The sequence below is a fragment of the Cryptomeria japonica genome, chromosome 5, assembly GCF_030272615.1.
Source record: "Cryptomeria japonica chromosome 5, Sugi_1.0, whole genome shotgun sequence".
Taxonomy (NCBI): domain Eukaryota; kingdom Viridiplantae; phylum Streptophyta; class Pinopsida; order Cupressales; family Cupressaceae; genus Cryptomeria; species Cryptomeria japonica.
Genome location: NC_081409.1, coordinates 34,761,467 through 34,833,555, shown reverse-complemented (window position 1 = coordinate 34,833,555; position 72,089 = coordinate 34,761,467). Strand labels below are relative to the sequence as shown.

The 72,089-nt window shown below is 36.5% G+C and overlaps 1 protein-coding gene across 1 annotated transcript; it reads left to right on the top strand.

The window, feature by feature from the left end:
- The first annotated feature begins 45,412 nt into the window (after positions 1-45,412).
- LOC131057363 (beta-amylase 1, chloroplastic) lies at positions 45,413-49,508 on the top strand. Its single transcript, XM_057991506.2, has 4 exons — positions 45,413-46,774; positions 46,909-47,119; positions 48,029-48,139; positions 48,379-49,508. Exons 1-4 carry the CDS (start codon positions 46,035-46,037, stop codon positions 49,183-49,185), a joined length of 1,869 nt encoding a protein of 622 aa, XP_057847489.2. The 5' UTR covers positions 45,413-46,034; the 3' UTR covers positions 49,186-49,508.
- Positions 49,509-72,089: the final 22,581 nt, after the last annotated feature.

The following is a 72,089-nucleotide window of genomic DNA, read 5'->3' as shown; positions in this document are numbered from 1 at the left end:
TTAAATGAGGAAAGACTTAGAAGAGGATTAATGAATTAATTAAATAAATAATAATTTATTTAATTAATAGAAGACTTAGGATAAAATAATTAAATAAATAAAAATATTTATTTAACTAGACAGGACAATTTTAGGTGTCTACAGTATTATTAATGATTTTTCTTAAATATTTGATTGTGTTCATGTCATGTTGTTTAGTAAGAAGTATCTTAATATGGTCATCAATAGAATGAAGTGTACATATCTCCATCTATATTAATTATTTGATTGAATAAATAAAAACATATAAACAATTTATTTTTTCTTTTTTACTTTAAACAATTCAACGAATGCATCATGATCATGGTGTCCTTCTCCTTCTTATATTCTCATATGTGATCTTCACAAGAAATATAATGAATAAATTTAGTCATGGTGGCAAGATTATGGTTTAACCTAGCACTTTGACCAAGAGTACTTAAGGGCCTTAGGAGCTTCTTTAGTATGAAAATTAACACATTGATTTGAAAATAATAAATGCACACTACAAGAGGATATAAAAAAAAAAAAATGTATCCTATAGGATGGGTGTGGAAAATATAGGTTCAACAAAATGTAGGGAATAGAACCTAACACATGTTATGCAAATGAATCAAGAGGGGGAAATGGTAATGGATTAAGTCATTGTTTCTTTAAAAAGAGATGAGAATTATAAATGTAAATAGATTTGAGTATGACAAGATAGAAATAATTGAAATTGTACAATGAAAATATATCTTATGTGGTTTGTATCATGGTGTCAACTTTGACTAGTTGAGGTGTTGTGATAGAGAACTAGAAATTGGAATCTAGAATTGTATTGGTGATCAAAGACATGTAATAGATAAATTTTGAAATTTATGGTGTATGGAACCAAGCCAATCCCATAGCTTTTTCCTTGGACAATTTTCTCTTGGATGTGATTCTATTCGCTTCTAAACTTCAACTTTGGGATTTTTAAAGTTTGTTTGCATAAGTTTGTACCTATTGTTGAGAATTGGTGGTGTTGAGAAGCACTTTTAAGAACCTTATATAGATAGAAGGAAGACAAATGAATTTTATAGTAGTAATCAAAACCTGTGTTAGATATAACAAGTTTTAAAATATGTAAGACAAATAATGCAAATATGTTTAGGCAATTTAAATTGAGTAAACTAAGACTAGTTTGAAAATAATTTTCTACTTGCGGATGCAAAATGTTTTTTATCGATATCCTATTATTGAAAACAACTAACGATGATGTCTTTAAATACAACTTCTAGATACATGACTTAAGATCTTTGGTGTGTAAGTTGACGAGTAACCATTATATCCCTAAAACATCTCCATGGGAAAGCAAGATACTTGAATTTCAAAACTAGAGGACTAAATCATGCAAACAAAACAACATGTACAACACAATCCAAAGAACCAAAAATCCTAAAAAATGAGTCGTCGTCAATCTAAAATGAAAAGTATACACGTAGAACATTTATAAAATGATATAAACCAAAAGAATATTAATGTAAACATCCATAAAATGAAAGGATACCCCATGTAACATCTATAAAAATGTACAAAATAAAAAGATACAAATAAAATTGGTCATCTCTCCAACTCGTCTACAACCACCTCCAAACAATCTTCTTAAAAGAAAAAGACTAAAAATTGATTGAAAATGTTGCCGCTGAGAATATTTGAAAAAATCCAAATAATAAAAAACCTCCTCCATCTGAATATTAAAATTGACAGCCTGTAGATGAACGGCCCATCTACTTTCTTATCTTTATCAGGAAACAAACAAATACTTATCATCAAAATAATGGATAAAAATCATACTGAAAATGGCAGCATAAAATCTAGGTAAAAATAAATACGCGGGATAATTTTTATATTGAAGGCATTCGATGATGACTCAACACGTTTTGTTGGGTATTAAAATATTTTAATGGACGGTTTTAAAACTGCCAGCATTTCATTGTAAAGTGTATTTCGCTTTGTCTTTTTGTCCACCTGTAATTCAATAATTTATATTCAGATAAATGTTTTGTGTAGATTGCGTGGCCTTATTGGTCACTTACACTCAATTCAAATTCAAATTTTATTGCTCTTGTACAGATACGGAAGTATATGTAATTTGAATTTTGATTAGTTATGTAGATAGTATAAACATTTAAATTAGGTATATTATTAGTTATATGGTTTAATATGGATATAGATTGAGTTTATCAAAATAAATATTATATACTTTTATGTTTGTAATGAAAAATTCTTATCATAAGATTTCAAATCTAGGAAGAGTTGTATTTAATGATTTTTATCTTTTGAAACTCTTAAAGATATAAGCATAATAAAAGATCAACAAAAGTTTAAAATAACTTTTGTATAACAAATATAATATTGATTAAATGAAAATAGAAATATCTATCAGTATGTCTATTGTGATTTATGTTGCAACTAATAGTATTTGAAAATGTTAATTCATATTCATAGATTGTAGTTGAGTGGTAGATTGATGAGAATTTATTGTTATAATTTTTTATTTTTTATTTTTATGGTGTAGCTTGTGACCTTAATAATATATATTTGTAAAAGGAAATAAAATTTTCCTATCTAAATCATTCAAATGAAATGTATACACAGAAGCATAGAGCAACTTAGATTGGTAAAACAAATCTTTATGGACCTTACGTGCAACTCCAATCCTTTGGATCAAGATTTTAAGGCAAAACCAAGTTTAATGTCGTGTTTTAAAGCAACTTCAAATGAAACATGCGCTATAAGGTGCATATGGTATAAATTCAAAGAATAGAGTGTACACATCATTTTCTTTCTTTTTAGGTGTTTATAATGTAAGTGTGTTTTGAATCAAGATTCTTGAACGTTTCCCAAGTCATAATGTGAGTGTGTTATAATACACATGCATTAGAACCCACTAACTTAAGCCGTATTTTGTTTTAAAACTTATTTGGCCACTATTTGGGCTCCTAATTTTGTGCACTTACCTCCCATACTTGCATTATCCCCGTTGTGGTCTTATCTCTCTTAGTTTCTAACTTCCAATTTATTCAACTATAATTTGACAACTAGATTGCTCCGTCAATATATTGTTAAGAATGCCTTTGCAAAGGCTTGGGGAAAATATGGCAAACCATATGAGAAACTTTTGTATCATGAATGATTTTTTCCAAGTATTTAATTATGTTAATATCATGTTATTTTGCACAAAGTATCTTGATAATATCATCAATTGAAAATGAAGTGTAGGTATCCTTATCTATCTTAATTTTATTATTAGAAAATAAAATGTAAACAATTTATTATTTTTTTTTATTTTAAACAATTCAATGAATGCGTCATGATCATGGTAACCTTCTTCTTCCTAGATTCTCATGTGTAGTCATGGTGACAAGATTAGGGTATAATCTAACACTTTGATGAAGAAGACTTTAGGGTCCTAGGAGCTTCTTAGGCATGTAAATTTAAACACATCAAATTTGAAAATAATAGATGCACACACTACAAGAGGATAAGAACAAAAAAATGTATCTTAAAGGATTGGTATGGAAAATATAGGTCCAACAAAATGTAGGAAAATAAAGAATACATGCTACATAAATGTGAAATGGTAAATTAAGCTATTGATTATTTTAAAAGAGTTAAGAACGATATATGTAAATATAGATTTGACTATGACAAGATAGAAATAATTTAAATGTCTACAATGGAAGTAGATCTTATGTGGTTTGTGGCATGGTGTTGACTTTGACTAGTTAAGGTATTGTAATAGAAAACTAGAAATTAGAATCTAGAATTGGACCAGTCATCAAAGATGTGTAATAGATAAATTATGAGATTTATGGGGTACTTAACTAGGCCAGACCCATAGTTTTTTCCTTATACACATTTCTCCTAGATGTGATTCTATTCACTTCTAAATTTCAATTTTGGGATTTGTAAGCTTGTTTGCCTAAGTTTGTTCTTATGTTTGAGAATTTGTGGTGTTGAAAAGCACTTTTGATCTAATCTTCTATAGACAAAGGGAAGATAATTAAATTTAATAACAATAATCAAAACCTATAGCAGATATAACAAATTTTAAAATATGTTAGAGAAATAATGCAATACGTTGATGTAATTGAAATTAATTAGACTAAGACTAATTTAAGACTAGTTTTCTAATTGTTGATTTAAAATGCTTTCTATTGATATCATGTGATTAAAAATAACTTAGGATGACATGTTCTTACATGTAACTTCTAGATACACAAATTGATACCTTTGGTATGTAAGTTGATAAGTAATGGTTATGTTCCTAAAATGTCTACATAGGAAAGCAAGATATTTGGATTCAAATCTATCTAAGACTAAATTTTGTAGACAAAAATACACTTGTACAACATAATCTAAGGAAATAAAAATTCTTAAAAAAATATGAAAACGTTGTTAAATCTAAAATGACAAAATAAATATGTTACAAAAAATATTCAAGATTAAAGTCAAATTGCATGTTAAAAAAATTAATTACTAAAACTATTCACACACAACATCTATACAATGATATAATATAAAACGATCACATATAAACAATATGTTCAAAGCGGTGTATGAATTAATTAAACCTCATCCCAATCTAGTCGTAGATTTATGTGAATATCAAATATCCTTGTAAACCTTTTCATCCACCACTTAAATGAATGAATAAAAGACTTTTAATAGCGTCCACAAGATAGACCCAAGAGCAACACGCGATCCCTCCTAGAAGCAAGGCACCAAAGCCTTATAAAGTTTGTATCTCCTCTCAAGATCGGATCTTTCACAGTGAATTTTAATTAAGAAGTTTACAGTTTTTCTTAGTCTTGCCTCCTCAAACAAGGTGCTTAACTTTTCAATTCTCAAGGTGTCTTCATAACTAGCACAGATGCCACTATATGCTGAGGACTCTATGATGAAATATCATTATATCTCCACCACTCCCTTGTTGCAAAATAGGCATATTATGTTTTCCCACTCCTCTTTAAGTATCAACAATTTACGTGTTTCACATCTAAGATGATGCGGGCTAGTCCTTAATTAGGCTATCAACATTTTTTCTTTCGACTTATTATCTACTCCCCTATAGACTTCTTCCCCGTGGTTCCACATAAAGCTAAATTCTTTGATATTGTAACTATTTTTATCCTATCTATTTTGTACATATGATATTCTTAAATTTTTTTCTCACAAATCTCTCTATTTCTTTTCTAGTATTTGAATATTCTATTTCTTAATCCATTTATCCATACATTTATCTTCTAATTAATTCTTCCTCCATAGACCAATAATGACTCTCAATATTTAAATCTTCTCTGAATAACTTAACAAGAATGCAAAGTGACAAGTTTTGTGAAGGATAGATCATCATTCAACAAGTTCATTTCATAAAAATTCATAGCCTATAGATGAACACTCCCTATGCTTTATAATTATCTTGCACATCACGCGTTATATAAAGTGACTTGAAAATGGATAAAAATCAATCTGAAAATCACGCGGGGAAATTCTTATATTTGAACGCGTTCCATGACTCAACACGCTTTTGGGAATAATTAATTTAGTGGACGGACGGTTTTTAAATTGCCAGCATTTCTTAGGGAAATTTAAGGCGGCTAATCTTTGTGTAAAATACAATTTGTATAGTTAAAAAATCTGTAAATATGCAATGGATTTTAAAAAAAATTTAGATGCTCAATCTTCATGATCTATTTGGACATTGTTCTTAAAACTCAAAAGATCAGCCAAAAAAATGTGATGTTACGTAAATTTGGAGTTTTTTGTAGAGTGCAATTTTATATCATTTTGTGTGAAGAATAGACCGAAATTTACAAGAGAGCTCAAATGCTTTCTTTTCATTGTAATATTCAATTCAAATTCAAATTTTATTGATAGGAGTTTACAATTATCTATTAACCTTTGAGTTTGGTTTTGTCTGGTTTAAATATTATTATTAATTATATTTGTCAATTTATATAATTTAATATCGATGTAGATGTGAGTCTATTATACTTGAGTTTTTATGAATTTATGTTTTTAAGTATTGTTTATGAAATTAGACCATTAAATATAAACCAAATTATCATGTCTTTTTCCTTTATGTAGGGGTTTTAACTTCTTGAAACTTCGAGTCTCTTATTCAACGGTTACTCTAATTCCTATCAATTTAATAGTAGAATATTGTAATAATGATATATCTTATCAAAGACTTTAAATCTAGTGAAAGTAATATTCGTTGATCTTTACTTTTTGAAACTCAAAAAAATAAACCTAACAAAAGATCAACATGATTTTGATAAAACCAATACAATATTGATTAAACTAAAATATACTTACCCATCAACATATTTTTTGCACTTTATGGTGCAACTAGTGGTTATTTCAAATGTTAACTTATATTTACATATTGTAATTTATTGTTTTTTGTAATAAAGCAGCCAAAACAAGGGGGCTGACCCGGAATACACAGTAAGCCTCAGAGAGAGCATAAGCAACACATACACAACTGCCAAACGACAGTCAACCAATCCCTATCTTAATCATAAAAAAAAAAAAAAAAAACCACCTGCAGTTGTAGAATAACCCAAGATTGATAACAATCTCATCCATATAGCAACTTAAACAATAGATAATAAAAAAGAAACTAACCTTAAACCATCTATCCTTAGAGATAAGCATATTGTTCATACTATAAAAACTAAAGAAAGTAGCAAGAGTCTTGGCAAACCTCATATGGCTGATAAAGAAATTAAACTTAACAGGGATCCAGCTGATCCTGAAACTAAAACTATAACAAAAAAGGAAAGCATCCACCATTAATCATTTTTTCCAGCACCCATGTGATGGGAGAGCAGAAGCCTGGTCCAATCTTCAGCTAAGACCTCGAAGAGTTCCTTCGTGGTGTCACCTTCCAGCCCACCCCGTTTCACTTTTTCCTAGTGCAGCAGGGACATTGAAGTGGTCGAGGAGTGCATGACTTTAATGGCAAATTTTGCAATTTTGCTGACATGGGAGTCCAGATAGTCCAGCTTCTTCTCCACTCCATTCAGGTCCTCAGAGATAGCATTACAACCCGCACAATGCACCACCTCCTCCTTCTCTCCACCTTCAGCAGCAGTCTGCCCGCCCTCAGACTTTATCTCGTCCTCCTCAGAGATATGTGGGGGGGAAGTGGCAGAAGAAGGGGAGGTGTTCTCATTATCATCTTGAACAGTCTCAGAGTCAGGGGCATTGGCATCCAGCTTGGAAGACTCCGAGCCCTAGGTGGCCTCCATATCATCCTCAACCTTATCACTTTCAACCTTCTTAGAATCTTCCTCACCCTCATTGACATAGTTCTTCCTCACAACAATTTATTTCATACAGGGTTTGCCAACAAATCTGTTGGACCTCCGCGGGGTCACACTGTCCTTCATGTCAAACTCAACTAACAGGATCTTAGGTTCTTTCTTGGGTTTCTTGGAGGTAGGTATAGCATCGGAAGGGTTGCTTTTGTTTTTCTCCCTAATTTTGGGGGAAATGAGAGGGGTGTGGTTAGGGGATTGACAAGGTGTAATAGGCTTTTTCGAGGTCTTTTTGCTACCTTTTTTAGTACCAGCAGGGGGGCCGTGGAGGGAGGGAGCAGGTTGAACAGAGGTGGGTTTAGGTGGACACAGGGCCCCGTGGAAATTGTAGAGCCGAAACATCAAACCCTAGTGAAGGATGGTGAAATTGTTGTCTTGACTCATGCAATGATGGATTTCTTTAACAGTAGACTCTAAGGCATGCAGTAAAAAGAACGGAAAGGAAATATTATCATGGTTGCGAAAATGATTGAGCAACGGGAAATGGTAATAATAGAAAACACCATACCTTCCCTCAACGATAAAGTATTTCATAATAATTTTGCACACCTGGTCCCACAAATAAGGTAGGCATTCTCTGTTGAAACCCCCACGCATCTTAATTGGTTCCTCACCCTTTTTGTAGAATTTGTTCATACTGATCTCATCTGTGACCCTGTTGGTTTTCTTCCACTTCCTTCCATCAGTTGAAAGACCTGTAGCCTGGGCGATCACGTCTTCGTTGATTTCAAACGAAATATCCCCCATAACAACTCTCCTGTCATTCTAGCTACTAACAAACTGCATGGAGAGGTTTTTGTCAAACCCAGTCATGGCTTCCATGAATGAGATAATGCCCCCTTCCTTGGCATACATATATTGTAATTTATTGTAATTATAATTATTGAACTAAGTTTTTCGGTGTAGCTTGTGACCTTCATATTATATATATTTATAAAAATAAATTGACTTTTGTTATCTAGAATAATCAAATGAAATGCATGCATATAAGCATAAATCAACTTAGGTTAGTAATTAATAGTTGTATATATCAAAATAATAAATGCTAAAGTATGAAAATTAAATGTAAAGGAAAGAGATTCTTAGATCTATGATTAAAGAATGAATTATGTTGCCCAATTAGAATGTTACGTTCATTCTATGAATGGGTGAGTCTATAGAACCATGCCCATGGAAATGTAAACCTACAAAAATGATTTAGCACTTCACATGTATCTTTGTTGTGTGATTTCTTTGACTGATCTTTGTTTGCTATATATTTTTACCATCTAAAGACTAGTGATATTTTAAAATACTTTTAAAGGGTTTTCATTATATCATTATAGGACACATTCTTCTAAATTAACTCTCTAAAATGTTTTTCAATATTGAAAACAACAAATCTCAATTATGTAAATATTCATGTAATGAATGTGTAGATCTATACTCATTTTAGAGCACCAAATTGAAGTGTTATTTTAAAAGATTGAAATGATCTACGAGGAGAAGATGTTCAAATATATGAATGAATGTAATCAATTCCCTTAAAATACAAGTAAATAGCAATAAGTCATGCAAACATGTGTTAAGTCAACTTTAGGAAGGAAAAAATGGGTGGGAGATGACCAAAATTTAAATTTTAAAATTTCAAGGGTCAAGTCTACAACTATAAGATTTACCTCGTGCCTACAAAAATAACTCAAACATGAGACTCAAAACTTAGATTAAGATAGACAATGGATATTTATGAATAAGTATGTGGATATGTATAATTATTGTATAAATTGAGGGAACACATTAGAAATTCAATATGTACAAATAATGTAGGGAAGTATTTATGTTTAGGAAGGAGCTTAAATGGATGTTAAATAATATGAAATAAAATATTTATCTTGCCATAAAATTATACTGTTTATCATTATGTAAATTATATATATTCTTTCAAAATAAAGATAAAATTAATTAAAAACAACATGAACATACAAATTTTACCATTATTATATTAAATATTGGTTAAAAAAAATTACTTTAAAATATAATATTAACACATTGGAGCTACTAATCCTAAACCTTGATGATACTTCAAGTGTTCTCTTTCCTTAATGTCATTGTAGAAAATATTACATATGCCTAATCCCTAGTTCCCTATTTTGAACCTTTGGTTTTTGTGATGTTGAACTTCCTTTCTTCTAGGTTTATTTCCTTACTATATCTAGACTTGAAGCTTGATTCTATATGCCTCCAATATTTCATCCATGTTTCTTGATGGACTTATGAGCTTCTCCCTACCTATATCTTAGCATCCTCGTAGCTTGACCTTCGCTTTCTCACTTCCCACTCCTTGGCCTTTTGTAGACCTTTGGAATTTCCTTTTCCTATCTCCCTCTTGCATTTAATATATTAATACCTCAATTCTTAAAACCCTATGACCTGAATCAAAATACATATACTTCTATCATTTTGATGAGACTCTACCCTTACTTCTAAGAAAACATAGGGCATATTTTTTAATGCAAACTTTAGGACATGGTACATTTGGTGAATATCTTCAAACTTGTCTAGGTTCCCATGGGCCCCTCAAGGATATGGTTTTAGGTCAAGACCATATGATTTATAATATAAAAGTATGGATTAAAAATTCTAAGTAGATGTGGTTTAGATGTACGTGGAATGACTACCATGCTTTTTATAGTGACCTTCATTGAATAATGCCCAATAGGTTGAGAATGCAACATAATGTAATATGCAAAAAAAATGGAGGAAGAGAGGTTATTCCTACTATGAAGGGGTGGAAAACAAGAAATAGAGCTAAGAAAGTGAGGGAAAATTATTACTCTATGCATGTATATGGTGGGATAGAGCCTACAACTTAGCTTGGAACTTCTTTGTTTGTAAGAATAATGATTATATTTTATATCATTGGATCTAGAAACATACTTTTTTGAGATTAATGAATTGTGTTTGCAAATCAACGTGTCATTGTTGTGCATGTAATATGGTGGTGTTTTCCTTTATTTTGTTCACTTTGCAAATAGTATCATGAAATACATGTTATTTCTTAGAACCTTACATACTTGTGTCATGTGTTGTGGTAAAATTAGTAGTGGTATAAGTTGTAAGCGTTATGTTTTCTAGGAATTTTTCCATTTTTCAATGTTTATTATTGTAGATGATGGGCATATCCTCTCTCTCTCTCACATTCTCATTTCTCCTTTTCTCTTTATTTATGAGCTTTTTAGGGTAGGTTTAGATTTTATTATCCCTCAAATTGAGCTTCACAAACTCTACACTTAATTGCACTTTGAGCATCATTAGGCCCCTTGTTATAAAAAAAATATGAAGTCACTAAGTTATCTTGTATAACCAATACTTAGTTATGTAGAACTTGGGGTTGTCAACCTTCTTCCAATATATTGGTCACCTTTCAAGAGAGGTGAAGTGTTGCTGGTATTTCATTTAAGTTGTTGAGTGTGTCAAAACATCCACCAATATGCCTAGTATTAGTATATTTTTCTCTAGTGCTATAGTAAGGAACTAGAAGCTATGATCACTAGTGGAGTTAAGGGAAAACACCCCTTGTGTGATTAACAGAGTTAGGTTGGTGTGTATTTCCACTTGAAGCAAGAACTTTTTTTATTAGGAGTGGATCAGAGCACTTGCAAAATAAATATTATGAAGAACTTGTGTTCAAATGAAACATGAATAAATCAGATTTCAAAATTCTTAAAAGCAATATTGGTAGAAGAAATTTTTTATGACATAGAAGATTCAATCAAAATTATTTTCTAAAATTGGAAAAAGAAAGAACAAACGCAATGTTCCCATTGCTAACACCACCTTCAAAAAAAGGAAGAAATCTACTTCATTTGATTTTAGAGATGAATGACTAGAAAAAGGTTATTTTGACTATATAAGACCCTTAAAAATTTCTCCCAAAAAAGATAAACACGCGTAAGAACACACCTTTACCTAGAATCAAACTTCAAGAAGAACAAGCTTGTGCTAATGAAGAATATTTAATGTTGAAGAAAGTGAGTCTATTGAAGAAAGTGGAAAAAATGAACTATTTAGCCAAATGGTTTTATTTATGTAGATCTACTTATACCTTTATAAAAGCAAATATATAAGACAAAAATAACCCAACCATAATGGATATCAATAATGTTTGAAACTAATATCCTAACATGATAAACCTACCATTAACTACATAAAATGTATATACGATCACTTGTGGGAAGGTAATGCACACAACCAACACATAGGATCTTCCATGAATTAAAATAATGTATTAGAACCATTTTCTAACAAGGTAGATATCTACAATCACTTCAAAAGAAAAAAGGAAACCAACTAATAAATAAAAAGCTAGGAAGAAACAAAAATAACATGTTACTTCAAGAGTGGAATCTATTGGGCAACTACTTATTACTTCATAAAAACCAATCGAAGCACACTAAAAGGAAGTGTATGAGAAAAAAATAACAACCTTTTTATATTTTTATTTTTTTGTATTAAGCATCATATAAACATGAGTTACAAAAATCGAGAGTTTGGGCTGAGAACCTTTCAGCCGACTAAAGAGTTAACACCTAAGATCAGGAGCTATATCAGATAACAGCTCAATCCATGATATACAGTGATTTACATAGGAGCTAAAATTACAAAATTACATACAAAATGATAGTCATGATAAAGCATCTCGGGGAATACAGCTAATTGAACACAAAGGAGGAACCAGGGTCGTTGTTGTCACCCACAGGGGGGAGCCAAGCAGCCCAACCTAGTTCTCCATCTCTCCAAACTAGCACATTTCCATCAACGAACTGATCTCTGTAGGGGTGGGAGGGCATTCCTTCCAGCTCCAGCTCAATGAAGTCTTCTCTCTATTGTTGTGCCTCCATCTCTTGCATGAACCTCATTAGCTTGCTCAAAGTGAGTCTTATTTCTTCCCATGCGATCCCAAGTGAATCCATGTGAGAGTTCTCTTATGAAAACTAGAGTGGATCCATTCTCTAACCACCTATCAAATTTGTCCTCCTCCAGTCTTAGAATGGTTGTGACCTACATAGCAACAAGGTATCGGATGAGTCTCCTAAGAGACTCAGTGAGGTTCCTACTCTTACCATTAAACACATCATCATTCCTAAATTTCTAGATGATCCACACAATTTCCAAAGAGAGAGTAGACCAGAATAGATTAGCATGTTTCTTGCCGCCTCTAATATAACCAAATACCATCTCTTCAACAGTAAAACAATTGCTATTAAGTGAGATACCAAATAGATTCCATACTTCTCTAGCAAAATGATAGCCAAAAAAAATGTGATAAACAGATTCCGGGACACGATAAAGTTTACACAGAAGGGGGTCTCCATTGATGTCTTTCAGTGGCAGTTTATGAAGAATGAGTCTCCATGCAAAAAAATTATTTCTAGGCCTGGTCGGGTAGGACCAGAATCTCGATAGGGTAAAATGCCATCGTTTAGGGTCCCATGACAGGTTCCAGGCGCAGTTAAGGTGATCAAGGATGTCCCTAGAGTCAGTAAGGGCATAGTATATCATTTTGGCTTTGGTTAGCAGCAGGGGGATCCATCTATCCAGCAGAGGGAGGCTAAGGGAGGTGGGGAGGATGGGGGGGAAGCATGGAGGATGGGGGCGAGTGTAGAGTTGAGGATGGAATAGGTTCTAGCCTGGGATAGGGGGAGGTTGAATCTAGAGCTGAGAGATTCCCAGGAGGACAGAGTGCCATTTTCCAGAATGTGCTCAAATGTGACCAATCCCTGGTTATGCCATTTCAGGGTAGAGCATCCTTGAAGATATGCTAATTGTTTCCCGTTGTGCAGAGTATTCCACCATATTATAGACCTTTTCACATTGAGAGAACCTTTCTCATCAATTATGTCATTATTGTTAATGTATTATCTAACAAGATTCCAGGCTTTCCATATAGACTTGAAGACTTCTGATCCCGAGGGGGAGACCTCAAAATTCCCCGCAATCAGATCACACATGGGTAGGTTCTTCCATTTTTTTGCTGATTTTGGAGTTGAGCATTGTATATTTTTCCTAAGAAGGACTTTCTAGGGTTCATTGCCTTCAATGGATTTACAAATCCATTTGGTAGCCAGAGCAATTCCTTGAAGTTTAAGGTCTTTGAGGCCCATGCCTCCTTGCAACTTAGATCTAGTACACCAATCCCATTTAACAACATGTTGCTTCCTTTTTCCTTTTCCATTTGACCAAAGGAAATTCCTGATTTGCTTTTGAATGTAATTGAACTGATAGTTGGTGAATAACCAGGCTGAGGAGCAGTATATGTTATATGAAGAGAGTAGCTTCTGGCAAACTTGGAACCTACTTGCTAAGGAAATGAAGTTCTGGTTCCATTTAGAGAGTTTCTTATCTACCTTGTTTCTGAACCATTCCCACATTTCTTTCAAATTTGGAGAGACTGAGAAGGGGATTCCCAAATATCTAATGATGGTATTTGGGCCTCCCCACCTTAGGTCAAACTTAGATAACCAATTAGGAGGATCATCAATCCATCCCAATAGGGTAGATTTGTGGAGGGCAATTCTACTACCTGATGCTTTGCAGAATATCTTGATATTGTGAAGATGTGTTAAGTTCTCCTCTTCTAGGGAGAATAGGATAGTTGTATCATCTGCAAACTGTATATTCTTGATTTCTTCTTTTTTAGGGAGTGCAATTCCTTTTACCTTAGGGGATAAGTTGCAGTCCTTTAATATGTAGTGCATAGCATCTGCAGCTAGGACAAACAGGGTCGGGGCAAGAGGACACCCCTGTCTAATTGATCTGGAAAGCGAGATGTTGTCAGATTTTAGTCCGTTCACTTCCACCACTGCATTAGCATCACTAAATAGGGTCTGGACAATCCTGCAGAAGGAATTTGGAAAGCCCAAACTAGCTAGCATTTGTAAAATGAATCCCCATTCTATCCTATCATATGCCTTCTCAAAATCTATTAATAACATAGCTCCATTCTACCTTGAGAGCTTAGCCCAATCTAGGGACTCCCAGCATGTCACCCAATTCTCCAGGATGAACCTGCCTTTAACAAATCCTATTTGAGTAGGACTAATAATCTTCGGCAGTATACTAATTAACATGTTTGCTACTACTTTAGCCAAGATTTAATAAGATACATTTAGTAGTTTGATGGGCCTCCAGTTCTTGACCAAGGTCTTGTCTCCTTCCTTGGGGATGAGTTTGATAAGCCCTTGATTGATCTCTTTGCCAAGGGTTCCTTTAGAAATGGCCTCCAGATATAGGGCATGGAGGTCGTTAACAATCCACTTAGAATTTTTCTTATAGAATTCCACTTGGAATCCATCAAGTCCAGGGGACCTGTCATTACCCATAGAGGAGATGGCCATAGCTATTTCCTCCCTTGAGATGGGGCATTCCAACACTTCATAATCCTTCTCATCAAGCTTGGGAGGGGTTAATTATTTTACAAGCTCTCTAGCATGTCTGTGCTCAACATCTAGCTCTTCTGAGGAAAAAAGATTCTGATAAAGAGGGAGAAGCATTGTAGGATCCCCTGGGAGTCTGTGATGTCAGTGTTGTTGTCCCAAATATCAGTAATTCTCTCCTTAGCTTCCTTAACTTTGAGCATGTGGAAAAAGAATTTGGAGCCCTTGTCCCCCGCGTCCAACCAGTTAAGTTTGGATTTGGTTTTAAGACCTTTAATTTTCTAGTTTTGAATATTCCTGAGGTGATCTTTTATTGTCATCAGAGAGCAAGTGAGGTTTTCATCATTCGGAGAATTCTGGAGATTCATTTCTGCTTTACATAGTTCCTCCTGTAGGATTCTTTCATCCCTCCTGGCATCCTTGGCCCTCTTTTTACCCACTGTTTGACAAAGGGTGGTCCAAGTTTTGATGTTTTCATTCCAAGCATCTATGTTAGAGAGTTGGCTCCTATCCCTCTTGTTAAACAGTCTGATGAAGGCCAAGGCAGAGCACAAGTCCTCATCATCTAGGAGTCTAGTGTTTAGGATGAATGAAGAGGCTCTTGAAGAGGGGGGAGGGGCCACTGGGGAGAGGTCTATTCCCATTATTATCGGGTGATGATTTGAGAGGGTATAAGGGGATATAGAATAGTAGTCACCATTAGGGTCCTTGTGTATCATAAAGTGGGATTTATTGAGGTAGAGCCTGTCTAATCTGCAGTATATCCTTTTATTCAGTTGTTGATAATTGCACCAGGTGTACCAAATAGTGTTCAGATTGTCTTTCCTCCTAGCAATAGGGTCAAACAGGTGTAGTTTATTGATCATTCTATCCCATTGTAACCTTTCCATTCCCTTCCATTCAAAATTATTGCCCCCCTTTTTATCACTGGGAGATTCTATCATGTTGAAGTCTCCCCCAATAATCCAGGGGATATCCTCTAGCATTGTTAGCCAGTTCCATAGTTCACCTCTTTCTTTGTAGTCATTTGGGGCGTAAATAGAGAAGATTCCAAACTTCAGGTTCTCCATTTGGATTGAGACCCAAATAGCTCTAGCACAGGGGGATCGACCCCAGTTAACTACTTTATTGGCCCATTTAGGACTAAGGAGTATGGCTGAGCCACCTTTTCCTTTGGTATGGTTAGTGTAGATGGGAGTGGCTTCCTTCCAAATACATTTGAGTCCAATTTTTAGTGTGAAGCCCATTGCTTTTAGTTCCTGCAAGAGGAGGCAGACCATGTTCTTATGAGCACTGAGAAATCTCTTTATGATGTATTTTCGATTAGGGGCCTCCAGGCCTCTGATATTCCAAGAAATGGTTTTCAACATGAGTCACTTGGTTGGGAGGGGTTGGTTAGGGCTTTGAAACCCTCAAAACACTTGGGCCAGTCTTCTTTGTTTGCTATATTGCTAGCATCAAATGCAATAGAAGAGGAGGGTCTACCTCTCTTTTTCCTTGCATTGGAGATTTGTTCAGGGCCTAGAGATTCCTTCATGTTAGCACTATCTTTGTTGTTCTTAGGAGACCTCTTCCTTCTCGCTTTCCTATGTTTAACCATGGTAAATCCATCTTGAGGTACTGTCAGTCCTTGTTCAAAATTGGTTTCCACCTGGGTGAATGGATCTACATTGGGATGCATTACCTGAGTGGTATCAAATTCTATCTTCAGGGCACTGATAGGGGTGCTATCAGTGAGGGGGACACCACTAGTAGGGTCTCCCTTAGAGTCCTCTAAATTACCAAATTCTTCTAGAGGTGTTGATGGTATCTTCTCCAGAGAAGTTCCTTTCCTATCCCCTTTCAGGGTATGGGGTTCCTTAGTATTGAAACCATTCGGTTCTTTGCAGGTGAGTTGCTCGGGGCCTTGGGTAAAGACCCTACTAATGGTGCCTGCCTAATCTGGAGTACCCCTATCAATATCCTCAAGGTCAGGTAGATGACACCGAGAGGCTTCAATTTCCAATTTCTGCTTGAGGAGGTTTAGTTCAAGTACTTTTCTTGCTTCCGCTGCTTTTCTCAATTTTTCCAACACTAGTTGTTGTACATTAAGAGTCCTCGGAATTGAGGGATGTGCAGGAGTATCAAGTGAATCTTGGGGGGTGAAGAGGGGAGGTTGAGCAATGGCTAGGGCTTCTTTAATGGCATTGTTGTAGTCTAAGATGGAGTTTGACATCGAAGGGGAGGAAGAGGCAGGGGGAGGGGTGTGGGGAAAATGTGAGGGGGGGGGAAGGAGATGAAGGAAGAGGGGGGGGGCAAGGAAGGGATGGGAGGGGAAGATGAGGGGTCAGGTTCAGAGGGTACAGTTTCATTAACTAGGGGGGACCAAATTCCCTAGATTTAAATTTTGATGATTTGCCTGATAATAAGGGACATTTATTCCTAAAATGGCCACTAACGTTACAGTAGTGACATGTATCTATTCCGCCCATATATTCAATTGAACAATAGTAGGTTTTATTGTTTAGCCGAATAACAATTTCTGCAAGGTAACTCAAACCTGGTTTTAATGCAATGAGAAGTCTAGCATCGAGATGCGGGAGGACCGAGGGAGAAGAATTGATTTTAACAATTTTCCCTAGGGGTTCCACCATTTTATCTACACATGACCACAGGAAAGGTGGGATATTCTTAACAGTTATCTATTTCGAGCAGGAAAGGGCAAGAATCTCATCATTACAAGCTTTGGCGTCCCAGCGAACCGCCCTAAAAGATGAGTTTCCTACTGACCAAAACTATTTATTTACAATTTTGCTTTGGGTTTCCTTATTGTCAAAGAAAATAAAAAACAACCCCTTCTGAATCATTCTACAAAACGAAAAATGAAACCCTAATTTATTAACCCACACATCTTGCAGCCATTTGTTCATATATTGATGAGATGGTAAGTTATTTACATCAAAGGCAGCGAAAAAAATTGTTGAATCCCCAAGTCTAGAAATCTCTGAAGAAATGGCAGAAAGCATGGAGTCATTAGGTTTAATGGTGATGCATTTGGAGGAGTGGACTTCACCTTGTGTTGGCATGAGATTGGTCTCATCTTCATGGTGGAGAGCGGCTTCAAACCTTGCATCTTCTGGAAATGAAACCCTCTTGTCCTCCACCACTTGGCTGAAGGTCTTCTTCAGCTCCCAAGCATTCGCAATAGGACGAATGGGTTGTTTAGGGTTGGTGAAACCATCTTTATTCGGCTCTATTTAATGTAGGAGTGATAATAAATGACTCGAGGAGAAGGATGCATAGGTCACCGATATGCTATGTGGATGTAGAACAACATGACTCTCATCGGATAAAGAAGTAGTCACCATGTGAAGAGATGTCTGACAGTGAATGTACCCACACCGGATCACATGTGTCTATTTGAAGACATGTTGCACAAACAAGGAAGCCACATGAGTGTATTGCAGGATGCAGATGACAAGGACCCACTACCTCCGGTAAGTGGAGCTTATCTCCTATTATGCATAGTATGCATCATAGTTCTGTGAGATAAGGAAGAAGAGGTAAAGGTAGGTATTTGAATGCTCACACCGGATCTACCAGTGACTCAAAGATGCCTCAAGTGCATTAAATCAAGGATATGCACTGGACCGACAGAGAAGGCATGTTGTGTTGTTGAGACAAATGAAGAGTGATGGGTTTGTCACTTTGACAAATTGGTTGAGATATGGTCTGGGTTGATGAAGAAGAAGACAAGGCTAAGCAACTGCAGACAGAGGACAATGGTCTGATTGAAGATGGAGTTAGTTGGAGGTTGATGACATAGTGTCATCAAGGTGTTTACTGGTATGTAAGTCTACCGATAATATGGATAAGGTACGGATGTAGAAGACTCCCATCTGATGAAGATATGCATAAGGTAGGTTAGCAAGAGTGCTGACCAGTTGAGTGTTCCATCGGAAGAGAAGAAAAGTGAAAGGATAATAACAAATCGTTTAAGGGTTTAACCAACAGGGTTAGTAACCCGGTAGAAGAACCTAGTAATGGAGTTAGTCGGTGATCTCATCCATACTGACATAGATGTTCAAGCAAAGGTGGATGCCGACACAGTTTCCACGTGGAGATAAAGTGGCGTGCATGCACAGGTCGGTGTGTTGAGTCGATGAAGTGTCAGGCGGTGAGGTAGCTGGCGACAGGTCGACATTTATGTTGACTGCAAGATTCACAGGATGCACTGCAGAGGTTTGTGGCTCGAGGTAAGGAGGACAACAGAGATCCAACTCAGTCTGATTGAGGAAATCGAAGCAGGTGAAGGAAACCACAAAACCAATCTTGGTGATCGACCAAGAAATCAGCTGACAGGTCAAAAGCAAATTGCCAAAAATAGAATGCATGATTAGAAAGGCATGACAATGGCGAGATTGATTGATGAGTCACAATTCATCAATCCAGGTGATCAGATCAGGTGAGATTTGATTGGATTTGGTTTGTCTCGAGGTTGATGAGGAAACCCTAACCGCCTAATTTTTGAATTGGCTTTTGGTGGGAAAACCAGGTTATAAATATGCAAGCCAAAATCATTGAAGAGTGTTGTTGAATGAGGGCGTGTTGCTGCATGCAAGAATAAATCAGTCAAGTGCTCATCAAGAAGAAGAAGAAGAAGAAGAGACTGAGTGTGAGGAAGAATAGGGTTGAAGTGTTCAACTGGCATTAATGAAGCAACTGACAGTCAGCCACTGAGTCTAATAGAGAAGTGCAGAACCGTCAATGACCATACCGACAGAGAAGAAGTGAAGAAGACTGTAGAGAAGGTAGGTATAGAACCGATAGTGTAGTACCGGTGGAGAGAAGTGGCATAATAGAGATAAGAGAGAACCGGTAAACTGCAGAACCGACAAAGAGCAAAACCGATAGAGAAGGAGAAAAGGCTAAACCGACAAGAGTGCAACAGAGAGTAAGGTTGTAGCAGTGTGTGGGTTAGCAAAGAACTCTCATCGAACTGGATAGAAGATCCAGCAAAGAGATTTAAAGAAGAGTTAGAAAATCCATTTGTAACAAGGCTATTAACTTGTAAATGATTATGTTTTGTAACCACTGAGTTGGAGTTCGGTGCAAGGGTTGGTGCTCCTTGGGTTGGTGCCCTAAACATTGCAATTAGAGTTTCATTGTGAGGATGAATTGGAGCAGTAGTCTCCAATAGCATTTCTCACTGAGGTTTTTCCCATCTTGGGTTTTCCTTGTATATGTTGGTGTTATGTGATGTCCCCTTTATGTGTGAGTGCATTTGTGCTAGTCTCCCATCTAACTGGTAAGTTTGCATTCAATTAGATTTGTTAACCAGTATACTCACATAGGATAGTTAAAGGGAAAAGTTTGAGAATCACTGATTCACCCCCCTCTCAGTGGCGCATTGTGTCTAACAATTGGTATCAGAGCTCTAAGATCCTGGTTGATAAGATTTATCTCGCTTGGGTAGATTCTAGCTTAAGGACACAATGGTCTATTTTGTGTCAATCCCTGCTCCATTTTTTTATGGTTCAAACTATTCCATTTGGAGTTGCAGAATGGAAGTCTAGTTGTCCTCCCTAGGGTTTGATGTGTGGATGTCTGTCATAAATGGCTGCCCTAATAAAGTCAGTCCTTCCACCGATTCTGATGCAGAAAGAAGAAACCAGTACAATGATGCAGCAATGAAGGCTATACTCTGTGGGTTATCAGATGATATCTCCTCATGGGTGGAAAAATGCAGATTGGCAAAAAGCTTATGAGATAGATTGAAGAAGCTCTATGGAAATGAGCCTACAACTGAAGAACCTACTTGTGAAGAAAAGATGAGGAATGCATCTCATGTATCTGCAGATGATGAAGGCAGATCTGCTAGCAGCCATAGCAATGATGAAGAAGGAACCCACTTCTTCATGGCTCAAGAATCAGAAGATGAGAGGCACACATCTGAGAATGATCATTCAGATCACTCCTACCGGCAAGATGTGTTTGGCAGTGATAGTGAAGGAGAAGAAGAAGATGAAGCAGAAGTTGATCTTGAAGGTGAACTTGTAAATACACTTGAAGAACTTAGTAGAGTGAGAAATGGATATAAGTTATTCAAGAATGTTGAAGTTGTGGAGCAAAATCAGTTGATCAAATGCCTTGAAGAATCTGAGAAGTGTATCTCAGAGTTGAAGACTCAACAAGATGACACCAAGGTGTGTCGGTGTAAAGATCTAGCATCTGAGCTAGAAGTAAAAGATAAAGAATATCGGCAGTTGGTTGGAGAAATGAAGATTCTCTGAAATGACCTTGAGAAGTGTCAGGATGAGCTCAAGGTAAGAATCCGGTTTGATGGCAGCAGTGAGGCCTTGGACAAAATGTTGAAAAAGAAAAAGCATGCCAAGGACACCGAAGGATTGGGAAGTGGTGTCGGTGAATGCTCCACCAACAAGAATGTCCCCGACATTGATATTTTGTTTGTCTCCTCAAATGGAGAAAACAAGGGACATACCTTCATAGTTAGAAATGCTCTCCGGAAGAAGGTTGATCTAACCACAATCAGTGAAGACATGCAGACAAGGATGAGGACCAATGCTGCAAGAAGGAGGAACAATGCAGATCCCAAAGGAAAAGGGAAGATGGGAGAAGACAACTTCACCGGAAGTAAGAACAGAAGAAGACAGCAAAGAAGACCTCCTACCAGTAGAGGAAAAGGAGATGCATGACCTTAGAGGGAGTAGTACACTAAACTTATCATTCATTCCCTCAATGGAGAAGGACACATGGAAGAACAAGTTGTTGCTGGTATGAAGGAAGAAAATGAGATGATAAGTGTGTGTAGTGGTGGCCTTGGCTACACACCTACTGATCAGAGTTGGATCACTACTGCCTGTGTCAATAGAAGGAGATTAACAATTGGTATCAGATGCAAAGTGACACAAATATGTTAGGAGTTATAGGAAGGTGCTTCGGTAGTAATGATGGACCAATACAAGGAACCAATATGTGTTGGATGTTACTGATATGAATGCTAACATGTACTTACAGGTTACGTAAGACAATGAGGCCAGAGATCATTGCATTAGCCCTGGTAGCATAGAATGAGGAGTTTATGTCTCAGGTGGTGTTGATAAAGACTTGAATGACATATGTTGGCCCAGTTGTTGATCATGCATGCATGCATGTTTTAGGGCTAATCGGTTTGATTTATGACTTGATGATGACATTGTATGGCATTGTGTACATCCAGGATCATGTCATAGGTTTTGGTGGATATAATAGTGTTGAAAGATCATTAGTTGATCACATAACTCAACTGGTATATGGTGAAGATTGGAGCTCCGGTGAGGACCTGACAAGCAATGAGGACCTGAAATCTATGACTCAGGGGGAGTTCAAGTGCTTATGAAGAAGAATCGTCTTTCTTGAACTTGTGAGTATACTAACTGCCTAAATCGCAGATGATGGAAATTGTTGTAGGAATGCCTAGGAGAATTTCATGGTTAAGGGTATCTATGCTTCCTTTGGTTGGTTGTATTCATAGTACAATCACACTTGATTCTAAAAAAATTTAGATATAGATAGGGGAAGACACAGTTTGACCAACAGGTAAGAAGTATTCACTGACACACCCTTTTGCAATTGAGTGTCTTAAACAATTAGTATCAAATTTGCATTCTCAATTGGTTTCAATTGATGGTTGAGTCCTCCATCTCAAGAGTTGTAACTTGAGAAATTGTACCAATTGGTATCAAAAGAGGAGATGCATCCAGTAAAGAAAAAGGGGAGAAAAATTTATGTCAGTGTCAGATAGATACAAGGAGGAGTGATATCCTGATAGTGCCCTTTGCCATTGTTGTCAAAGGGGGAGAAATATTTTGTAGTATACTGCATACTACATGTGTGAGAATTCATGGACGATACAAAGGGGGAGAATTGGATCACACAAAGGAGGAGAGAGACTACGTAGTATGTCAGATACTACATGTGTTGACATCAATGCCAAAGGGGGAGATTGTTAGCATTATATTCTCATTGATGTCAACCGGTATAGAAGGACACTGGTATGGGAGTATTGTTGACATGCAGTCATTGATGTCAACTAGTGTTGCAGGTCACCGGTAAAGAAGAGAATGTCATTCAAAGGAATGACCACTGGAGTCACCGGTACACATGTTAGTTTTTTGACTTGTGTGGATGAAATGGACAAGTTATTGGTACAGTCTATCACCGTTAAGGAAAGGATGTCAACTGGTAAGAGTTGTGTTGACAGTGAGTAGTTGCCAACCGACAAGCATATGACCAGTGTACAAGCAGGATGAGCGAGGTGCTTGAGTTGTTGTTTGCGATTAAGAGGCAGAATGTTACCTAAATAACATCAACACTGGAGGAGAAGGATGTACAGGTCACCAGTATGTTGTGTGGATGCAGAACAGTAAGACTCCCATCGGATAAAGATGTAGTCACCATGTGAAGAGATGACTGATAGTGAATGTACCCACACTGGATCACATGTGCTTGTTTGAAGACATGATGGACAAACAGGGAAGCCACGTGAGTGTATTGCAGGATGCAGATGACAAGGACCCACTACCTCTGGTAAGTGGAGCTTATCTCTTGTTATGCATAGTATGCATAGTATGCATCATAGTTTTATGAGATAAGGAAGAAGAGGTAAAGGCAGGTGTTTGAAGGCTCACATCGGATCTATTGGTGAATCAAAGATGCGTCAAGTGCATGAAATCAGGGATATGCATTGGACCGACAGAGAAGGCTTGTTGTGCTGTCGGGATAGATGAAGAGTGATGGGTTTGTCACTTTGACAAATCGGTTGAGATATGGTCCAGGTTGATGAAGAAGAAGGCAAGGCTGAGCAGCTACAGACATAGGACAATGGTCGAATTGAAGGAGTCAATTGGAGGTTGATGACATAGTGCCATCAAGGTGTTTATCAGTATGTATGTCCACTGGTAATATGGACAAGGTGTAGATGGAGAAGACTCCCATCTGATGAAGATATGCATAAGGTAGGTTAGCAAGAGTGTTGACCGATTGAGTGTTCCACCATAAGAGAAGCAGAGTGCAAGGATAATAATAGATTGGTTAAGGGTTTAACCAACAGGGATAGTAACCCGATAATGGATTTGGTCAGTGATCTCATCCATACTGACACGGATGTTCAAACAAAGGTGGATTTCGACACAGTTTCCACGTGGAGATGAAGTGGCGTGCATGCACAGGTCGGTGTGTTGAGTTGGTGAAGTGTCAGGCGGCGAGGTAACTGGCGACAAGTCAACATTTATGTTGACTGTGAGATTCATGGGATGCACTATAGAGGTTTGCGACTCGAGGTCAGGAGGAAAAGAAAGATCCATCTCAGTCTAATTGAGGAAATCGAGGTAGGTGAAGGAAACCACAAAACCAATCTTGGTGATCAACCAAGAAATTAGCTGACAGGTCAAAAGTATATTGCCAAAAATAGAAGGCGTGATCAGAAAGGCACAACAATAGCGAGATTTATTGATGAGTCACAGTTCATCAATCCAGGTGATCAGATCGGATGGGATTTGATTAGATTTGGTTTTTCTTGAGGTTGATGAGGAAACCCTAACAACCTGATTTTTGAATTGGCTTTTGGTGAGAAAACCAAGTTATAAATATGCAAGCCAAAATCGTTGAAGAGTGTCATTGAATGAGGGTGTGCTGCTGCATGCAAGAATAAATCAGTCAAGTGCTCATCAAGAAGAAGAAGAAGAAGAGAATTAGTGTGAGGAAGAACAGGGTTGAAGTATTCAATCAACATCAGTGAAGCAACCGACAGTCAGCCACTGAGTCTGACAGAGAAGTGCAGAATCGACAATGACCATATCGGTAGAGAAGAAGTGAAGGAGACTGCAGAGAAGGCAGGTATAGAACCGATAGAGTGTAGTACCGGTGGAGAGCAGCGGTGTAGCAGAGAGGAGATAACTGGTAAAGTGCAGAACCGACAGAGAGAAGAACTAACAGAGAAGGAGAAAAGGATGAACCGACAAGAGTGCAACAGAGAGTAAGGTTACAACAGTGTGTGGGTTGGCAGAGAACCGACAGTGAACTAGATAGAAGATCCAGCAAAGAGATTTGCAGAAGAGTTACAAAATCCATTTGTAACAAGGTTATTAACTTGTAAATGATTATGTTTTGTAATCACTGAGTTGGAGCTCGGTGCAGGGGTTGGTGCTCCTTGGGTTGGTGCCCTAAACATTGTAAGCAGAGTTTCATTGTGAGGTTGAATTGTAGCAATAGTCTCCATCAGCATTTCTCACTGAGGTTTTTCCCATATTGGGTTTTCCTCGTATATGCTAGTGTTATGTGATGTCCCCTTTATGTGTGAGTGCATTTGTGCTAGTCTCCCATCTAACCGGTAAGTCTGCATTTAGTTAGATTTGTTAACCAGTATACTCACATAGGATAGTTAAAGGGAAAAGTTTGAGAACCACCAATTCACCCCCCTCTCATTGGTGCATTGTGTCTAACAATACTTTCACAAATATGTTCTTTATGCTTGCAAGATAAATGGAGAAAATGCAAGTAAAATATAGGAAGATATTCCATCAATTAGATAAATCAAAAAACTTATTACAACAATAGAAAATAGTGCATAAAAAAATTCTAAATCAAAATCATGTAGGATTTTTTGTATCAACATTTTAGATCATACTCTATGATCCATCATTTATCATTCTTACATATTTTTTACAATAGTTATGATTATGAACTCATTAGTCTTTCTTGTTTTAGATAGTATTCTTTTTTATCAACCATTTTATTTCATTATCTATATAGATAATTTATGATTCTAGATTCTCAATATTTGAGAATCATTGATTATATAATATCATGTTTTATTGACATTACAAGAAAAAGCTTAAATTTTCTAAGTTAACTTTTTACCAAATTGTGGAATGGATAAAAACTTATAACTACCATCTACAACAATCTCTAGCAATGCTTGTGAAGATTTGGATTGTCATTTAATCTTTCATTATACTTGATTTCTATCTACATGTATTAGTTGTTCATCAATGATCTTTCTTTTTTGGTGGAAGTCTTTATTTGCATTTTGTTTTTTCTTTGGATTTTTAACATTAGACTAAGTTTCTTTTTGATTTTTTTATCATCACATTCTATCATGGACTAAGAAATTTCTCATACAATCTTTAAATTTCCTCATATTGAGGATATTATTAAATATTGAGGCTATAATTTGATGGTGGCTTGTATACTCTTCTCCTTAGTAGCAATAATTCTTTCATGCATAAGAAATTGGATGTCGTGTGTGATGCAATTTGTTTCATTGATGACTGTGCTAGTAATTTCTTTTAAGAATTGGAACAAGTGTAAATTGTCTAAGCATTGGTGGTGTTGAATTGCAATTGTTTAGCTTTTAGATACATGTTATATATGTGATGTCTCTTCTAGAGGGAAGGAGACACTACACAAAACCAAGATGGATAGTAAATATGACCCTCTTAGGAAAGGTATTATCACGATCAACGAACTTGTCTTTACCTTCTCCTTCTCATATTTGCAAACATTAATGCATTTAAAAATTAACGCTAGGATGGAAAGTGAGTAAAGGTAAAAAAAATATACATGAAAAATTATTTTTGTGAAGGATTAGCTTCCTCTACTTGTTTAGTAGAAAAATCTTGTGACTCTTCAATTTATTGCTCCCAAACCACTTCAATTTCTTTTCTTCTAGGCCTAGCTAAATATGTGGTTAATAAATTCATGGAAAGGGGTGTTGGGTCTTATATGAAAGTGTAAATATTCATAAATTATCGAGGAATGAGGAGCAGGCATGTTTTTAGTCTTGTGTGTCAATATGAGGAAATTGCTTGTGGTACTTGGGGTGACCCATTTAACAAGGGTTACATTGAGGTTTCTAAGACTATGCAATCCTAGTTTTATGTGGACATTTAATCTATTATGTGAGTAAAAGGGTAGAAGCACTATGATAAGCTCACTATCTCACTTTTGATCTTGTAATGACAAGGGCTATGTAATTTAATAATGTTATTGAGGTAGAGATTCTTGGTCACTATGGTGGAGCTTAGATATTTATTGTAGACAATTAGGGAGCCTACAAATGAGGTTTTATGCAATTTGTCTACAATAATTCTGGTATAAAAAATTAGTGTTGTCATTATTGGTTAGTCGTAGTATGGATATAGTAGTTTTCATGTCTAAAAAGTATAGATAGTGGTTGCACTACTTTATCTCTTAATGTAAAAGGTTCTTTTTTTTTGAGAATTTTGTAATAATTTTTTTTTTATATTTTTTCAAATAGAACTCTTTTCTAATTGTTATAGTATTCTCTTTGATGCTATTGTACTACTTTTATAATATTTCTTGGTGAGGTCTATCTAGAATTAACCCAACTAAATTATCTTAAAAAATATTCAACATAAATATAAATAAGTTGTAATTACTATAACTAAATTAGTAGAATAACATATGAATAAGTACACTGCATATAGTTGTAGTATGAAATTTCTCACATTGGTACTTAATATGAGTAATAAATTATAATAGATCTTATATTTCTTAGAAAAATTATTATTCTACAATGGTAACTCTAACAATCAATATTTTTTAGTACTTTTAATTTATTACTATTAAGTATAATTTCTCTTATGATATAAAAATGAGGACTAATCATTGTGTAAATGTTTTCAATAATAAACTAAATTTAAGTTTTGATTGATAGGATTTTTATAATATATTTTATCAAACTACTAAGAATTATCATAATTCTTTCATTCATGGGGATTCAAAGATTAATCTTCCTTCTAACACGAGAGAAAATACAAGGTGGATTCTTGTAGATGAGGGGTAGCCCAAACTCACTTTGGATGAAGCGTTGAGAGGAAACCCAAGAGCTTTAGGAGATGGTTGCATCTTTTACTCTACAATGGTAACTCTAACAATCAATATTTTTTAGTACTTTTAATTTATTACTATTATGTATAATTTCTCATATGATATAAAAATGAGAACTAATCACTGTATAAATGTTTTTTCAATAATAAACTAAATTTAAGTTTTGATTGATAGAAATTTTTATAATACCTTTTATCAAACTAATAAGAATGATTGTAATTCTTTCATTCACGAGGATTCCAATATTAATCTTCCTTCTAACACAAGAGAAAATGCAAGGCGGGTCCTTGTAGATGAGGGGTGGTACAAAATCACTTTTGATGAAGCATTCAAAGGAAACCCAAGACCATCATGAGATGATTGCATCTTAATTAATAGAAAGGGACAATTAGTTGAATCTAGCCAGAAAAATATCAGTCTGTAAATAAATAATGAGGCTAAATTTTATGCAAACTTATTAGGCTTAAACATGTGCACAAATTTAAACATTAATAAATTGTATATAGAGTGGAACTTGCTCATCACTATTGTTGCCTTTTGGAGTTGACATTTTGTTGAACCCAAGGCAAGACTAAGAGGGGGGGTGAATCAGTCCAAAATAAAAATTAAATACAACACATAAACAATTAATCAACAACACACATCCGACATATGAACACCAAGATTTATATGTGGAAAACCCAAACAGGGAAAAACCACGGTGAGCACCCACCCATAAAATATATCCACTATGTATATCGGATTACAACAAAAAGAGCTCACTGCTTCGAACTTGCACACCAAGGTTAACTTTTCATGGGGCAAGATACAAAGAGGACTTGCAAAACCTGAAGCGAACCACACTCAGGGCAAGATACAAAAATGATATGAAAAGAAGGATCTTCTGATCATGAAGCCATCCTTGAACTTTGAACCAAGTGATCAACATCAACACACACAACTCTAACCTCAACTGTCAACACTTTGTCTCAAAATCTCTATCACGATCTCAACACGGCTTGCATATCATTTGAACACAACTCTTCTTCTATTCTTTATTGATCCTCATTGATTATCCATGCATCTATATTCATCACACTTTCCTTCCTTGCCTCTCTACACAACACAATCATACACATCCTTATATACAAGATAGATCATCAAAGCTTAAACTAAGTCAACCTGAATCAAAATACACTTTCTAAACACAAAATACACACATTGATCCACTCCAAGAGAACGAGGGGACCAAAACACAACTTCCAAAGACCAACTCATTGATTTTCAATCATTGAAACATAACCAACAACATATCCACACGCTACAGATCCATATAAGCAATTAATGGTCAAGACATACTCTCCAATGCAAATAACTCATATCCAAATCTCCACACACTACGATGAGACCCATACCATATAAAACATGCTTCCACAAATCATGTCCAGACCAAAGGATAGGTCCAACATAGAATCTCACAACCACCAACAATTAATGCCACAACACCCGAAGAACACAAAGATGTTTCTGGACCTCAGAACCATCATATCCATAATATTGAAACTATATCCAATGAAGATAACAACAACAATAAACATCAACAATAGATTCCAGACCCAAACAATTTCGGAACAACCAATAGAACACCTGCAACATCAACAACACAACAAGATAACTCTGTGTGCCACAGACATTTTAGACCAATCTAAAAGAACAAGTTTGTCATCAATGACAACCACAACAACCCGTCAATGTATACTTCTAACACATTCCCCCAACTAGAAACTCGACATCTTATTAAGAGATTGTAGTGAGATCCTTGACATGTTTAAGGATTACAAGGTGGTCCACGTGTATTGAAAGGAAAATGGTGCAACTAACAAGTTAATAAATATTGCAATTGAGATGTCAAAAGATTATCATTTTGAAAGTTCATTGGGCATATAGAAATATAATCCCTCTAAGTTGCTATCCTTTTTGCAATAGTAAAAATTAAATGACTATAATAAATCATAACATTATGTGAGGTTTTACCAATTCGAAGTCAAAACTCATGTAACCAAAGTGTGTGAGATAGTAAAAATTATGATTCTACACTTCTAGCTATCGAGTGTTAGACATAAAACCTTAAACTTTAGTGGTTGCATTTTCATATCCTCTCATTTAGAATGGATACCCTATATGTCTTCAAGCCAAGAAGTGTTATATATTTTCAAAGGGGAGGTAACAAATTTTAGGTTGAAAAAAGCATTTAAACAAACTTTGTGATAGTGCTACATGCAATTGGGTTGGTCTTAGGAGACATCTTTCTCTCCTCTTCTCATAGAGGTTAATATAGACATATCTTCTATGTTCATTGTTGTTTTATTGGATGCAAGGGAGACAAAAGAAGACACTCAAGAAATTATGGACATGATCATCAAATCTTAGTGGTGTTGTGGTATTAAGAAGGTTGTTGGTGATGTGGTGATTGGTCTAAGATTCCATTCAAACAATAAAAAGTGACCTCTTATCAACCCTTATATTCTCTATCCCTTGTGTTTTATTCATCAAGGGTGTTAGAGAGGATAATGATACATATCGTCATAATGCAAAGTGGGGTATTGACTTCTTAAAAGTGATTCTAGGAGTCTCCACCTCATATGACATGAATTGGTCTTTTGTGTTAGTATATGATAGCTTAGACATAGATAGAGGAGATGCAAACAAAGGAGGGACCTCAATCATGGTACATGGTTAAATAATTTGGTCAACTGGTATTAAACATTAGATAAATTTAAGGTTAAAGTTGTATGTTGAAAATGATTTTATTGTTACTACTTTCCAATAAAAATGACTAAATATAATTTTGATTCTTTTATAGTAATATAAAGAGTACAACTCTCCTAAAACATTTTTCTCGATAAAAAGTATTATCTTAATTAATTTATGAATATTTATTTTTCATTTCTTAGAGTACAAATTTATATTATTTAATATTCATGTGAGAAAAATAAAAATATAATACAAATACAATAAAAAATTTAATAAAACAACTCTAAATTAAAGAATAAATTTTGTATTAAATGTTTAATATCTTTTTTAAAATATAAATATCATAAACGGTTAAAATAGATAGAATTAAGTCTCTATTATTATTAGTAGAAGAGTATAGAGTGTTCTTCAAAGAATGAAGTGAATAAAAGGTCACACTCTTAACAAATTTTATTTACCAATCACTCTCTAATTTAATATTCATATAAAATTGCTTTCAAATAGACGTCGAAATAAAAATGATGAAAAAAATGCTTGATAAGCATGCTACTAACTAGCATACACATTTTTTTCTTTCATTATGGTCATACAATTTTCATTCTCTCATAAGGTATACACCTTATTCATTGGTTTATTTTATTGAGGTCATTATGCACTTTGAGTTAGAGGATCCTTCATTGCACATCTCTCTTTCTGATATTATTTGCAATACTACATATAGAGAGCACAAACTATAAGAACCTAAAACAATTATCGAAAGAAGAGTTTTAATGCATTGGATAATATTTATACATATCAAAGATAGTTAAAAAAACTTATAATAAAGCTATCATCCAAAAATATTTTTAGCTTGACAACTTGGTTCTTTGTGTTAATATTATACATCTAAATGCTAAAGAAAAGTCACAAGGTAAATTTCATCCTAATTGCTTGGGATCCTTTACTATTACTTCTCAATTTGGCATGCGTTATTTTAGTTTATCTATTCTTGAAGGAAAAATAGTGAAAGATCTGGTTAATATCATGTAATTACACCGATATTACTATCTGCTATTAGATTATGGACCAACTATAGAATGTTTATGATACTTGTGCTACCATATCTTTATATATATTTTGTACTTACATGTTCCTTATCTCACACTTATGACTTATCATATTATTTTCTCAATTATGGGTAAGATTTTTATGTACATACCTTCATGTTTATCCCCAGCTTATGTGCTTACACACTTATATTTTGAACTACATCTTATTTCACCATTACATGATGTTATCCTTATAGTTATTATATGATTGATATGATTTGCATAATTTATGATTGGAAAATATTACATGCTTGATGTGATTTATATAATTTTATCCTTGGTAGTTATTGCATGCTTCATAATGATTACATGCTTGATAGTCATTACATGATCAATGTGCTTTGCCATATATATTATTCTTGATAGTTGTTACATGCTTATTGTGCAAACACATTACCATTTTTTCCTTACCTTCCAATTACATTATTTTTTTATATATATTGAATCAATGCAAAATAAATTACATTAGATTAGGAAACAATAAGCCTGCTGAAAAATAGAAACCACTAGCATTCTTACAATCTAAAACCATTACAAAATTGTGAATTCTTGTTACAAAGAACACCTTATAATTTAAACAAAACATACAAGGTTGCCCAACAAGGGGATCCTTTACAAGAAAGAGACTACCACCATTACAAAGGAACTGTCATAGAACTCTAACCAATTACATACAAAGATGGAACAAAAGCAACCTCACCTTGGAAGAGTATACCATTTTAAGAAATGACTATGTTGGTTATCAATCTGAAACTTCAAAACTTGATCCTTAATGTGTTGAAATTGATCCATGACTTTGTAGTTTTTCCTACATAAAACTTGAGACTGAGAAAACAAAACAACCCCATGAAAAAATATGTTAGAGGAAAGTCTTAGAATGCTAATTGCTAGATGACAATTGTTAGAAAATGCAACTACACATCTATCTTTCCATAAATGCTTTAAAATTATTTGTTTGATAGAATCAACAATCACATCATTTTGCATGACATAACAAAAAATGGCCTCCTTACAATTAAGATTATGAGAATAAATAGTAGGGAAATCTTTAAACACAACAATTTGTTGTTTCTTAACATATATGCATGTTAGGCCCAATATGGAAAGCTAATGTACTGAGAGGGGAGGGGTGAATCAGTACTCCAAAAATTTTCTTCAATAATAACTTTACTGTTATGCATAAACTGAATAGTGCAAAAACATAATATAAAGCTAAAACCAATAGATAACAATCATACATGATTCACTCCATAACACATATATTTTGGTTATGCAGAAACTCTTGGTTAGAGAGAAAAACTGTGGTGGGGATGGCACCCACAACTTCACTACTGCAATAATAAAGAGTGCTCGGTTAGAGCTACATGTTTAGCTATTTCTTATATCAATAGTCCTAAGAGTGGTTCCAATGAAGAATCTATTGAGCGTATCGTCATCCCTCTTGAGAGATCATATAGCCTTACCATTTCATCCACTCATTCCATTTCCACTCCACTTCTAGACTTGGATCAACAAGAATTAGAAAAGCCCTTACTCATTGGGGATCAAAAATCAAGCTTTGAAAAGAAAAATCTAAAAGTCAAAAATAAAGAAAAGTGCTTTAGTCCAAATCAAAATCAAAAGCTATTGGACTCTGAAAAAATCAAGGTCAAGGATAAAAATCCTATGAAGAAAAAAGAGCAAGAGATGATCTCCCCTAATATCAAAATAACTGAGGGCAAAAGTTCTGCAATTTCAAGTCAAAAAGAATACTTGTTGATCCTAAGTCTCCATCATGCTATCCTACTTTCACTTCTTTTCGCAATCATAAGCCTTCATAACTCATCCACTTGTTCCACACATCCATCCCCTTTTGGCGATATATCATGGACCTTTAATGGAGCTTCCTTGAAGGACTTTGTTATCAAGGATGCCCAAACTTCTTTAGGTGACACGCATACGGGCCTGTGTAGTCCACACGCTAGTAATTCTATCTTAGTTCCTTTATCAAGGAAGACAGTCACTCAAGCTACACATCATTCAGTCAAGGAATGACGCAACTACAATCATAAGGTAAAGCCTCGCACATTTGAGGTGGGTGCCTTGGTTCTCAGAGAAAATCCTAAAAATCAACAAGATAGAGAGAAGAAGGGCAAGTTCAAACCAAATTGGCTTGGTCCTTACATCATTACAGCAGCATATGGATCTGGGGCATATCAGCTCTCAACTACAGAAGGTGAACCTTTGGAGGATCTTATCAACAATATGCACCTTCGCAGGTTCTACACATAGCTCTTTGGAATATCCTAATTCAAAAATACAAAAAAAATCATAAAAATAAAAAATCGTTACTTGGTGAAAACCTGGCAAACAGGCGCCTTGTGACACAAAAAACATTGAAAAATCAAAAAAAATAAAGAGAAATAATTTCGTCCAACGGTGAAAACCACTTCTGTGGCACCCTTGGCAAGTACCATGGTGAAAACTGGGTCACCACTGCCATGCATAGAGACATTGCTCCTCCCTCCTTCAGGATTCACTTTCATCCTTTCACTTTGCACACACCCACAACCTATTCGTTCATAATAAACTTACCCATTCCCATCATGGCTTGTTATTGATCTACCCAAGATTGGTTAGCCATTCATAATACACCTCCCTTTCCATCCATAATAAACCAGATCCTATCTGTGGCTAAGGCAAATCCTACGTCTAGTGATGGGTGTGGAACTGAGAACATCACATGTTTCGAGGAGTACAGTTTCTTCCAACTTCCTTCAGTCTATCCGCGCACAATCCGCAATAAAGCAACATTTGCCTCACAAATCCTGCAATAAAGCTTCCTTCAATCTACCTTTCTAAAGGATTTTACAACACTTCATCTAAATGCTACACCTAGTTAGAGGCTTTACGATTTATAGACTTGATTAGAGTCTTTTACCTTGTTAAAGGTTTCTCTTAAAACTTCAAAATATTACAATAAAATTATTACAAATATCTGCAACTTTACATTTGGAATGTTATAGCAGATTCTATGTGCTCAGAATAAGATTACCTTGCTTATAGCATACCTCAGTAACCCATATAGTAACTCGGTAAACCCTTATGTTTACTCTGTTCTTTGACTGTTCTCTGAAAACCTTCTCAGTGACCTATGTGTCTCTGTAACAGTCTTCTTACACTCATGCACACACCTCTTTAACTCTTAACTCATGTTGTATAAATAGATCTCTTATGATGGTGATCCTTTCATTGCTTCAATCTTACAAACACGATTTATTGAATGAATAACCATGCAAATTATTTCATTGGTTAGATGACCTCAAAATCATACACAATCTTTAAGTGCAATTTCCAATGTGATAACGGTTAGATGTGCCTCGATCTTGTAACACGTTTTCATATGCATGTCCAGGTTCAATGAATCTGGTAACACGTTTCACTCGGTGTGTCATCTTTGCTGCTCGGTAGACATGTAAAGATACTCGGTAGACAGCTCGGTGTATACTGCGTTCTGTGACTTCTTTCTTCTGTAACTGACTAGACTATGCATACCGACTGAATATCTCGGTAATAGATAACTGACTAGAGTATATAGTATAACTTTGACATAAAACTAATGGCAATCTAATAAGTAGTAACAATCTCCCCTTTTGACATTAGTTGAGATGTTTGACAAAAACTACTTTCAAAGTTATAACTCAAAAATCTATATACTTGCAAAATTTGACTATACTGACAGTATATACAATAGTCAATAATATAATATATCAGATATACTCCCCTTATCGTACTGTACAAAACTCTGATTTTGCATGGTCGGTGATTTGTTCTGTGTGCTTTGCTTAGTGTTATGTTTACTGCTCAGTGTACTCCCCCTGTATACTATACTCTGAATACTATACCATTCTCTTAATACTGTATCACTCCATATTACTCCCCCAAGACTATATCATATTACTCCCCCTTTTTGACAAATATCAAAAACTTAATTACCATTCGGGGGTGGTAACTGATCAAAAATGGATTTGTACTTGGTCCGGGCGTCGGTGAGAGCGACAGAGAGTGCATCCTTTACACTGTCCATTAAAGAATTTTGCACTTGAATATCAGCCAATAGTGATATTAAGCCATCTAGAGTGCTTCCCTCTTGAGTAGTAGATAAGTATGTGGCTCGGTTGATCTGTTTTTGGACTGATGAAAGATGTGGAAGGAATAATGTCTGAAGGGTCATTATGTCCATCCTGATCTTGTGTTCTTCATTTCTTAGGTCCAATTGTTGAGCCATGAGTTGTTGTAACCTCGTATAAAAATTCTGAACTGAATTTGGCTCTATGGTCAACTTGCTTGAGAGATCAGTGATCTCTTTCTCAATTGCCTCTGTTTTATTCTTAATGTCTTTAATGAATAAAGAAAATGTGCAGAGTTTCTGAAATAAATAAAGAATGTGCTTAAGTTGAGGAGTCAACTCAGCAATAAATTTGACAAGTTTAACTTTGACAATAGCTATAGCTTTTTGTACCTCTTCTATCATTTTTGCAGTGAGCTCTTTGTCTTTCAGCTTGCTCAAATACTCTGATGCATCTACTCCAAATGTCTTTATCTTTGTGAGGAGTTCATCCAGTTGAATGTGGATGGCTGCATCAGTTGATACTATAGCTTCAGGTAGCATATCTATTAGGAGTGCTTTTACCTTCTGAAGTACTTTCTTTTTCTTTTGAATGGCCATTTTCTTTTCTTGTTCGGCCTTTGCTTTGCACAGTTCACCGAAATCAATGAGTGCTTGCCCTTTCAATTTTGATATGTCTACATTGGGCAACACTATTGGTTTTGACAAATCAACTTTAAAACTATGCTTTTTCATTTTCTTTTCTTTACCTTTCACTAATGGAACTAAGACAAGGGCTTGTGAGCCTTGATGACCCTCAGTAGGTTGCACGGTAGAGGCAACACTTTGATTGGTTCCTTTAGCCTCTGTAGAGTCCTTCGGTGTCTTGGTACTTGGTGTCTCAGTTGCAACAGTCTCAGTGTTAGAAGGTGCTTGAGATGTCTATTCTTGAGTAGTACCTTCTCCTGTTGTAGACTTGTGACCTTCAGTGCCTTGATCTGTATCCTGAGGAGTTTCGGTTGAGACAGGTTGCTTGATCGGTGGATAAGGCTAAACTTGTTCCAAGACCGATTCACTAGATACAAGTTTTGCATATGCAGTGCCTTCTATCATTTCTTGTTCTGGTGCCTCTGAATCCATGACATCTTCATCTATTTGAATGGTGTCAACAGGGTCTTGTTCGGTAGCATCAGGACCTTGCTCTGTGACATCAGGATCGTGCTCGGTGACGTCAACGATTTCAACTGTAGCTTGCTCACCGACATCCTTGATTTTGAAGATTTCCTGCCACTTTGCTTTTGTCTCATTTTCCACTTCAATATATAGCCCATTCATCAGTTTTAAGGCTCTCTGTTTGACAAGAAACTTTGAGTTGTAGGTTGTCAGATGTTCCTTTATTTCAGCTACTGACATGTCAGGAAAGAGATGAACCAGACTTCTCTCTCTGATCTATTTCTCCAAGTCTATTGCATACTTCCACCTATTATCAATATGCAGATACAGTTCATTTGGAAGTGACTTAGCTAGTTCCAATGGAGCTAACCGGAACTTTAAAAGTGTGCAGATGACAACTTCTTCAATTTGTCTCTTTTCATCATTGTTCCTGGTTTCATACTTGACATATCTAAATCCTCCAAATCCACCATATTCTTTCAGATTAGCACAAAAGTTTTCAACACTGTGTATATTTACCTTCTTGCTCTTGACAATCTGGAATTTGCTTGCATCCTCTGATTCAGTATCACTAGACTCTTTTGCCAAAATGAGTCTCCGAGTAGATTTCTTGTATGTCTTTGTTACCTTGGGAGTAGTAACACTTTTTGTTTTCTTACTCGATGAGGCTACAGATGCTCTTGTGTTAGGTCGCTTTATTGGAGGTGGAGTCGGTGAGGCCTTTGATGTGTCATGTTTCTTTCTCTTCAATACTTTTCCCTTAGGCAATTTGGTGCTCAGTGTTATAGCTGCCTCTTGGGCTTCAGATTCCTCTTTGGTAATGGCAATGGTGCCTTTGACAGGTGTAGAGGAAGAGTCTTCTCCGAATTTCTCTGACAATGCCTTTATCATTTTTGTTGCCTTTCTTGTAGCTTTGGGTACTACAATGTTCATCTTTACCTTTTCCTTTACTTCCTCATAGGTACCATACCTTAGCTCAGTAGCATGTCTAGGCAATGTAATAAATGCATCAATTTGTTGTTTTGTGATGTCAAAATCAGTCTCGTAACCCATTGGTGACAAAGATTGAGTCCTTGGTTCCACATCATTCACATAACAGTAATCAGTGTCAACTTCAAAACATATATCATTTTTGTATTTTTCTACTAGCTAGGGTGGAATCCTATATCTGTTATGCATTTTCTCTTGAAATTTACTGAAGTAATCATCCATAATATCATTGAAATTGTCTCCTAACTTCTTAATGAAGTCATTAATCTGATGGGTGATTGGTCAGTGTAATTCCCAAACAACTTTATCGACTGATGGAAAGAATTTTTCAAAATAGAAAAACATGCATACCAGTAATGATCCAAACTTTAGAGTATTAGCCGAGTTGTTCTTCTTCGGCTTCCTGATGGTGTTCAGATTTTCAAACAGGTTCTTCAGCAACACCTCACATAGGTCAATTTTCATTCCTTTTTTCACAATTTTGTAGCCCAGGTCTACTGCTGCACAAGGAACACTGTTTTCCCTTGCCGATTGGAAGAAACAGTAACCCATTACTCTAATGGCAAATTTTAATTCTTCATCTGTGACATTGTTTAGTTTCAATCCTCTGCAATTAGAGTCTACTCCGGTTAAACTGATCAATTCCTTCTATGATATCATCTTCTGGGCTCGAGCATGATCATAGATAGGGTAATCGGTAATCAGATGAATGATTTCCTTAGTAATCTTAAATGGTTGCTCTTCTAGCCACATGAAATCATCGTGAACTCTGCTCAGAACAAACTTGACCCACTAGGGTTTGAACACACGGGGATAGGTTAGGGCTTTAGTTAATCCTTTGATTTTGATGTGCTCATACTTGTTGTTCAATTTACCATCGGTACACAACTCATCATAGGTGTCTTTGATTTCAACATGACCGAGTTCTTCAACACAACATTTGGTGAAGAATCTCACATCCTCGACTAGTAACACTCTGTCCGGGATGAGTGAAAAGGCAGTTTTGTCATCCGGTTCATAAGCGACTTTGGGAGTCAAATAGTATTTTAGTGAGGGCTTTTCTACATTCTTGACAACTATGGGATCTTGGATCTTGGGCGCCATTGAAGATTTCAGATAAAAGCTAACAAAAGAGTCCTTAGGGTTTTAGGATTTCAAACGATAGACGCTTTATACTTAGCAGATAATGGCAACTAGATAAGATCGGCAAACCAGCTTAACAATGTGTTGAGACTGATGTAAATACCTTAAATTTGCTTTGTAGGAGGTTTGATCGCCTTAGATTTGCTTGCTCTGCTTTCTCGAAAACTTCGTAAGTGAAAATGACCACGAAAATGCTTTTAAGTACACAAAATACCTTATCGGGCTCCATGCGGGTTAGGTCAAAAATATTAAATGCACTCGGTTCCTCTTTAACCGATTTACTCACCTTTTTCCGTTTTGAACAAGTAACCAAACTTCCTGTATTCACCGACTTGACAGACTTCCTGTAAAGTGCTTCAAAAGACTTTGATAGAATTTCAAACTTACTAATACATCTTAATTATGCAGATTTTGAATTAAGTACATAAATAGAATAGGAACTGTTAAGATTTTAACCTTCAGAGAATGCAGTCCCTTCATACCTTTACCGATTAATTTGGAATAGGTGCACCTAACTCAGTAGGTAAGGTGCTTTCTTCATTTGACATAATTTCCTTCCTTTTCCAAATCATCTTTAATTTTTCTTTTATTTCTTCAGTGTCTTTTCTAGGTTGATCTCTGCAATCTCCAACTAAGTGTCCAACTTTATGACAATGAAAACATGCCATACCAGGATTTCTCCATGATCTTCGGTTGTACATCTCATACCTTATAAAACAGTTGGCAATTATATGTCCATATCTTCCACAACAATCACACCATATCCTTGTATTGTAATCCCATGGTACTGTAGAATATTGTCGGTAAGGATCTATGTGAGTTCGGTAACCTCTAGCAATTGCTCGGTGTGCATAACACATATAGTTCTTTTGCTTAAGCCAGCACTTCTCGGTACTATGTCCATATCTATTGCAGTTTTTACAAAACCCTTTGAATTTTGCCTTTTGATAATTGTTAATAGACTTTGTCCTACATTGATTAGATGTATGACCATATTTATTGCAATTGTAACAATAACCATTGGACTTAGTGACATTCGGTTGCTTACCTTTTCTGATTTGGCATATGTTGGCAGTGTGACCTTGATTTCCACAGTAGTTGCAAATAGGCTTCTTTCTTTTGATGTTATTCTTGTTTCCAGCTTGCTTTGATGATTCTCCTCTCTCGATAGTATGAATTCCTTTCTCAGTAGAGACTTTTCCTTTGTAACCGAGTCCTGCATCTTTGTTGGGTCATTTTGTATTCAGTTGCTCATCCAACATCTTTGATGCTTCATAACTCTTCTTCAATGTTTCTTTGGATTTCTTCTCTGTTTCAAGTTCATCGGTTAACTTTGATACTTCAAGTTTCAATGCTTGATTCTCATCATTCTTCAGAATTGCTTCATGATGTGCATAACCTAGTTGATCTGATAGGTTTTGTTGAATTCCAGTTAACCTTGTGATTTCATCATTCTTATTAGATACTAAGACTTCAAGTTGTTGTTTCTCTCTCTGTAGATCTCTTTCTTTATCCTCAGCTGCCCTCAATGCATCAATATTTTCAGTCATCTGTGTGCTGAAATGTTCATGTTCTCTTTTCATTGCTTTCAGTTGATCAGCCAGTGCTTTGTTCTTTTCTTTCAATACTCCAATCATTTCTTTAGTTTCTTCAGATATACTGTTCTCAGATGATGTCTCAATTTGTTCCACTAACTCTTGAGAGTCCTGCAAATCATCAGATGATCTTCTTCTCACTTTCAGAGATTTTTGCATTTGCCTTTGCATGTCTGCAATCACTTGATTAGCATGATCCAGCTCTTCTTGTAGATACACAATCCTCCGAGATTGTTTATAGCCTTCCATTGATAAGATCTTTCTCTTTAGGTAGTTAAACCCTTTTCCAAGATTCAAGCTCTGATACCAATTGTTAGGCCCAATATGGAAAGCTAATGTACTGAGAGAGGAGGGGTGAATCAGTACTCCAAAAAATTTCTTCAATAATAACTTTACTGTTATGCATAAACCGAATAGTGCAAAAACATAATATAAAGCTAAAACCAATAGATAACAATCATACATGATTCACTCCATAACACATATATTTTGGTTACACAGAAACTCTTGGTTAGAGAGAAAAACTGCGGTGGGGATGGCACCCACAACTTCACTACTGCAATAATAAAGAGTGCTCAGTTAGAGCTACATGTTTAGCTATTTCTGATAGCTTACCCTGTTAGGAGTAACAAGATCTATTAGATCTACCTTGCTAAAGGATTTTATAACACTTCATCTAAATGTTGCACCTGGTTAGAGGCTTTACAATTTATAGACTTGATTAGAGTCTTTTACCCTGTTAAAGGTTTCTCTTACAACTTCAAAATATTACAATAAAATTATTACAAATATCTGCAACTTTACATCTGGAATGTTATAGCAGATTCTATGTGCTCAGAATAAGATTACCTTGCTTATAGCATACCTCGATAACCCATATAGTAACTCGGTAAACCCTTATGTTTACTCTGTTCTTTGACTATTCTCTAAAAACCTTCTCGGTGACCTCTGTGTCTCTGTAACAGTCTTTTTACACTCATGCACACACCTCTTTAACTCTTAACTCATGTTGTATAAATAGATCTCTTATGATGGTGATCCTTTCATTGCTTCGATCTTACAAACATGATTTATTGAATGAATAACCATGCAAATTATTTCATTGGTTAGATGACCTCAAAATCATACACAATCTTTAAGTGCAATTTCCAATGTGATAACGGTTAGATGTGCCTCGATCTTGTAACACGTTTTCATATGCATGTCCAGGTTCAATGAATCTGGTAACACGTTTCACTCGGTGTGTCATCTTTGCTGCTCAGTAGACATGTAAAGATACTCGGTAGACAGCTCGGTGTATACTGCGTTTTGTGACTGCTTTCTTCTGTAACCGACTAGACTGTGCATACCAACTAAATATCTCCGTAATAGATAACCGACTAGAGTATATAGTATAACTTTGACATAAAACTAATGGCAATCTGATAAGTAGTAACAATGCACTCTCAGAAGATATGTTTCATATTCTCAACTCCTTGACAAAGAGGATAGTTGGTTGGTTGAACCATAAAATATTTCAATCTACCCTCAATGGATAGCTTGCAATGTAATATTTTCCAAGACAACACTTGGTAATCAAAATTGGCTTTAGATTTTCATATTTGAGTGCTCAAATTGGTCCATAACTTGTAGCTAAATCTGCATTTCCATTTTTTATTTAAATGAGGATTAAGAGGCCAATTAGGAAGGATTTGAGTATAAATTTCCTTAAGAGTAAAATAGTTAAAGTTGTTGTAGGATAGCCATTTCCAATCTTTGAAAAAGCCACAATCCCTTGGAGTACATAATTTCATTGAAAGGTTAATAAGAACTAGCGACTAAATAAAAAATCAAGAAGTTCTTATATTTATCACTCAACGCAAAGCATTCTTTAATATATGTCCATGAGGCCCATTCAAATAAATTGAAGTCCCAAATGTCATTAAATTGTTGAACCCCCTTTTTGAACAAGAAATAAGAATACTTGGGAAAGTTGATAACCAAAGGCTAATCCTGATAACTAATAATCTTATTCCACCATATTGTTGATGAAGCAAAACTAAAACCATACTGCAATGAAGAATCAATCCATTTAAGAAATTTACAAAAAATTTGCCATGCTTTCTATATTGATTTTAAAGGAAATGAAACTTTGATATTAAAATAAGTAGACACAAGCATTTTATCTAACCAATTGACCATTTGCCATTTTTTTCTAGATTATAGCTTCCATGATTCGATGACGAACTAAAATTTTCCAAGGTTTATCTCCATTGGCAACTCTTATGGTCCATTTAGTAGCAAGACATAGCCCTTGAGATCTAGGATCTATAATTCTGAGACCACATTTATATCTTGTTGAATACAACGATACCAAGAAGACGCACTATATTGCTAGCTATGAACGTCCATGAGAACGTACCCAACAAAACATACACATTGTTTTACTACTTAAGGGGCATGGTAAATTATGCATGCCTCATCGACCACATATTAAAATTACACTCACATTTGTTACAAAAACTACCTAGAGAAAGAATCTTAGCCACCTTGTTTGAATCATCATCTTGTAGTAGTAGTCCAAGGTAACTAAAATATTATCAGTACATAAAACCATCTTCAAGCCTTTAACCACCATCTATTATAGACATTTTTGCCTCCTTTTAGCTACATGTATATGATCCAAGTATTGTTGAACTATACCTCTATATGATGGACCATGTCCTGAATGTTGTTATGAAGTAGATATGAACCAACATGCATAGAAATCATGTATGCACATATAAGAATTTCATCAACATTAAACACATTCATTTTCTTGTGAGTATACCTATGGACCAATGACAAATTTGACATAGCCTCCTAGATGCCAACATGCGGAGATCCATCCATATCATTAGTAAGTTCTCAAATCCTCACAATCCACTATTGTAACTCTAGGTTTTTTTATTTCCCTCTCCATGAATGCCATGTAATCAACCACCATTTCTCCCTAGAAACTTTACATTTCCTAGGCTTCATTCAACTCCTTAGAATCTACTCAATCTCCTTCATACTACAAGAGTGACACATTCTCCCACACCTATGACCACCACCAAAAGCCATTTGAAGTTAAGAAAAGACCGACCACCAGGATAAAACATGAATTTCCACGATCCTAATGACACTTGCATGTACCATACCACCAACTTGGTGTGAGCACAAATAATTAATCAACAATAAATGATTGTCTTGTCACCATCTTTAGCTCTAAACAATTTAATGATATCTTCAACTCTCAAACCCATTATTGAATATGAGGTTTGTAAATTATGACTTTAATAAATTTAATATAAAATATATAATTTATATTAAAACAAAATCAAATATAATTTTTATTTTACAAATAAACAATCTAAACTTTACGCTTACAAAAATTCTATACAAACATTAACCTATACACTTTCAAAACATAATAGTACTACAAACAAATACAATCTAATAAAAATCAAATTATAACTTTTCTAAAGCAACTATCTAAACTACTTACTCCATAAACAATCTTCAAACATTTTTGACACTACAAACAAATACAATCTAATAAAAAAGTTGAATGTTGAATGATGACTTTTTCTAAAGCATCTAAATTACTTACACCCTAAACAATCAAGTCAACCATTTTCTAAGTGGAGGTGGATGCTCATCCCTCTCTTATACATCACCCACAGTTGAATTTTCAGTGAAATTATGGCCCCCTTCTACACAAATATCAGTTTCACAATTTAAATATTGGAAAATTATGGCCCCCTTCCACACAAATATCTGTTTCACAATTTAAATATTGGAAAAACCAATTTAAAGAGCCCATTTTTAATGCACAACTCCAATCTAAGGTGTGAATGCTCTTTAGGGTTATCCAAGTTGGCAATGGAGGCATTTGAAAGAAACAAGAAAGCATCAAGTCAATCCAAATTAATGCAATAATGACTTCTAATTATCAAAATCCACATGCATAAGAGTGTGTATTAGTTGTTCAACATGCTTTAGAAGTGACACAAGCTCTTTTTTTTTCCACCTTATGCTCCTCAAGCTTTGGGAAAGTAATGGATGATTGTAGAACAAGCAATCAAAAGATTGATTGAGCAACACACACAAGCAAAGGCTTTCTTAAACGCTTCTTCCCTCAAGACTAAGGAACTAAAGGACAACACCAATAATTAAGATACCCACTTTTCTTTATTGCTAATTTCATTAAGTAAAAATGTTAGTTGAGGAAAAGAATAATAAAAAATTATATAATTGAAATCAATATATTTTGAATAAGTTAGACAAGATAAAATATTAAATAAAGAGAAAAAAATTGAATTTACATAAATCTAATAATATGAATATTCTTATTTCTTAGTTTGAAAAAGTAATTATTCATACACTTAATTAACTATTATTTTTAACTGACTATCTAGATGATAATAGATCATTGAGTGTTATCCAAACGTGATCAAATCAAAAAACATAACTTAAACTAAATGTTTATACAATTATCCATAGACTCTAGAAAACTCATATCATCTATGACTATCTAGAATTAAAAACTCACTGAAATTATTGGCCCCAAAATCACCCAATTAAATTGATTAGATTTCCCACAGTTCAATAGCAATGCAGCTAAATTTACTCTAATCATCCAATAGTAAAATTACTAGAATGTTCCCTTAACATCTACACTTAAAATTAAAAAATGATAGGCGATCTCACATGAAACTTCCCATGTATGGGTAGAACTGATCGGAGCCGTAGGATAAGGGAGGGATCTTGGCTGTCACATATACAGCAGAAAACCATGTAAATTATTATTTATTTTTTTTATGATAAGGCAAGTGTCAGATTTGAGGCCATTATGACTCACACGTGTCCAAAATTCAGTGCTTCCAAAGAATCTAATAGCCTATATATATGCAATGCGCATAGAGGATCAGAACTCAAATTGAATTGAATCGGATTAGCGCTAAAGCTCTCCTGCAAAAGATACTATACTATTCTCATTCGCTTTCTTTGTGATTCCTGAATCCACATATAATACGTGTAAGTAATTCTTCTCAGGGTTCAAATTCCTATCCCTAAGTTTCCGTGTTTATTTTCAGCTGGGTGTGTATCAGATTTTGATTTCGTCAATTTCAATCTTGTTGGGTCTATTTCAGTGTATATAAACTCATCTGAGTCGGTCTTAGATCTTGTTTGTAATAGCCCTTGTTTTGGTGGGTGCCTTTCGCTGTGTATAAATCCATTTACGTGTTGCTCAAATTTGGGTATCTTTCGATCCAATTGGGCATTGCTTACATTTCGTTTTTTGATAATTCCCATATTTTTGGGTGTCTTTCACAGGATCACCATTTTTCTGGGTGTTCTATAGTTTGTCTTTTTATCAATCCCCAAACCTAAATTGGTGTTTAAAGCGTATAGCAATTCATCTGTATCCAGATTTGGTGTTTTTTTAGTGCCAGATCCAGTCCCAATTTTCTGCAGTGTTTCTTGGCAAATTCCCTTTTGCCTTATCCTTTGATTTGTTTGTTGCCAAAAAAGCTAGAGCCATGGCTCTCCATATTGGGTCCCTTGGAGGTATTTCATCTTCCAATAAGTCATTAACTTCTGACACATCTGAGGCATCGGGGACTCTTGTAACGGCTCAATGGAAGCCCTCTACGGGTCTGAATTGCAGAACCCACAGGCCCAAGACAGAATTTGATTCATTACAAATTACAGCAGCTTCTCCTCCTGTAAGCCCTTGCGGCCCTTCTCCTCCTGTAAGCCCTTGCAGTCCTTCTCCAACATCAGATGACAGATTTAGAAGGTTTTTCCAACCTCAATATAACCAAAATAACTCGCTTAGGCCGGATTTATCTGTAGCCTGCAAAGCATTTGAAGTCCAAACGGAGGCTCCTCCTGCCAGTGCTGATTGGCAGGCTGAAGCTGTTCATCAGTTTGAGAAAAGTTATGAAGGAATAGAGCATGTTTTGGCTCCTAGCACTGCAAGAAAGCATGATTCGGGGAGAGTCCCGGTGTTTGTTATGCTTCCTCTGGACAGTATAACTCATAACAATACTGTCAATAGACGGAAGGCGATGAATTTCAGTCTTCAGGCCTTGAAGAATGCTGGTGTGGAGGGAATTATGATGGATGTTTGGTGGGGACTTGTTGAACGAGAGGCCCCGAGGCAGTACAATTGGTCTGGCTACAGAGAGCTTCTTGAAATGGCAAAAAAACATGGATTGAAGGTGCAGGCTGTTATGTCATTCCATCAGTGCGGAGGAAATGTTGGAGATTCTGTTACGTAAGTATATTACTACCCAAAAATCTTTCGCTTTTTCAGTGTGGAAATATTGACTTCAATTGTGAAATTTTTATTTTCTGGAAACAGTTTAGGGTTCTGATCTGTATTTTGTTTGTTGTGGTTGGATTGAGCAGAATTCCTTTGCCCAAATGGGCGGTTGAAGAAATAGATCATGATAATGATCTGGCCTACACAGACCAGGAGGGAAGGCGAAATTACGAGTATATTTCACTGGGATGTGATGAGCTTCCTGTATTGAAAGGTAGAACACCTGTTCAGTGCTATGCAGATTTCATGAGAAGCTTCAAGGAGAGTTTCCAGGATCTTCTTGGGGAAACTATTGTGGTAAGTAATTGTCAAATCTCATAATTCTAGTTTTGATATCGTTCTATTTAGTACTTATACATTTGTTGTGGGTAGATCAATTTTGGCTTTGGGTGCCATTTATAAGATAACCTCAATCGTCCTTTTGGATTAATTTTCATCCTGTAAACTTACACGCCTTCCATGTGGCTTACATGTATTTAGCTCTGTTCTCACTACTTTGTGCCTTCTACAAGCTTTTCTGGATGAACATGGTAGAACCCTACAATTTTTTCTGTGAATGAATGTAGGCTACGCTGTATGCTGGCAGCTTTTATGTTTGACAGTCTTTTCTGAGCTTTTTCTCATTCTCAGATGCTTGTTAAGTAGTTGAATCTCCGTATAGGTGAAGCTAGTCTATATCTAGAGACATCATATTTCTACAGTCCATTGTAATTGAATAAACTATCCTTCATGATCAGGATGAGGCAAATTCTGATGATGATCATAGGAGTTTAATTACACTTTCAGATGCTTGTTAAGTAGTTGAATCTCCGTATAGGTGAAGCTAGTTTATATCTAGAGACATCATATTTCTACAGTCCATTGTAATTGAAGAAGTATTCTTCATTATCAGGATGAGGCAAATTCTGATGATGGTTCATAGGAGTTTAATTACACAGTTTTGACCATAAGCATACTTTGATTCAAGTTTTTCTCTTTAATCTCACCTTAGATACATCATTGAATCCTTACGTGAATATTCATGTTTATATTTCTATGATCTCATCTTTAGATACATCATTGAGTCCTCATGTCAAATAATTTATCAGCTGTCAAATTTGTTAGATACATGCTTCATTTTCATGGTCTCAAATTTGCTTATCTTTCTATTTTCTGTATAGAATTTCATATCTGGCAATGAGTTAACGTGGTCCTCCTGTTATTCAGGAAGTTCAAGTGGGGATGGGACCTGCAGGGGAGTTAAGGTATCCATCTTATCCAGAGGCTAATGGTACATGGAGATTCCCTGGCATTGGCGCTTTCCAATGCTATGATAAGGTACTTACATGGAACAATTTGTATACATTATACGAATCTTCAGATCTGCTTTTCAGGTCTTTTTCCTTTTTAGTTTTTAGTAAATCTAATTTTGTCATCGAAGTGGCTCTTTTTTCTCTCCGTTGTTTTATATAAATCTATCTATACATATATTTTGATATGCTCTTCAGGTTTTTTTCCTTGTTTTATATATTGAAATTGGTGATTAAATTGGGCTTTTTATCCCTCCGTAATTGCAGTATATGAAGGCTAGCCTGAAAGCTGCGGCCGAAGCTAAAGGAAAAGAGCAGTGGGGTTATGGAGGACCAAGCGATGCTGGGCACTACAACAATTGGCCAGAGAATACACCCTTTTTCAAGCGTGATGGTGGCTGGAAAACTGAGTATGGCGAATTTTTCCTAGAGTGGTATTCCGGTATGCTCCTTGCCCATGGAGAGAGAATCCTAACAGCAGCTGAAACAATTTTCCGTGGCACTGGTGCTAAACTCTCTGCTAAAGTGGCCGGTATTCATTGGCATTATGGCTCCAGGTCTCATCCCCCTGAGCTTACTGCTGGGTATTACAATACCCGATCGAGAGATGGGTATTTACCTATAGCCCAAATGTTTGGTAGACATGGAGTTGTTTTTAATTTTACTTGCATTGAAATGAAAGATTATGAGCAGCCAGGAGATGCCCAGTGCTCACCAGAGAAGCTTATCAAACAAGTTGTTCTTGCAACAAGAAAAGCTGGGGTTCCTCTTGCCGGGGAGAATGCTCTTCCAAGGTTTGATGAAGGTGCACATGCTCAGATTCTTAACAGTGCAAGTCTTCGATTGCCAGAAGATGGGGGAAATGATATGACTGATCCTATGTGTGCCTTTACATATTTGAGGATGAGCCCGCAGTTGTTCCAGGATAATAACTGGAGGTTGTTTGTATCATTTGTAAGGAAAATGGGTGAAGGAAAGGCCAACTCATGGGATCAAGAACACAGAGATACAGAGCGTTTTGTACATGCTACTGTGCCTCTAGTCCAGGAGGCTGCTGCTTTGATGCATGGTTAAACTCAAGTAAACTCCCTCTTAAAGGGTTTCAGACTTGTATTGCTTTTGTAGTTTCATAGAGGAGGTCCTGAGACGCACATAAAGCTCATTTCCATTGAGCTGCTGCTGCCTCATTCTTCTATTTCATGATGGCAGTCAAATTTATCAATGCATCTCATAGGTATTTTAGCTGTTATTAAAGATAATGATGATAATGTTGTAAGTTTTTTCATCCCATGGAGATGAAACATCGTAAATTCTCACTCTTTCAATGAAAAGACATAATGAAAGTATAATTCTGGCAAAACTTGTGCCAAGTCTACATACGGCACATTGGGTGTTCATATTCTGATGGTCTCTGGTTTTAGATCATGTTACAGTTTTAATTTAATTTCAGCATATTCGTATCCGATGGTAGAATGAAGATTGTTTTGTATGGTTTTTAATTTAGAGCCTTATTCAAATAGAAAGAAATTAAATTTGATAGAAACAATGATGTTTGAAGGAAAACAATGGATCTCGTTGATACAGAAGCAGCGCAGCTGTTTCCTGTTCATTAAGAAGTCCTAGCATTGTAATTGTCTCCAAAATGATATGATATACACTCCATAACTTTGTTCTTTTTATTAAAAATATTAATAATGTGGGATCTGGGAAGCCACTTTTACTATCATAATGTGAGAAGCAAGTTTTTAAAGTAAGTTTTCATTTGCAAAGCTTAGAAATAATCTGTTTAAAGGCTCTCCTTGGCCGGAGTATTTATTGCAGCTCAAGGTAATCAGCTCCAATAAAGGAGGCTTCATTGGTAAATTGCTATAAATCTGGATTGTAAAATGATTGAAGGAGTAAACTTTGACATAAATCTGGATTGTAAAATGATTGAAGGAGGAAACTTTTTGTCAATTTTCAGATTGACACAAATGATGTTTTCTTGCTTTGGTTACTGATTCAAGAGATATGAGTTGCCCACTAAGGAAGGCTATTCTCAATTGTCACAAATTTTGACAAACAAACGAAGAGATTAGCAGTTCCCTCTCCCGTTATTCCGAATGATAGACCAGAGAGCCTAACCGAATTGGAATTGGAGTTTGCTCAACGAAATCTTCCTCAAATCAAAGCTTTGAACAATTAAAGTCGATATGGCAAAATATGTATGAAATGATTGAGCGAAGTGGCTGCTATGCTCAATATTATCTTTACATCATAAGAGGGAAACAGAGCAATTTTACATACTAAGTAGACTACAGAGGACCCATGAAAAATGTTCACAAACACATTGTATGTATAGAATCCAAACTGACAGGCTGTCCCATCCCATGTTTTAACAACAGGGTTCAAATGAACAACATATTTGACTGAGTAATTGTTAGGGTTCCTTGGATACCGGAAATCCTTCCCTTTTTGAGGAAACCATTAAGATGAAAGGAAAGCTAAGTCAACAGCATAAAGAGCATGATGACTAGATGATTTGTTGGAAAAGAATCTAGAGGGATTGGTCAATCAAGAAGCTAGATTGCTATTATTATATGAGCTGACTTTGAACTGAGAGAAATGTACACTGCACCCGATCTATGGCACGTCCTTCGAACTTGGAGCATTTTATTATATTCTTCAAAAAGTGTTTGTTTTAATTGTTGTAAATATGTATATTAATTGATTTGTTGTTCAGATTCCCTAATTTAATTAGGGAGTGTTCTTAATGTCAACTTCCCCTTAAATCATTTAGGTACATATTTGTAGGTACATATCTAGATCAATATGTAATTAGTATGTACTTAAGGTGTAATTAGTATTCTTAATGTTAACTTCACCTTAAATCATTTAGGTGTATATATAGATCAATATGTAATTAGTATGTACTTTAGGTGTATATCTATATCAATAAATTACTTGTCATTTTTAGCTACGAATAGAAATAGGATTATTGTTAGAGTTTGAAGGATTGGATGATGTCTAGGGGAAGTGTACCAGAAGTAAATATGGTTCTAATAGTGGACATCTTTTTGTCAACCCAACTCTCCAGTAGTAGATTGTAAAGGATCCCAAAAAATTGATAATGAAAAGTTCATTAATGAATATCACATGTACCAATAGTGGATAATTATTCAGTTTTTTTGTCCTTCATTTGTGCACCACTACTGGCCCATTTGTGCACCACTACTAGGACATTTGTGCATAACTACTGGGGCATTTGTCCATTACTATTGGACTACTACTGGATATTATGAGTTATCTACTATTGGCGCAAAGGTGTTTATGTATGGGCCGGCATTTTTAAATGACCTTTTTTTGACCTTTCCGAATATATCGATTTCCACAACGTGCATCATTACTACCCAGAAGTCGGATCTTTAGTTATAAGCAGTTAAGACAACCAAGAAAAGAAAATTGAAATCTAACGTATGGTTTGAGAGTTCTATGTGCGTGAACTTAGCTATGTCCACTACTAGTACGCCTCCCCTATATTAAGTCCTCTTAAATATATTCTCCTTAATATATATTTGTTGGTGATTATTGCACAATTTATTATTATAATAGTATTCTAAAATTTAAAAATATTTCTTACACACTAATTTATAATTTTAATTTATCAATTTTGTGTTTGATCCTTACAAATGAAAATAAAAGTTACATATAAGAAAGGGCAAAAATAGAATTACTTAAAATGATTCAAATCTTCAATCACTTTATAAGCTTAATTGAATAAATTTGCATGTTGTAGTGTTGTATTATTCAACAATGTGTATGGTGTAGTACTTTTATGTGAAAGGGGAAAAATAGAATTACCTAAATCGGTTCAAATCTCCAATCAAACATGTATATACCTATGTATTGAGCCCTAAGCTTTCTAGACTGACTTTGCATGTTGTATATTTAAAAATTTGAGTGTTTGTTTTCTGCATTACGTGAGCATGCTTAGACTTGTCCTTACCCTAAGACGACTTAGACTTTAATATTCTTCTTACCTCTTTTCTTCTTAGACATGTTTAAGAATTAGGTCATCACAAGAATTACTATCCATCCATGGACATTTTTTGAATTTTTCGACTTAATGAAATCCTAATAATTTTTCTAGTGTAAGTGATGTAGAATTATTGCTTATTGATATTATACAGTTTTTTCATTAGTCTAGTAAGTAATAGTGTAACACGATGCATTTGTCATCTTCATCAAGTTTAACTCTAATTGATACAAGTTGACTTGAAATCATATTCAATCTATTTAAATTATCAATAATTAATTCTCCCTCCCTTATTTTCAAATGACATTTTTTTTTTAAAACAATCTTATTAACTATGACCATTTGACTAATAAACATACCTATTTTCTCCAATAATATATTTTGTAGTCTTTTTCTTATACACATTCATCACCACATAGTTTGATAGATAACTAAAGTATACTTCTAGCTTCCTTATGTAGTCTTCATTAGACATACCTAACATGGTTTGGTTTAAGTAAATACTACAATCCACTATCTTCTTTCCACTAGAAGATCCTTCATCTTTAATTGTCATAGTTCAAAATTCTAACAACTGAATTTGTCAACTTAGATCTTGACACGTTAGATGTAGATTTAATGTTGTTTTGCTTATTCACAAAGTCTTCCTTCCTTTCGAGTTAAACATGAACTACAACATACTAACCATTATTAAGATCTACCATCACCCACACTAGGGTTTGCACTCCAATGAAATAGTAACCACTCAAATAACAACCTTGTGCTCAGATACCAAATGCTAAGTAATTTGTGCCCATTGCAATCAATCAATAGGTTGGGATATTGGAAGTTAAAGATTGAAGTCAACGATGCTTAGAAAATTTATCTAACATGTATAAAAGTAAATGAAATAGTATGCATCTACAATATTTACACAAGACACAAAAATTTATGTGGGAAGTCCTTTCAAGAGAAACCCCACTACCAAAAAATATTTGTAGCTAAATATTATTCGAAATCAAAACTTATTCAATATAACACGGTCTTTGAAACCTTTTTAGTCTCAATCTATAATATACTCTTCTATAATCACTTGAATATTCAATCTAATATTTAACACCAACAACGTACAAAATCAACACCTATCCTTTTAGCATATATATATATATATATATATATATATATATATATATATATATATATATATATATATATATATATATATATATATATATATATAACGCCAAGTGTGATCTTTCCACATAGATGATCACTTGGTAAAAACTACTGCTACCACATAGTATGAATCAATAATGACAACCTTAAAATTACTAGTATACATGCATGTTATTGGTATAACCACCATCACTGGCTTTTAGCTAACACCAACATAATATTACTCCTAATTGTGCATGGTATATAGTGTTATCTTCTAAGATATTATAGTGATCTTAGATGGAGCCGTCTATTCTCTATACAAAATAACATCTGATAAAAAACACAAGATTTGCATATCACAACGAATTTTTATACGATTTCTATTGGTTAGATCCTCTTAATCTACCTTCTCAATGCTATAAAAATGCAACAAATCCGCTGAAAAACAATTGTATTATGTAAATTTGTGTTTTTGATTAGGTATTGTTTTGTATAGAGAATAACCACTACTATCTTAGATTGTGTAGCAAGGACTCTCATTTTGTCACATGCATTCTTGTATTACTATTCATGATCCAACAAATACTAATTACATATATAATTGTAAGTTTTTCACATACGTTGCAACACCAACACATGTGAATCAACAAATAAGATGTACCACAAAACTTACAACATCATTATCATTAGTAAATCTTTATGCTGCTTGTACTAGACAACATTTTTAACTTCACCACATATCACTGCAATCAAGTATGTAGACAAACTCTTCCTACAAGAAGTATCTACATATGAAAATGGGGCAAGTCTCAACAATTCAATCTAGAATTATGGTAGATTTAGGTAAAAGGGAGATTCTACAACAATGAAAGAATTATCTAAGAGATAGATTGAGATGGAAAACTCTAGTGAGTGAAGGAGAGGATTTGGAGTGATATATAGAGTCTAAGAAGTGGAGAGAAGTGGAGATCAAAATTGAACTTCAAAATCTTACATACTATTTCATTTATTTTTATATACAGATAACTTCTTAATTAAAGAATGATTAACAAAAATATAATTGATTAACTTATTAATCAATCATCTATCATCTATTTTATTTATTCATTCACCGAGTCATTCTTTAAAAGATTCAATTGACTCATACCAACTCTACTTTATAAGTCAAAGTCCTTACCTTTAAACGAACAACCCAATCTATCTAATCAGTCATTCCATTAAACCGAAAATTAACCTAAAAAACATATCTATAAAATTTTAATAGTTGTTAAAAGAAAAGTAGATAGCAATACTAGTACTAATGTATTTCCCATGACCATCTTAATAAAGATAAGAACAAGGATTCCTTTATTTGTTTGTTAGAATTGAAAAGAAAGACCGACACTTTTCTAGTAAACCCTAATTTTTCACGTGGTGAGAGAAAAAGATTAGAATGGTGAGGTTGTAAAGATGTGATTCGCGTTGGTCTGCTCACATTTTGTCACGAGAAAGTTAGTTGTGGGGAAGCGCATATTTCAGATATGTTTGGCAGGAATAGACAAGATATATAAGGTTTCATACATTTTTAAAAGAATATTCTTAGAATCTTTTCAGAGTTCCATACGCGAAATTCAATATTCCACCGTTATAAGACGTGGGGGGCAGGCAACTGCAGTTCGCCTACGTTTCGCTGCATATTTAATTCAAAACTTAAGAAAAGAAAAAAGCATATTTAGGTTTAGATATTCTATGTTTGACAAAGTTTTTAGGTTAAGATATTCTATGTTTATAAAAGTGTGAAATATTTTTTGGATTTTTGTTCTATTGTATGAAATGGGTTATGTCATTTTTTCTTTCTTTTTTTTAAAAGTGGTATCAATATTTAATTGATTAGGGATGCGATCTATTAATTGAGTGTTGTGGGTTCTTTTCAATAATAATTTTTATTTTTCGAGTTATTAATATTTATGTGTTGAATAATGTTATTAAACAATCTATTTTTTAAAGATAGATTGTAAATTAATATCTATTGTCACTTGAATTATGTGGAGATATTTTAATATAATTGAGATAACCTATGCTAAATGTCTTGTTTAATATATGAGATGGACATCTAATTCAAACGAGCCCAAATACTATATTCACAATAATTGTTTTCCCCCCTCTCTCTTAATTTTGGCTACCACCACAATTGTACATGGTACACATGGAATAATCTCAAAGTGGGTCCTAATAGAGCCTAAAAATGAGTTGATAAAATCATATCAAATGTTGTCCTTTTAGACTATTCTTTGATGCAATCTTATATTGAATGACAACCTACTAAGTCTAATATCACTTTCAAAACACATCATTGTCATAAAATATGGCCATGTTGATACACATTCCACATGTTTGAAATCTAGAGCCCTATCACATGCATGAGACATGTTGGTTTTCTTGGTGGAATGATGTTATCAAATGTAAATATTGCTTCCTTTACTTATGGTCTCTAGTTGGTTGATATCTTCCCCTTGCATATAACACCATCACCTTAGAGCTTTGGCCTTTAGTTATCTCAATTTAGGAAATGAATATTGGGCAATGTTGACAAGTTATATGATTTTAAGTACCAAATAATATTGGAACACATATATAACTGTAAATGCATTTTAGAATTGAAATTGGCTCCACATAAGGTTGCCTCATCGCTTATATTGATTAGATGACACATTAAAAATTTATAAGATTGGATAAACAATTTTGTGGTGGTCATGTTCACCTTCATTTACATAGCTATATGAGAAAGCTACTTATTTATATGCATTTTCATATCTTATCTTAATAAAAAAATATTTCATTGTTTAAGATAATATAAGAAAGTATTAGTAGTCTTTTCTAAAGCATATATGTAGGTAAATATTAACAAAACTAGAATCCTAATTATTTCTCCACGAGGAAAGAAAAAGATGATAAGTATTATTTTTGAGGAAATTATTGATTGTTGCACAATAAAGTATTTTGTCCTTGAATTCCACATTAAACTTAGTTGATAACAATTCAAGGGGGTTGGAAAGTGATGTATGCATTCTAGAATAGATTTAAAAAATACAAAGTTGTGGCATTAAATGCCATAGGGACCCTATTTGAATTACTTGTCTCCCCATTATTACTCTATAGGTATGAAGAATGGTAGTAGAAGTACACCTAGCTTGAAATCAAAATTTGATAAATTCATAAAAACTTAATCACAATTGATTTCAACATAAAAACTTTAATTCCATGAGGTATTTTAAGTGAGACATGTAACTTTTATTTCAAGATATTTATATAGGTGGTCTAATTTGATGGTGTGAAGAACGATAAACTAGATGATGGGCACCTACATGAAACAATATATTGAGTGGATGAGAGAATGCGTTTTTATCTTACATTTATATTTGCATATTAATAATGGAATTGAAAGATACATGAAATTAAATTTTGAGTTTACTTCGTAGACAAACAAATTATTAAGGAAGAGAGATTACTACATCAATGAACTCAATTCCACACACAAGCACAATTAAAAAACTAGTTCATAGGGGTAGAAATTAAGTGAAAGACAAGCACATTATATTTTTTCTTTTCATTCTTTGTTGGACATTATACACTTATATGTCTTGCACTCAAGTTAATGTCTTTCATAACTTATTGTATATGGTGAAAATGGATAACAATAATAACAATATTGAAAGGCTAAATGAATTCAACCACAAAACCCTAGCCTAACAACAACAAAGATCCACCATAACATATGAAGATTACCTAAGACAATGCAAATCAAATGAAATCACAAAGATCATACCATCACATGTCCAATAGGGTTTGAGTCTCCATTCTTCCTATCTCCATTGATCTTGCTTGATATATTTGCTCTCTGATTTTATGTGCACAAGAGCTCAACAAAGAACGGAATGTGGTTGCAAGTAGGATCGTAGTGTAGTCAAGTGTATAAGATTCATTCGAATGTATCATTAGGGTTTGATAATGAAGTAAGCATCTCTTTATATAGAAGACACTATATGAAATGGAGGGATAAGATTGAGAGGTGTAAAAGGAGGTTGGCTATGATTAGAGGGTAGGTAAAAGAAATAATAAAATAATGAAAGGGGTAGGTAGTGTATGAATTAAGAGATGAATGACATGTGTCATGGGTAGAAAAGGTTAATAAATTAATTAAATAAATAAAGATTTATTTAATTAATAGAAGAAGTGGGATAATTAAATAAATAAAAATATTTATTTAATTTAGGAAAAGGATAATTTAAATAAATAAATGTATTTATTTAAATGAGAAATAAGGCTAGAAGAGGATAAATGAATTAATTAAATAAATAAAGATTTATTTAATTAATAGAATAATTAAGCTTAGATAATCAAATAAATAAAATATTTATTTAATTAGACATGACAATTTTAGGTGTCTACATTTTGCCCCTCTTTGAGACAATGCGGCTTGTCCCGTTGTTTCAAAGAAGATAAGATGAACTGATACAGAGTTGCCCCAAGATGGGAATGATATGCCCCCTCCAGAGATTGGATGAAAATGTCTGAAAAGATTGCAGACAATCTCTCGATAAGAAAGACGAGATAGAATGGACTGACCGGATAAAGTGACAAAGTCACGGGATAAAGAAGACTAGCTCGGGAAACGAAGGCTAGGGGTAGTCTATAAGATAGACCACGGGGGAAAATACATCATCATTGTCATCTACACATCCACGAGAGCAGATTGCAGAGCGAAAATAGAGCAGCAGTAGTCAACAGCGATGGCCTTCATTCATAGATTCGACCGCGTTCGCCGATTTCAGAGGCCAGCAGAGGCAGGAGAGCCGGTAAGTACCACCAAACCTCCTCGTACTTTGACGCATTTAATTTTGTTATTAATGCATGGTAGATAGAGCAATAAATGCGCTTAGACTAGGGTCCAAAAAGTGTCCAAAAACGTCCAGGCGCGTCTGTACTCGCGAGGCGCGTCTGTGTTTGTGCCAGGCGCGTCTGCGTTTGAACCCGCGTCTGTGTCAAATGCGACCGCGTTTGTGATGGTCAGTCGCGTCTGTGCCAAGAAGGCACGTCTGTGTCGCCCAGGCGCGTCTGTGTAGAGCATAGGCATGTCTGTGTCAATCAGGCACGTCTATGTTTTCCAAGCGCGTCTGTGCAGTCTGAAAGCGCGTTTATGTCAGGTAGGCGCGTTTGTGTTAAGTTTTGGTCTTCTAAGTCAAATCGGCAGTTTTGTGATGAACATACACTGTCGATTGGATAAGCTGCTGAGAGGATACACTCAAGCAGGTCCTCTAGGGAAGACTAGGATAAATCAAGGCACTTTGTGATGAACAGTGAGTACCAAGATAGAGTACTTTGTGATGAACAGGGAGTACTAAAATATGAGCAGCACTTTGTGATGAACAGGGAGTGCAAATGTGAGTAACACTTTGTGATGAACAGGGAGTGTCACACACGTAGTACTTTGTGATGAACAGGGAGTACCACTACGATAGAAGCAACACTTTGTGATGAACAGGGAGTGTCACTAGGATAGAAGCAACACTTTGTGATGAACAAGGAGTGTCACTAGGATAGATAGCCCTATGCATTTGGATAAAAAGTAGCATTTTGTGATGAACAGTGAATGCCACTATGACTGACATGAGTGATTTGCTTGACTGCAGGAGTATTTGCCGATGCTGGAGTCACGGGAGAGATTCCCGTCTACTTAGAGGTTGCGACCTGAGTTGTCCTTCGAGGACCGAGCAGCTATTGAGGAGATGGGATTGAGACATGTTCTATATGTGCCTGAGTTTCGAGCGAACATAGGACTGTTGACTGCGCTGGCGGAGAGATGGCACTTCGAGACCTGCACTTTTCATTTGTCGATGGGTGAGATGACAGTCACCCTTGAGGATGTATATAGGATACTAAAGATACCGATCGATGGGGAGCTGATCCCATACGATCGAGATGGAGACAGGGAGGCCCTGAGACGAGTATTCCAGGACCCAGGACTGGAGATGAGGGCAGGACACGTGGCATGGGATACCATGACAGCCACAGGATTAGCATTACCAGCAGTGGTAGGAGGAGTGATCAATGGGTTCCTGTGTCCAGATAGGGCGACACGGGGGTTGGCTGTGGGGTGGGGAGGAGCACTGGAGACACTGGTGACGCAGCACACCAGGTATGCTTGGGGACCGTGTGTGTTGGCACACCTCTACTACAAGCTGCATCAGTTTGTGTACCACGGATCTGTGGGTTTGGGCTGCGGAGTGACATTGCTGCAGGTATGGGCTTACGAGCATCTGCGAGTGACGAGGCCGATACACTTCAGAGGCAGGGGTCATGGATGCAGTTTTGTGCACCTATATGATATGATCACATCACAGCCACGGATTGGCAGGTTGGAGCACTGGCGACGGGTGATAGATGATATCAACATGGTCATATGGAGACCATATCTGGGCTGTGAGCAGTGGGAGGATGATGCAGTTGAGCTTCCCTACACCTTCCGGAGCAGGTATTTGATTGGGTGGACGCCTTATGTGCTGGAGAGGCAGCTAGTGGATAGGGTTGGCCGACAGTTTGGCAGGATTCAGAGGATGCCACAGGGCTCAAGCATGTATGCACAGACAGTCAGAGATCAGGCATAGTTTGGGCCCTTGCTGTCATATGATCAGGCAATTACACAATTGGTAGAGATGATGCCCCTACCCTGGGACATGTGGCCAGAGATTAAGGACGCCGGCATGGATGCTGAGTACATAGTCTACTGGGCAGAGCATCCCTTCCCACGCTTGACGGATCCGGGAGAGCCATTGGATGGAGATGGGGGTGGGGATGATGATGATGGGGGAGGTGATGGGGGCAGAGGCCGACGGAGGAGGAGGGGAGCAGTTGGAGAGAGGAGGGTTGCACCTCAGAGGGAGGGTGGTGAGGAAAGGCAGGCTCGGGTGGTGAGGGGTCGCGGTGGATTGCCGCTACAGGTGCCAGCAGCACAGGGTCCCAGATAGGTACAGGTGCAGGGACAGGGACAGAGATAGGTACCAGTACAGGCACCAGTACAGGTACAGGCACAGGCACAGGGGCAGGCACCCGTACAGGGGGAGCCACAGGCAGAGGTGGAGGGGGCTGACCCAATCGAGGATGAGCTGCTAGAGCTGAGGAAGATCTGCCAGGGCCAGGCAGATGAGATCCAGGAGCTGGAGAGGGAGAGGGATTAGCTCAGGATGAGGCTCAGAGATACTGAGTGGGAGCGAGATTAGGCTATTCAGCGCTATACAGAGGCTAAGACAGCACTCAGGGCCGGGAGACAGGCAGCGGAGGACACAGGGGCAGGATATGCTTATGTCCTGCAGGCAGGGGAGGAGATTGCCTACTGGCGAGATCTCTACTATGGTGCAGTGCCAGCAGATCAGCGGGCAAGGAGCTTCCATAGACCATCGCGTACATCGACAGCTACGGGAGGGAGCCGGAGGAGACAGGCATCGAGTGGTGGGGTTATGGGTCCTCCACCACCACCAGATAGAGGAGACAAGAGGGATGATCCTGGGGCGGGTCCTTCAGGGGCTCAGATTCCATCGAGGCCAGGCGGCTCCGAGGGAGGGAGTTCATCATAGCCATAAAGGGCTCCCTATGTATCAGTTTTGTACCATTTTTGTATTGTAGACACCTACGGGTGCTTTTGTAGCCATATGATTTTGACATCATTGTATCATGACACTTTATGATTATATATATGAGATGATTCATCTTTGCGGCAGCTATATGCATGTGTACCTATGTGATGAGATGTTCTTATGTGATGTTTGTTTTATGGATGCAAATATAAACATAATGAAATGCAATATTTTTGTTCTTTTATGTTTTAAAATGTTATGCCAATGCAATTGTAAATGTATGTAATGCAAATGAATATGATAATGCAAATGTAAATTGTACTAACAGGTGTTGTGTGCAGGATGTGATGTAGTTGTGATATCTATATGTATGTATAAAATGCTTATATGTGGCAATGCAAGTGCAACTACATGAAATGCAAATGTTTTTAGTGTGTCATTATACTCAGTCATGTGATAGCAGGCTATGCGGACTCGAGAAGGACAATGGAAGTCAATCAAGAAAGGGGGATGGAAGATAGAAGATATGAAAGTGAAAGAGCTTCTTGTGCGTTATCATCATTGAGCTTTATTATGGCAAGTTGGTTATGACAATCGAGGCATATGTTTGACCCAGAAAGTCATTGTACCTGTTTGCATGGAGATAAGACAGTCACAAACAAGGAATGCCCCAGTTCACACTAGACTCACAGTGTCCTCATATCCTTGGACAAGTCATAGCATTACTAAGAGACAATCCACAGACAGCAAAGAAAATAGGTGACGATACCCCATCCTCGCCTTTCTAGTCAAAGACATCCTGGAGATAGAATCTCTAGTCAGAGACATCCTGGAAAAGCTAAAAGACATGTCACCAAAAGATAAAATCAAAAGAAAACCAAGAATCGACACCAACATCCACTGTAGTCCTCACGTTTAGTGTCTCTTGTCACTTGTATAAGTCTTATTTGATTGTGGTCACAATGTTTACTTTCACAGAAAGGATAGATAGCACTGAACCATATGTTGTTTGAGTCTGTTGAAAGATTTGATTTGTTGAAGCCCATTGATGCTGCTATGTCTCATCTGAAACTGACTGAATCCATGAAACTGATACGTTATTGCGGAGAAGATGAAACTTTATTGCGGATCTGTGATGCAAATGTTGCTTTATTGCAAATTGTGCGCGAATAGACTGAAGAAAGCTAGGAGAAACTGTACTCCTCGAAACATGTGATGCTCTCAGTTCCACACCCATCACTAGACGTAGGATTTTGCCTTAGCCATAGATAGGATCTGAATTATTATGGATGAAAAGGGATGAAAAGGGAGGTTTATTATGAATGGCTAACCAATCTTGGGTAGATCAATAACAAGCCATGATGGGAATGGGTAAGTTTATTATGAACGAATTGGTCGTGAGTGTGTGCAAAGTGAAAGGATGAAAGTGAATCCTGAAGGAGGAAGGAGCAATGTCTCTACACATGGCGCCGGTGACCCAGTTTTCACCATGGTACTTGCCCAGGGCGCCACCGAAGTGGTTTTCACCGTTGGACGAAATTATTTCTCTTTACTTTTTTCGATTTTTCAATGTTTTTTGTGTCACAAGGCGCCTGTTTGCCAGGTTTTCACCAAGTAACGATTTTTTTTGTTTTTTAATTTTTTTTGTATTTTTTGAATTTTTTGAATTTTTTTGTATTTTTGAATTAGGATATTCTGAAGAGCTATGTGTAAAACCTGCGAAGGTGCATGTTGTTGATAGGGTCCTCCAAAGGTTCACCTTCTGTAGTTGAGAGCTGATATGCCCCAGATCCGTATGTTGCTGTAATGATGTAAGGACCAAGCCAATTTGGTTCGAACTTGCCCTTCTTCTCTCTGTCTTGTTGATTTTTAGGATTTTCTCTGAGAGCTAAGTCCCCTACCTCAAATGTGTGAGGCTTGACCTTGTGATTGTAGCTGCGACTCATTCGTTGTTGGTAAGCCTTGAGATGACTAAAAGCAGTTTGTCTTCATTCATCCAGTAGTTCCAGCTCTTGTAAGCGAGAGACCCTATAGTCTTCGTCATTGATGATGTTTTGCAAAGAGACCCGTAAAGAGGGTAACTCAACCTCAATAGGCAAGATAGCTTCAGTGCCATAGACAAGTGAATAGGGTGTAGCTCCTGTAGGTGTGCGGACACTTGTGCGGTAGGCCCAAAGTGCAGGATTAAGTTGGATATGCCAATTACGACCAGCATCGTCGACTGTCTTCTTTAGGATTTTAAGGATTGTTTTGTTAGACGCCTCGGCTTGGCCATTACCTTGGGGGTAATATGGTGTGGAGAAATGATGGGAAATATGGAAGCGGTCATAGAGTTCACGAACATCCTGATATTTGAAGGGACGCCCCGTTATTAGTGATAATAGAAACAGGAATACCGTATCGGCAAATGATATAGTTGAGGATGAATGTAGCAATCTATTTTCCTGTGACTTGTGTGAGAGGAACGGCTTCAATCCATTTTGTAAAATATTCTGTGGCAGTGATAATGAATTTATGACCATTGGAAGAAGGAGGGTGAATCTTGCCTATGAGATCGAGTCCCCACTGACAAAAGGGCCAAGGAGACGCAAGTGGTTGAATTTCTTATGCTGGCGCATGTATGAGGTCTCCATGAATTTGGCATTGCTTACATTTCTTGACAAACTGATATGAATCTTTTTCCATATTGGGCCAGTAATATCCAGTCCTAATGAGTTTCTTGGCCAAGGTAGGACCACTAGCATGTGGACCACATATCCCTTCATGCACTTCCCGTAACGCAATCTGAGCTTCGTCACTTTCTAAACATCTAAGAAGAGTGCCATCTAGACCTCGCCGGTATAGGATATCAGCTAAAATGACATATCGAGAAGATTGGCGAATGAAAGTGCGACGTTGGTTATTTGATAGATCATGAGGTAAAGTATTGTCACGTAGGTATGTGAAAATGGAACCATATAACTAGGATTTGGGACCAACAATGCATATCGTCTCAGTATGCATGATCTCATATGAAGGAACCAAAAGGTTATCCACCAAGAACTCATAGCGGGTCTCGTTTGGAGGTAAATCAATCAGGGAAGCAATTGTAGCCATGGCATCTGTGGCGCGATTCTGCTCTCTTGGTATCTGCTCAAAGTCTATCTTTGTAAAGTGTTGTTTCAGGTCATCCACCATTTGTTTATAAGGCATTAATTTCTCATCTTTTGTTTGGTAATCATCAGTTGCTTGACGGATGACAAGTTGGGAGTCCCCAAAAACACGAAGTTCCTGGATCTTCCATTGAACTGCAACTCGTAATCCTGTTGTTAATGCCTCATATTCCACTATATTGTTAGTGCAAGGAAATGATAAGCGGTATGATTTTGGTATAGAATCCCCTTGAGGAGTTATAAAGAAGATGCCAGCTCCTGCCCCATGCTGTGTGTATGAGCCGTCGAAGTACAGTTGCCATGGCTTGGCATGTGACATTGTCAAAATGGATTCGTCTGGAAATTCTGAACTTAGGGGAACATCATCTATCATGGGAGCATCTGCTAATTGATCTGCGATGGCTTGTCCTTTTATTGCTTTGCTGTCTACATACTTGATGTCGAATTCACTCAGGATCATTACCCATTTGGCCAGTCACCCAGTAAGTGTTGTCTTATTGAGAAGGTATTTCAATGGGTCTATCCTTGCAACTAACTTAGTCTTATGAGTAAGCATGTAATGTCGTAATTTCTGTGAAGCAAAGACCACTGCGAGACATGCACGCTCAATTGGTGTGTAGTTTAGCTCATATCCTACTAATGTGCGACTGATATAGTATACTGTTTTTTCTTTGCCCTCAGCAATTTGTTGTGCTAAGAGTGCCCCCAGTGCTGTTGGAGTAGCTGATATGTATAGTAACAGTGGTTGATCTGGAACTGGTGGCATCAGAACTGGCGGATTTAGAAGATAATCTTTGAGCGTCTGGAAAGCTTGTTGACAGTTATCATCCCATTTGAATTTGATGTTTTTATGTAGTAGGTGCTGAAAAGGATTACACTTATCTGCCAGTTGTGCGATGAATATTCAGATGAACTGGAGTTTGCCCTGTAGGGATCGAAGTTGACTGATATTTCTTGGTGGTTGCATTTCCAAGATGGCCTTGACTTTTGCTGGATCAGCTTCAATTCCTCTTTTGGATACAATGAATCCTAGGAGCTTCCCGGAGGTTACTCCAAAGACACATTTCTTGGGGTTTAATCTTACTTTGTATTTTTCCAACCGATCAAAGATGACTGAAAGTATGTCCAAATGTGTATTTCTGTCTACTGATTTGCCCAAGAAGTCGTCAACATAATCTTCCACGATTACGTGCATGAGATCATGAAAGATAGTAGTCATGGCTCTTTGATATGTAGCACTTGCATTCTTTAGCCCGAAAGGCATGACATTCTAGCAGAAAGTTCCCCACGAACAAGCAAATGATGTTTTATGTTGATCCTCGGGTGCGATTCTTATTTGATTACAACCAGAGAATCCATCCATCAATGATAACATTTCATGACCTGCTATGAGATCAACAATCAAGTCAATGTTTGGTAATGGGAAGTCATCCTTTGGACAAGCTTTGTTGATGTCTCTGAAATCTATGCAAATTTTGATGCTGCGATCTGGTTTACTGACAGGAACTAAGTTGGAGATCCATTCGGGATAATCGATTGGGTGTATGAATCCGACATCCAATAACTTCTCAAGTTCTGCTTTGACTAGTAATGCCACTTGTGGATGCATTTTTCTTAATTTCTGTTTTACTGGTTTTGCCCCCGGTTTGACTGTCAAATGATGCATTATCAAATCTGGATCTAATCCAGGCATATCAGCGTATGACGAGGCGAAGTTGATTTATCGTTCTTTGAAGAAACTTATGAATTTTGACCTTTCGGACTCTGTCAGTGATTGAGCTAGGAATATGTTGTGTGGAACCTCTCCTTTACCAATGTTTGTTTTGATAGTCTCCTCTACCAACATGGATGACTTTTCCTCATATGATGCTGGGAGAATATCGAGCCTTCCATCTTCGGGTGCCTCAAAGAGGTTTTCACCCTTAGATACGTCCTTTCTTTTTACTTTTTTGGGGTCAGACAACGCCACAGTGTGGTTTTCGCCATAAGACCTTTGATTTGTTCTTATTTTCACATTTTTGCGACTGGAAGGTCCGACACCCTCACCAAAATATGCCACGCTATTGAGTTCTATAGTGTATCCTGCTTTATGGTCTCCAAGAGGAAGATCAGCCCGTGTCCCCAGATAGTCTATAAAAGCTTCATCGTTTTGGAATGTGTCAAACTGTGCAGGTCCTTCATGATCTCAGTCAATGCGTTGGTGGTGAACAAGGGGAAGGTCATTAATGTCTTCGAAGTTAGCGGGGCTAAGAGTGAAGATGCAGTTATATTTGGGTATGTCAAGGTAATTATCGAGGTAATCGATGGCACTCTCCTCATCAGTCTCGATCGCGAGCGAATCCAAATTATCATCACTAGTAGTGCATTCTGGGACAGGTGTTCTCATCCTATGTGATTTCAACCTAGAACCTTGAGACAAGGACTGTGTGGAATCCTCATGGGTTGTTTCTTGACCAACTCTGAACATGTTATAAAATTCCTCTTCTTCTGTGGGTTCATTTGGCTCTCTGAATATCTCGGTGAGCTCGTAGTCACTGGAAGACTTGTCGGAACCCCATTCCCATTCGTTGGAATCTGTGGAATAGCGATCCTCTTGTTGAATTTTGGCAGCTTTGATTTGTAAGGCTTCTTCTATCCTTTGGGTGTGGACCTTGGAAGTTAAGAAACCAAGTCCTTTCGAGCGTTCCTTCTTGAGAGTCAATTCAGGTTGTAAAGGTTCAATGATGCCTTCCTTTCGTAGTCCCAGAGGGCTTTTTCCATCATACCCGAATTTTTGTAGAATTTTGAAGCCTTTGCCATATTTCTCACATGGTAGATTGATGTGATCTTGTGTTTCCTCTTCATTGTCTCTGAAAAGCATTTTTTATAAATCTTCCTCTTCTAGTTCACCCCATCTTTGAAAGGTGGTAGGGTCCCATTTGAGCATCATGATGGAGATTTGTTTGTTAGGGTGTGGTCTTCCATATTCTTTTGGGGAACTCATGACTTGTCGTAAGTACATGGTCTGATTTAAAGTATATTCCCCCATGCCTTTGTCCCGAAACTTGCCTTTAAGCTCACCTTGTTTTGATGTCGAAGGTTTTAATGACTCCGGATCAATGTATGCCGACGAAGGAACAGCCTCACGATTACTGGGAATGATGGTCTCAGTCTTTGATTTTAGGTTATTGCAGTATATGAATGGATTAGGATCACCATTAACTGTTACTTCCACTCCATTATGAGGAAACTTAATGCATTGGTGATATGTGGATGGGACTGCCCTCATTTCATGAATCCAAGGGCATCCTAGCAATATGTTGTAAGTGAGATTTAAATCCAGGACTTGACAAACCACATCCTTTGTAACTGGCCCAACTCTGAGAGGTAAGATGACTGTACCCTTGGATGAATGCTCTTCATCATCATATGCTTTAATGGTGATTTTGTTTGTAGAATTCACAACTTTATCAGAATATCCCAATTGTGTAATAGTGCTTAATGTGCAAATGTTTAGACCTGCTCCTCCATCTATCAGGACTCTTTTTATTCGATGTTTGTGTATGAAGGCTTCAATGTGTAGTGGTGCATTATGTGGCTGACTTACGGAGGCGTCATCGGCTTCTGTGAAAGTAAGGGAGTGTGGAACGGAAAGGTATCCCACCATGGCTTGAAACTGGTCCACGTTTAGATCAGTAGAAACGGCAGTATCTCTCAAGATTTTGTCAAGAATGGCTTTATAAGCAGGGGATATGCATAGGAGCTCAAGAATGGAGATGAGCGCGGGTGTCTTCCCTAACTGTTGTACAAGGTCATATTCAGGTTTGGTTGATGAAGGAGCGGTGTTTTTAGTTGGAGCACCTTGCAAAGTGATTTTACCTCGACGAGTTGTGACATTACATTCAGAGGTAGGTTCAGAAGAAGATCCAACACCTTTTAAGACAATCTTGGGTCTCCGAGTAGAATTCTCAGACGCTTGGTCCTTGATGATAATGGTAGAGACGTAATTGTCCATCGAGATGTGATTGATGGTTGAATCATAGTTGTAAGATGCTCTGGTATAGTTGGTTTGATCTTCTGTGGCTTTAGCTTTTCCCTTGTCATGTTTTGGGAATGGTTCCTTAAACATCTCATGTTCTTGATTAGACGAATGTCCCTCAATCTCAATGTCACCTCTATCAATGAGATCTTGTATGATGTTCTTCAGTCGATGACAATTTCCTGTCTAATGACCCTTGCTCTTATGAAATTCACGATACTCATCATCGTTCCACCAATTTGGTTTAACCTTTGGTTCATATGGAGGAAAATCTGGAACTGTGATTATCTTGTTTGCCACTAGCTTCTTGAAGACTGACTCAAGTGGTTCTCCCAATGGGTTGTACTTCCTTCGTGATCTGGAAGTTGTTTGAGTATTCACTTGATTGTTTGTAGAACTTGATCCAGAAAAAATGAATTTGGGTCGCACTGTGTTGGCATCAACAACACCATCATTGATTGTGTTCTTGTTTTTGTTCCAAAATCTTGGCTTGTCTTTTCCCTTAAAGTCATCTTTGTTTTCCTTGAATATCTTGATGACTCCCTGTTCAATTAGGACCTTTTCTGTCGCTAAGCCTTTTTCAATAACGTCCTTGAAGGTGGACAAACAAGCTTTTCTTAGATCATAGCCAATGTCTTTGTTAACATTATGGGTGAACATTTCTACCATTTGTTTTTGTGGAATTTCACAAGAGCATCTGCTGGCTAGATTTCTCCATCTTTGTAAGAATGATGCAAAAGACTCTCCCTCTTTTTGCTTGGTGTTGCACAAAGTAGTGACTGATATGTCTGTCTCTATGTTGTAGGAGAAATGTTGGATAAATGCCTCTGCTAGATCACCCCATGACTTAATTCCAGGTGATAGTTGGGAGAACCATTCCATAGCTTGATCACCTAAGCTTTGTGGGAATAATCTCATCAAATATGTCTCTTCTACTGCTATCTCAATGCAAGCTATGAAAAACTATCTTATGTGTGCCTTAGGATCCCCTTTTCCTCTATACTTATCAAATTTAGGCGTCACAAAGTGTTTAGGAAAAGGAGGCATTGGAATGCTCTTGTCAAATGGATAAGGACATATGTCTCTCATTGTGTATGTTGGCTTCGGTGTATTTATGTCCTCCATTTTCTTTTGTAAGTCCCTGATTTGTTGCTCCAAATTGTTCTTAGGTGGAGATCGACTTCTTGGACCATATCCTATGTTTGAGGTACCGATTGGAGGAGGAGCATGTTGCATATATGGATGATATTGATCATACACATGTTCATATGGAGGAGGTCTATAATGATGTTGCGTATATGGACCACTTGGTATAGATTCATGTTGAGGAACACCATATCTATTTTGTGCATGTATACCATACTCTACAGGCATGTCATGTTCTATTGTATTGCCCCCAAATTTGACACGGTGAATCCTTATGTCCAAATTTTGAGCATGCCTTTGAATATCCCATTGCTTTGGTGGTTGATCCTTAGCATTGATATGTGATTGAGTATATTTTTCTCCATAAGACTTCCATAATGGTCTGCGAAGGTGAGTATCATATGTTTGACCATGTGTATGTGGGACCTCTGGTTTTTTAAGCAAAGCTGATGGTGATTCAGGTACCATATATGGTCCTCTATTTCCTCCACTATTAGGTCTCCTTTGATCCATGTTGGAGTGAGGTTGTTGCAAAGGTTGATTTTCCATTATTTGAGACATGTCAAAATCATGAGGTATCTTGGCTCCATTTTGTGCCATCATTTGTAAAAAGTATTGTCTATCCCTCCTCATTATTTCCTCAACCAATTGATTGAAATGGGGATTCATAATGGATTCTTCCACATCTACTGAATGTACGGAAAAGTTGTCCACATTGTCATTGTGTGTAGCATTGTTGTTTGTAGTGTCCATGTTCTCAATATTTGGAATGTTTCTATAGGCATCCATGTCAGGTAATGTAGTATGATCAGAATTGAAAAAAATCTCATTGTCATACTCATAAGAACTCATGTTTGCGGACTCTTGAGCCTCTTTAGTTTCTCTCCTAGATTTTTGAAGACGGGTTTCAACCATGAACTAGGTATTTACCAAGATGTGTGAGACTAGATGAAAAATGGAAAGAGTATGGAAGACCAAGAGTTGGATGGAATGTAAATGAATCTGAAGTGTACTTGCAATGTCCAAAGTGTAAGACCAAGTATGTATGTAGTAGAGTAGGTGTGACTTCCAAAGAGAGGATAGTTTCTCTTGATGAGGTAAGTTGACCTTGACTCTAAGTAGGACCAAATGAGACCCAAAGATAAGAAACCTTGATGAGGGACCACTTAGCAAAGTGTTGTTGTATGTAGTGTGTTGACAAAGTATAGTGAGGACAAGCAAGTGACCTTTTGACTCAAGTTTAGACAAATGTGAATGTAATGCGAAATGTGAAGCAATGATGGATTTTGTGAGACCCAAAGACAGGTTGAATGCTAAATGAAACCCTGGAGAAATGACCTAGGAAGCTCAAGAATTCCGAAATTGACTGTGTTTGTTTGCTGGACTGTAACAGTTTTTCAATTCTGAACACAGACGCGCCTGTATACTTCACAGACGCGGTTTCCTGACTCAGAAGCGGCTCTGTTTAACACAGACGCATTTCTGAGATTTTTTGTAAAGTGTAATGTTGATTGTTGGAACACAAACGCGATTCTGCCCTTCACAAACGCGGTTATACCACATAGACGCTATTATGTCCGACACAGACGCGTTTCTGTAAAATTTGTGCAATTTTTTCCAATCTGTGAAGTCGTTTTGTTGTGACCAAATCTGACTGTTTGACTGATTTTCGTGACAAGAGGACACAGTGTTGATGAAGACCCAATGTTTGCAAGTGTCTAGACTCAAAATGACTCCAAGAAAAGTGTGTTGTTTGATGTAAAAATGTTTTGCTTACACTTGAAGACACAAAAGACACAATGTTTTGCTGCTTGATCTTGAATGTTTTGAATGTTTAAAATAAGTCAAGCACAATTCTTATGGCTGGCCAAGACAATAGTTGTTGATCCCACATGGGGTTTTACCCCTGAGGCTACGCTATTCAGAGCGGATACTTAGATGCTTGACCTCACTGGCTCCACCCTCGGCACTCACTTCTCGGGTCAGCCAAGCATCAGTCCCCATGAAAACTCCCCGTGGCGAACTTTGTATCTCTACTAAGAACCGTATGTGTGTGGGCCGCTACCAGAGGTCCGACCTCCTGCCCCAACAACTAGAAGGATTTGGGCTTCTAAAATAAAAAGGTGCTAGTAAGGGCATCCGCTTTTGTGGCCATACATGCGGCACTTTCAGCTCTGTAAATACAGAAGGCTCCCAGCTGGTAGGGGTTACGCCCTACAAATGATCAAATAAATTTGATCAAACGGGTTTATGGGGAGACATAGTGTCGGTATGAACTAATCAGCACACGTTATCCATAGTTTTCACCATGAATACATTTGTTTATAGTGGTTCGGAAGAGGTGGGTTTTCCTCGCTACCACTTGGGTCATTCTCTTCTCACTAGTAGTCCTAATGACCACACGGGAAGACAGGCCCTCTAAAGATTAAACAAAAAGAGCCTATTGCTCAAGACACAAAAGACAATGATTCAATTTTAGTGCACCAATTGAAGTGTTTGCTAGTCTATGAAAACAAGGCACACAATAAAAATCCAAAAACCCTTGCCAAGGACCTGCAACAAAGAGTTGTTAGTAGTTTGGATTGTTTCAAATGATCACCCCTTCCTGCAAGCACACAAGTTAGGTAAATTTTAAACCCAAAAGACTTTGTGAAAATAGGGGCCTTCAATCAAACGATTTAGCCTTCGAGACAAGCTGCACCAATTTTGTTAGCTAGATCTGAAAATGTTAGCTCAAAATAAACCAGATCTGAAACCCTAAATGCAAAATCCAAGAAACTGAATCAATAAAAACCCAAAATTTGAAACTGGTGAACACAGACGCGATTACCCTCAACACAGATGCGACTTCGTGACACAGACGCGGTTCTGTGAGACACAGACGTGACTACAGAACACAG

Coding starts and splice junctions, on each gene's coding strand:
- LOC131057363 (XM_057991506.2), top strand. CDS start 46,035: ATGGCTCTCCATATTGGGTCCCTTGGAGGTATTTCATCTTCCAATAAG. Junction 46,775..46,908: donor AATGTTGGAGATTCTGTTAC/GTAAGTATATTA, acceptor TGGATTGAGCAG/AATTCCTTTGCCCAAATGGG. Junction 48,140..48,378: donor CTTTCCAATGCTATGATAAG/GTACTTACATGG, acceptor CCGTAATTGCAG/TATATGAAGGCTAGCCTGAA.